This window comes from Lepidochelys olivacea (assembly GCF_965140295.1).
Source record: "Lepidochelys olivacea isolate rLepOli2 genome assembly, chromosome: 14".
NCBI lineage: Eukaryota > Metazoa > Chordata > Testudines > Cheloniidae > Lepidochelys > Lepidochelys olivacea.
In genome coordinates this window covers 839,122-901,956 of record NC_140424.1, presented here as the reverse complement: position 1 = coordinate 901,956, position 62,835 = coordinate 839,122, and the positions used below count along the sequence as shown (strand labels likewise).

At 60.1% G+C, this 62,835-nt stretch overlaps 2 protein-coding genes across 3 annotated transcripts; one reads left to right on the top strand and one right to left on the bottom strand.

Moving 5' to 3' along the window:
- Positions 1 to 3,822: 3,822 nt before the first annotated feature.
- Positions 3,823 to 33,238, top strand: GCGR (glucagon receptor). Of its 2 annotated transcripts, none has more exons than XM_084648339.1 (14): positions 3,823 to 4,040; positions 25,094 to 25,258; positions 25,492 to 25,588; positions 26,222 to 26,329; positions 26,915 to 27,036; positions 27,265 to 27,371; positions 27,564 to 27,717; positions 27,813 to 27,972; positions 28,878 to 28,938; positions 29,867 to 29,936; positions 30,677 to 30,765; positions 30,975 to 31,113; positions 31,250 to 31,291; positions 31,537 to 33,238. In XM_084648339.1, the coding sequence occupies exons 2-14, from the start codon at positions 25,205 to 25,207 to the stop codon at positions 31,810 to 31,812; spliced, it is 1,479 nt and encodes a 492-aa protein (XP_084504465.1). In that variant the 5' UTR covers positions 3,823 to 4,040; positions 25,094 to 25,204; the 3' UTR covers positions 31,813 to 33,238. The 2 variants fall into 2 exon arrangements, with proteins under 2 accessions (XP_084504465.1, XP_084504466.1); XM_084648340.1 differs by lacking the exon at positions 3,823 to 4,040 and adding an exon at positions 23,001 to 23,097.
- A 13,324-nt stretch (positions 33,239 to 46,562) lies between these two features.
- On the bottom strand, positions 46,563 to 58,175 carry MCRIP1 (MAPK regulated corepressor interacting protein 1). The gene is made up of 5 exons (XM_084648172.1): positions 58,074 to 58,175; positions 54,109 to 54,188; positions 53,683 to 53,801; positions 48,726 to 48,827; positions 46,563 to 48,309 (listed from the first exon to the last, which is right to left on the bottom strand). The coding sequence occupies exons 2-5, from the start codon at positions 54,114 to 54,116 to the stop codon at positions 48,245 to 48,247; spliced, it is 294 nt and encodes a 97-aa protein (XP_084504298.1). The 5' UTR covers positions 54,117 to 54,188; positions 58,074 to 58,175; the 3' UTR covers positions 46,563 to 48,244.
- Positions 58,176 to 62,835: the final 4,660 nt, after the last annotated feature.

Below are 62,835 nucleotides of genomic sequence, written 5' to 3'. Positions count from 1 at the left end.
TTCATGGCCAGAATTGCACACGCTGTGTCTCAGCAGCCACACTGTGTGTACACATGTGTGTGTTCCCAAGGGCCTGCCGGGGTCCCCCTGTACTTTTCCCAGAAGGCCCCAGCACACTCTCCCTCTAATGCCCGATTGACACCAACTCCCTCGCTCCCAGAGCAGCTGCTCTCTGGCCATGGGCACCCTGGACGGCTGGTTCTCTGGAGCCTGGGCTAGGGTGCAGAGCCAGGAAGGAGCAGCCTGGGCAGTGAGTGAGACAGTCCAGGTCATGCTTGGATGGGATCATACCCTGTACCCTGCCCTACAGACGCCTCCCTCAGCCCCACAGCCAGTGCGCCCCCACCCCCAAGCACCGGGCAGGGGAGAGGAGAGGCATGCCCTCTGCCCCTATGGGTGGGTGTTTGTGCCCCCAAGTCTTGTGCCGTTCCTCTGTCTCCTCAGGGGGCTGAGCCATCCCTATGGTCGCTAGGGAGGTGACGTCCCTCCCAGCCAAGGCTGAGGCCTCTGCCCCCCCCAGCAGGACACTAGTGCTGTGTGGGGCTTGCCGTGGCCGTGGTTCACTTGCACATTGGGGTGCAGGAGGGAGGATGCCCTCACTCTCTTGCAGCTGCGTGGGGCAAGGTGACTGGCAGGACCCTGCTCTCAGCTACGCCAGCAGCATGCGTGGCCTCCAGTGCGGGACTCTGCATTGGCAGGGGGCTTTCTGAGAGCTGCGTCCGGCCCCAGCTGTGTCCCTCCCAACCCTAGTTGTCCCACGATGGCTCAGGAAGCCTGAGCTGAGGCTGCATGAGGCTGGGACTTGGGCAAAACGTTCAGCTGCAAGCTAGCGACCAGAAGGCAAAGCCAGCAACCAGAAGGGCTCTGCACTTTGCAATCACCCTGGAGGCAACGCAGTCGTTCCCAATGCCTTCCCAGACCCAGTCCCTCTCCCCCTCAGCCTGCTGCCAGCAGGCCCCTTATCTAGGAGTTTATCAGCTGAGCTGATTCCACAACAAACGCATGTTCGATCCTGCGCCAGGGAAAGGGCAGCCGCTTCCCGCTGCTCACTCAGAAATGCTTTGTAAAGAGGAATTAGCGTCTGCCGCTTGGCCAGGGGCTCAGGCCTGGGCCCCACGTTTCCTCCCTGCCTGTGCTGAGGGATTCAGGGTCTGTATTTCTGCTGCCAGTGTGAGCAGCGCTCGGTATTGACAGAATCAGTGGCAATAAGCAGTTTAAAGGGTGACAGATTCTAAGTGTGCCAGCCGTTAGCAGGGGGCCAGGAGCAAGGAGAGGTTGTGGCAAGGGAATTGTTATTCTCTTTTTAACAGCAGACTCTGTTGAACAGTGACATCCCGCCCCCCCCCAGGAGCCCGGGCCGCAGGTTCCCTGCCCAGCAGCTCCTTGCACAGAGCTTATGGAGCTGTCACCAGGGCCTGGGCTGTTTGCTTTCATTAGCCAGACTTACTCTGGAGACCCCGCAGGGCCGGGGATGGCCCTGAGGGTTAATTTAGGCTTGGGCTACACTTAAAAGCTAGGTTAACACAGCTCCATTGCTCAAGGGTGTGAAACCAGCCCAGCCCTGAGTAACAGCCAGGCAGGCTAACCCCGGTGCAGACACAGAGGTCCGGACCAGGTAACCGCCTTCCGGTGGGGAGGTGGGTGCCCAGCCCAGCCCTGCCATCGTGCAGGCTGCACAGCTCTGCGGTGAGGCTCTGTGGTGCTGCACAGCCTTGGCACAGTCGGAGCGTGCAGGGAACGGAGGTTCCATCAGGGCCACTGGACGCAAGTGGAGATCCCAGGTGCTGGAACTAATCCCAGCCCTTTGCCTCCACACACCCGCTCTTCGTTCCCTTCCGCCCCCTCCCACCCTAGCCTTGGCTCCTCCTTGGCTTAGACGTGACCTTTCAGCCTGGGTGTTCACTGTCTGGATGGGCTGATGGGAGCTGGGCTTGGGGGCCAGGCCTCTTGCTTCTATAAGCAGGTTCTCCAACTGGAATCCCCCAACTCGTTCCCCTACCACAGCCCCACTTCTAGGAGATCCCCTGCTTTCTGCAGAGGCTCTTCGGATCCCCCAGTCCCTCTCCACCTTCAACCCCCCTCCCCCCAGGAGCGGGGCAGGAGGATCCTCTTGCCCAGGAGGATGGTTTGGTCTGTGAAGGAAGATGTCCCCGGAACAGCCAGGGTTAGGACACAGCCACCCAGCACAGTGTAGCTGCTCAGTGGTGTATGTTCTCCTGTCCCAGAGGGAAGGTCGAGATGCTGCAGAGCTGTGAGCGGGGTGGGAGAGGATTTGGCTGAGACCTGGGGGCTGGAGACAGACAGTGTCAGAGGCCAGGCCAGGCTGGACACTGGCAGACTGGAGAGGTCACAGTGGAGACACTTGTCTGGAGTCTCTGAGTGGCTACTGCTGGTGGCTGTCTGTGGGTCCGTGTCTGACAGTTCTGCTGGCTCCCTCGTGCCTCCAGAAACTGCCGTATGCTCAGCAGGAGGCCAGCTGCAGCCCCCTGCCAGTTCCGTGTGGCCAGGGGGCTGGTGAGGTGGGGTGAGCACTGGTCAGTTATTGGTGGTGTTTTCTCTCTCACTTGCTGCCCAGCCCAAGCTGCTCTGGAACTTTCTCCTGCAGATTTCACAGGAAAGTTTTCAGACTTGCTGCACCAGGCTGTCCCGCCTTGTCCCCTGCTGACCCTGGAGCTAGTGCTGGATGGATTTCCTCCACGTGAGCCTTCACGGCTCAGCACCTCAGTCCCCGAGAGGGCCAGGCACCTGGCGCTCATTATAGGCAAGCCACAGTCACATCCTGCTCTCTCACACTGGTGCGTCCTGGAGGGACTTCCCTTTGCATTTGTCATTTGTAGGGCCCTACCAAATTCACGGCCATGAAAAATGCTTCTTGGACTGTGAAATCTGGTCTTTTGTGTGCTTTTACTCTGTACTATACCAATTTCTCGGGGCAGACCAGTGTTTCTCAAACCGGGGGTCCTGACCCAAAAGGGAGTTGCAGGGGGGCCCAAGGTTATTTTAGGGGTGTCACGTTTTTGCCACCCTGACTTCTGTGCTGCCTTCAGAGCTGGGCGGCCGGAGAGCGGCGGCTGCTGGCTGGGATCCCAGCTCTGAGGCAGCACCGCCGCCAGCAGCAGCCCAGAATAAGAGTAGCAGAACCACAACCCCCCCTACAATAACCTTGCAACATCCCCCGCCCCCCCCCACACACACACCTCCTTTCTGCGTCAGGATCCCTTCAACTACCATACCCTGAAATTGCGGATGTAGCCGAAATCAGGAAATTTACGATTTTTAAAATCCTGTGACTGTGGAATTGACCAAAAGGGACCATGAATTTGTCAGGGCCCTAGTTACTGGTCCCTGTCTGTGTTGCCCCAGGCCTCTGGCAGCCCTGCCACATCCCGCACTGGCCTCTGTGTGCCTGAGTGCTAATGACACCTTACTGGCAGTCACGCCGCGGCCGATTCCGGCCCCTCGGGTGCTGCGGCCGGGCCCTTGGCTATTAACCGAGGTGGATCCTCTCATTCCCCAAAGGTGGCCCCACCCCCCAGCTCTAGGGCTGGCGCAGGGGCTTCTCCACATCTAGGGGCTGGGAGTGAACCGGGACAAAGGGCAAAAGGAGGGGCAGAGGGTGGCGTGAAAGCCCCACACCTCCTTGGGGCCTTTGGGTGGGGAGTGGGGTTGGTGCTACCCCCCTCCCACCCTGAGCGTGTGGGGGGTGCCGTGGGGGGCTCTTTATTCTAGGGGAGGAGACCTGGGCTACCCTGGTGCTCTGCCTGGCCTGGGGAGCTTTGCTGCTCTGCGGGGATCTCCCCCTGCAACTGCTGGCCTGGGGGCCGCTCCTGCCTGGGAGGGGAGCAGAGGCTGCGGGGAGCGAGAGCTGCTCCGTGGCCAGCCGGTCCCTCCCCCGCCCATCGGTCCCTCCCCCTGAGCCGCAGCTCCTGCAAAAGTTGTCCGCGGAGCTGGAGAGGTAGGGAGGCGGACCGCGGCTGGGCTCCCGCCCGGGCACCTGGAGCCTCTCCTGGAAGATGCACCCTGGAGCCGCGCCCCACGAGGTACCGCCCCGGTCCTGCGGGCTGGAGAGGGCTTGACACGAGGGGACAGGTCCTGGGGGAGCAGGAGGGGAGGAGACGGGTTGGGGGCAGAACTGGCGGGAGACCCTGCGCTGCGCTCTCCCCAGGGGCGCACGGGGAGGGCTGGTGTCGCTGCGCTCTCCCCAGGGGCGCACGGGGGGGGCTGGTGTCGCTGCGCTCTCCCCAGGGGCGCACGGGGGGGGGCTGGTGTCGCTGTGCTCTCCCCAGGGGCGCACGGGGGGGGGGCTGGTGTCGCTGTGCTCTCCCCAGGGGCGCACGGGGGGGGGGGCTGGTGTCGCTGTGCTCTCCCCAGGGGCGCACGGAGGGGGGGGCTGGTGTCGCTGCGCTCTCCCCAGGGGCGCACGGGGGGCGCTGCGCTGCGCTCTCCCCAGGGGTGTTTTGTTCCGTGGCTGTTCCCCGTATTAGTCCCGGTCTGGGCTCCTGGGCACGTCGCTCTCCCTGGTCTCTGGATGGTTTGTTTCTCTCACCCGGTGCAGCCCCCCGCTCCGGTCCCTGGGTTAGGGGCAGGTGAAGAGGATGGGGCAGCCCAGGGTTCCGCCGCTATGACCGGGGTATCTTTTGTCTGTACCCGGGGAGATGCCGGGACTCTGCCCTGGCTCTAGCGCCCGTCACCGCGGTATCCAGGCCCGCTGCCCCACCCGCCCCTGCAGTGCAGAAGCTAAACTTTCCTTCAAAACCGTGTCGCCGTCCCGGCGGGGAGGGGGGTGAGGCAGAGCCAGACAAGAGGCTCAGAGGCGACCCAGACCAGTAGCAGGGGGAGCGCAGGCCGCGGGGTGGGGGGGGCGGGGAGAGGTTAGTTAGTGGCCGAGGAGCAGCACAGGAGAGGCAGGAAAGCCCCCTGCTCTGGCTGTTTGGGTCAGAGAGGCAGGATTCCTTTCCCCCCTTTTTCCTTGGGCCATGTATGACCTGGGCTGGGCAATAGCACTAGCCCCTGAGACAGGTGCCACTCAGCTCAGGGGCCTTAACTCTGAACCCTAATGATGAGGACTAAAAGATAACTTGGTTAACTGTTTCACTGCTGATCATTGTGACAAACGCCCGGATGCTCTGAGCTAGCAGGTCGGTGGGTATGCAGCAGCCCATCCCTCCAGGCCTGGCTCGTGGCTGCACCATCCCCTTGGCCCTGGGACCTTGTCATGCTCCAACAGCTGATTCTCGCTGCTTCCCGTCCCTTAATGCTGAGTGGCTGCGGTGCCGCCCCCGGCAGGCAGCCCCGACCCGTGACCCCTACTTGTACCACGTCTCCACCCGGCCCCCCGCCTGGCTCTGGAAGCGCTTCCAAGCAGCAAGTCCCCCAACAGCAGCAAAGCTTGAGCCTAATTAATGCTAATGGCGGGCTGCTGGCTGGGCTCAGGAAACCGCTCAGCAGGGCCGGGGAGCCACTGCAAGAGGAGAGGCAGCGTCTGAAGCGTTTGTGCTCAGAGCTCCGGCTCCCCTCCGCTGGGCTTCTCCAGGGCACCAAGGGCAGCTACTCCCCCAACCTCTCGCTCTCCCTGTAACTAGAGCAGTGGCCAGAACGTCCCTCCTTGGCGAGACTCGGGGGGGCGGGGGTCAGCGCTGCCCCACGTAGCTGGTGTTAATAGTCAGGACAACGGTGCTGGAGATCCAGCGCCCCCAGAAGAGGTGGGGCAAGGCCTGGAGCAGGAGAGGGCTCCTAGCAGAGCCCCCACCTGTCTCTGCTGCCCCTCTCCCCAACAAGATCTGGTGGGGCCCAGATCCATGGGGGTAGCCAGAATGGAACAAAAGATGGTGCCTCTGGCCCGCGGCCTGTCCCCATTAGTAGGGAAGGAGGAAGGAAGTGGCCCCTGTGACACCAGACTGTGCAGCATGCCAGAGAGATGCTGCAGGGCACATGCAGCGTTGACCCCTGTGGTGTCTGGGAGGGACCCCAGCACCTTCCTGACCTCTGTGAGTTGAGAGGGAAATTACTTAACAATGTACCTCATGGGGCAAACTAGACGGGGGGGGAGGGGTTTCCTCATGATCCCAACTGGTTGGCAGCTTAGACTCTGGGCCATGTCAATCCACAGCTGTTTATCGTGGCTGGTGTTACTGCAAATATTTAGTCATCCTACTGTCTAATCTGATTTAGAACGCACTGAGCTCTTTCACTTACCGGTACCCGGCAGCAGTGAGTGCCATGGGTTAATGATCCATTGTGTAAAAAACCAAAACCCATCCTGGGGTTTGATGCTGTGGTTTTAAAGGTTAAAAAGCATGGTCCAGTGCCCCTGCTGGTGCGGGAGGCTTTGTGCGGGCGGGAGCTGGCCGCATCCTTGCCCTGTGCCACAGGGCATGCAGGAGACAGCTAAAACGGCAGGGACTGGCAAGCTCTCCCTGGCCTTTGGCTCGGTGCTGCTTGTTACCTTTCTGCATTTCTCCCAGCTGGAGAAAGGGAACCAGCTCCCTGCTTGGCAACCACTCCCAGAGCCGGTTCTGTGCTCTTGGGCCCTACGGAATGGCACAGCGGGTGGGGGCAAATAGGGAGTTTTTCCTGGTCGAATGGGGCTATTTTGATTTGTCTGGGGCACCATAAAAGGTTGGTTGTGTGACCGGACAGCTGTGCCACCTTGCTTTAGTATTATGGGATGGTGCGAATAGCAGCATCTCCCTCCAGAACCTCTTCTCTTCCTCTCCTGTCCACGTGAGCTAGCCCATGCCTCCAGCACTGCCCCCTCTCCTCATGGTGTGTGGCCTTTCTCCGCACTCCCCGGTTATCTGCCCTTTCGGAGATGCTGATCATGGTATCGCTGGTATCACCTGCTCCCCCTGGGCTGGGAGAAAGGCCACGGCAATGTCCATCCATCTTATTCTCTAGCCCTTTCTCTGGGTCCTCATTTCGACCTAGCTGCATGTTGATCAGACGGCTTCCTGCAGTGACGTCAGACCTCTTCCCTTTGGTTTTACAGCTGTGACCTGAGCAGTGTACTGAGAAGCGAAACTGTCCCTCACTATGGGCTTGGCCATGGCTTTCCCCTGCTGGGTGCCCTCTGCCATCTTATTGCCTAGGTACCTGGTTCTCCCAGGGCTGAGTCCCTCCTTTTCTTGACTGGCCACAATAATTATGTGTCATTGGCATATCCCCAGGCAGTGGCTGGTGAGCGCACTTCTCTCTGCAATCCTGGCAGCCTGTGACAGTTGCCCAGGCCCCAGGCGCCTCTGGGAAGGGGCTTTTCAAATGACTTTACTTTTGCTGTGCGATGTAATGGGAACAGTTCATGTAGGGTCCCACCCACATGAGGGGAATGACCAGTCAGGGCGTGCCCTGAGCTTGCATCAAACTCTGGGGAAACGCTAGTGTAGATGGGCCAAACCTGGGAGAACTTGGTGTAAATCTGATGTTCTCAAATGGGGCTGGAAACAGCCAGTGGTTACACTGCTTTTCACACCAGTGTGGGGGAACCTGTGCTGACTTGAGAACCTGAGTGAAAGCTCTTGGATTATTCCTACAGGTGAATCTGACCTGGTGGGTCACCCCTGACCCTGGAGTGGAGGCCCCAAGTCCTATCTTTGTGGGCTACATAGCAGCACCCCTGCGAGTGCCCTTTGTGACTCTGTTCTGAACTAGGCTGTGTCAACAGAGTGTTTGTAAAGCTTTTGTTTAACCAGGTCCTTTGAGTCCGTGACCTTGTTGCTGCATGTGCATTTGTGAAGCCCGTGCAGAGAGTTCACCTTTGCTCTCTCTGGTCCTGACACGTCACTTCCTGAGCAAGGGACTTCTTCAGAGCTGAGCCCAAGCTCTGGGGGAGGAGGGGGACACAAGAGGGCTTTGGCTTACAAATCATTGCCCTCCCGTAGTTTCCTTTCTGCCCTGCTGTTCTGTAGCCAGTGCTGGGGGTTGGGTGTTTGCTTGTGCCCAGCCTGGGGCCTGTCCTGCCCAGTGAACGTACTCTGCTGCTTTCACCCAGGTTCAGCACAGCCCCTGCAATTCCTTCTGCTTCATCTGTGTGTCTGCAGGAAAATGTGAGCACCTGCAGTCTCCCCGGGGCCGTGTTGGTGCTGCCCCAACAGTGAGCCCTTGTGAACCCTCCCCACAACCTCCTCCCCGAAACTGGCGCTGCCCTGCTGAAGTCAGTATTCTGGCTTCCATTGCGTCAAGAGAGAAAAATAGACTGAGCAGGAAAGAGACAAAATGTGGATTAAAAATACATAACAAGAAACCTGTAACCTGCAAACTTCAGCCAGCAGCACGAGGGTGAGAGCATGCAGCCCTCGAGTTCTGTCCCCCAGATTGGTTTTGCACTGAGCCTTGGGGGAGATCAGGCCCAGTCCAGCAGGGGTGTTCCTACATACCAGGTCCACAAGCCAGTACCAGCTTCTCCGCTCCTCCCCTCCCTGCTGCTCCTGTGCCCAGTTCTGCCCCAATGCTCTGTGCACTCAGCCTGTCAGCTCTCCTGTCATGGCTGTGAAGCCCTGCATTCTCTGGGCTCCATCTCACTATAAGGCCCAGTGTTTGGAGAACCAGTCTGCAACTGATGGCTGTGTGCAATAGCCAGCATCCACCTAGCAGTGTCTGCTTCTGAGATCCACATGGGTGATGCAGGAAGGAACCATCGTATCTGGGGAAGCGTCTCCCCTCGCGATTCCTGTGCAGCCAGGGCTGACATGTCAGCAGTATCTTGCTCTAGTGGTCTCATTCCCTCGCTCTCTGGGGCATGGGCACTTGTGCTGCAGGGAAGGGGGATGATCCCCTGCACTGTGACTGACCAGCCAAGTCCTCAGCACAGTGCGGTTCTCAGCTCGTGCTCCTGGTGACAGTCCAGGAAATGTCTTCCAGCTCTGTGAGACCCAAAGCGTTTGTTAGTTAAATGGGCAAGATGGGATTTGAGGGTCTGCAAGCCCATCCTCACAGCAGGGAGCTGTTCCCAGGCCCTCCCAGGTACTGAGCTCCCAGTCCAGGCGGGACATGCTAACCACAACCATGCCACTTGCCTGCTCTGAGCTTTGGCGTATCTGCCCTAGTTCCCCGAGTTGCATGGTTTTTCATTTCCTGACTCAGACAACTCGGTGAGCCCGACTGCCCCACCCGGAGCCTCCCTGCAGGGCACCTTATCCGCACCCCAGAGCTCACCCACCTGCGCAAGGGGCTCTGTTTCTTGCTGGGACTCTCACCCCCAGGGGGTTGCTGGAGCTGAATGAAGGTGGCTGCTTGGGATGGTTTGCTTTTTGCAGTTCTGAACAACTCATCCTGGAGGAGAGATGCTGACCGCCAAAGAGTACTCAGTTGATTTATGTAAGAGTAGCAGCCGTGTTAGTCTGTATCCGCAAAAAGAACAGGAGGACTTGAGGCACCTTAGAGACTAACCCATTTATTTGAGCGTAAGCTTTCGTGAGCTACAGCTCACTTCCACTGCGTGCACCCGATGCAGTGAGCTAAAGCTCACGAAAGCTCACGCTCAAATAAATGGGTTAGTCTCTAAGGTGCCTCAAGTCCTCCTGTTCTTTTTACAGTTGATTTAGTTCATTTGCATACTGCATTCTTACTGGTGGAAAAGCTATAACAGTTGCTTTGGGTTTTCTTGGACCACTGTGATGTAAAAGCTGATGTCACTGAGGCCTTGTGACATCATAACCTCTCCCTGTGCAATGACAACAGCATTTTAATCAATAGCAAAACTGTATGCAAATAAGTGTCAGTCCACTTGTGACATCAGCGGTGCCTCAGCCAATTGGATGGCTCCTTGCGTAAATATGCGCTGTTATACCTCTTTTATATCCAAGGCTGGACTAGCTGAGCGCTGTGGGTCAGGGCAGCGCAGAGCTGGGGGGGAGCCCGGGGCTGTGGGTCAGGGCAGCGCAGAGCTGGGTGTGGGGGGAGCCCAGGGCTGTGGGTCGGGGCAGCGCAGAGCTGGGTGTGGGGGGAGCCCAGGGCTGTGGGTCGGGGCAGCGCAGAGCTGGGTGTGGGGGGAGCCCAGGGCTGTGGGTCGGGGCAGCGCAGAGCTGGGTGTGGGGGGAGCCCAGGGCTGTGGGTCGGGGCAGCGCAGAGCTGGGGGGGAGCCTGGGGCTGTGGGTCAGGGCAGCGCAGAGCTGGGTGTGGGGGGAGCCCAGGGCTGTGGGTCGGGGCAGCGCAGAGCTGGGTGAGGGGGGAGCCCAAGGCTGTGGGTCGCGGCAGTGCAGAGCTGAGAGTTGGGGAAGCCCAGGGCTGTGGGTCAGGGCAGCGCAGAGCTGGGGGGGAGCCCAGGGCTGTGGGTCGGGGCAGCGCAGAGCTGGGTGTTGGAGGAGCCCAGGGCTGTGGGTCGGGGCAGCGCAGAGCTGGGTGTGGGGGGAGCCCAGGGCTGTGGGTCGGGGCAGAGCAGAGCTGGGTGTTGGAGGAGCCCAGGGCTGTGGGTCAGGGCAACGCAGAGCTGGGTGTTGGAGGAGCCCAGGGCTGTGGGTCAGGGCAGCGCAGAGCTGGGTGTTCGAGGAGCCCAGGGCTGTGGGTCGGGGCAGCGCAGAGCTGGGTGTTGGAGGAGCCCAGGGCTGTGGGTCGGGGCAGCGCAGAACTGGGTGTTGGAGGAGCCCAGGGCTGTGGGTCAGGGCAGCGCAGAGCTGGGTGTTCGAGGAGCCCAGGGCTGTGGGTCGGGGCAGCGCAGAGCTGGGTGTTCGAGGAGCCCAGGTCTGTGGGTCAGGGCAGCGCAGAGCTGGGTGTGGGGGGAGCCCAGGGCTGTGGGTCGGGGCAGCGCAGAGCTGGGTGTTGGAGGAGCCCAGGGCTGTGGGTCGGGGCAGCGCAGAGCTGGGTGTTGGAGGAGCCCAGGGCTGTGGGTCAGGGCAACGCAGAGCTGGGGGGGGAGCCCAAGGCTGTGGGTCAGGGCAGCGCAGAGCTGGGTGTGGGGGGAGCCCAGGGCTGTGGGTCGGGGCAGCGCAGAGCTGGGTGTTGGAGGAGCCCAGGGCTGTGGGTCAGGGCAACGCAGAGCTGGGTGTGGGGGGAGCCCAGGGCTGTGGGTCGGGGCAACGCAGAGCTGGGGGGGGGAGCCCAAGGCTGTGGGTCGGGGCAGCGCAGAGCTGGGTGTGGGGGGAGCCCAGGGCTGTGGGTCGGGGCAGCGCAGAGCTGGGTGTGGGGGGAGCCCAAGGCTGTGGGTCGGGGCAGCGCAGAGCTGGGTGTGGGGGGAGCCCAGGGCTGTGGGTCGGGGCAGCGCAGAGCTGGGTGTGGGGGGAGCCCAGGGCTGTGGGTCGGGGCAGCGCAGAGCTGGGTGTGGGGGGAGCCCAGGGCTGTGGGTCGGGGCAGCGCAGAGCTGGGTGTGGGGGGAGCCCAGGGCTGTGGGTCGGGGCAGCGCAGAGCTGGGTGTTGGAGGAGCCCAGGGCTGTGGGTCAGGGCAGCGCAGAGCTGGGTGGGGGGGGGAGCCCAGGGCTGTGGGTCGGGGCAGCGCAGAGCTGGGTGAGGGGGGAGCCCAGGGCTGTGGGTCGGGGCAGCGCAGAGCTGGGGGGGAGCCCAGGGCTGTGGGTCAGGGCAGCGCAGAGCTGGGTGAGGGGGGAGCCCAGGGCTGTGGGTCGGGGCAGCGCAGAGCTGGGTGTTGGAGGAGCCCAGGGCTGTGGGTCGGGGCAGCGCAGAGCTGGGTGTGGGGGGAGCCCAGGGCTGTGGGTCGGGGCAGCGCAGAGCTGGGTGTGGGGGGAGCCCAGGGCTGTGGGTCGGGGCAACGCAGAGCTGGGTGTGGGGGGAGCCCAGGGCTGTGGGTCAGGGCAACGCAGAGCTGGGGGGGGAGCCCAAGGCTGTGGGTCGGGGCAGCGCAGAGCTGGGTGTGGGGGGAGCCCAGGGCTGTGGGTCAGGGCAGCGCAGAGCTGGGTGTGGGGGGAGCCCAAGGCTGTGGGTCGGGGCAGCGCAGAGCTGGGTGTGGGGGGAGCCCAGGGCTGTGGGTCGGGGCAGCGCAGAGCTGGGTGTGGGGGGATCCCAGGGCTGTGGGTCGGGGCAGCGCAGAGCTGGGTGTGGGGGGAGCCCAGGGCTGTGGGTCGGGGCAGCGCAGAGCTGGGTGAGGGGGGAGCCCAGGGCTGTGGGTCAGGGCAGCGCAGAGCTGGGTGTTGGAGGAGCCCAGGGCTGTGGGTCGGGGCAGCTCAGAGCTGGGTGTGGGGGGAGCCCAGGGCTGTGGGTCGGGGCAGCGCAGAGCTGGGTGTGGGGGGAGCCCAGGGCTGTGGGTCGGGGCAGCGCAGAGCTGGGTGTTGGAGGAGCCCAGGGCTGTGGGTCGGGGCAACGCAGAGCTTGGGGGGGAGCCCAAGGCTGTGGGTCGGGGCAGCGCAGAGCTGGGTGTTGGAGGAGCCCAGGGCTGTGGGTCGGGGCAGCGCAGAGCTGGGTGTGGGGGGAGCCCAGGGCTGTGGGTCGGGGCAGCGCAGAGCTGGGTGTGGGGGGAGCCCAGGGCTGTGGGTCGGGGCAGCGCAGAGCTGGGTGAGGGGGGAGCCCAGGGCTGTGGGTCAGGGCAGCGCAGAGCTGGGTGTTGGAGGAGCCCAGGGCTGTGGGTCGGGGCAGCTCAGAGCTGGGTGTGGGGGGAGCCCAGGGCTGTGGGTCGGGGCAGCGCAGAGCTGGGTGTGGGGGGAGCCCAGGGCTGTGGGTCGGGGCAGCGCAGAGCTGGGTGTTGGAGGAGCCCAGGGCTGTGGGTCGGGGCAACGCAGAGCTTGGGGGGGAGCCCAAGGCTGTGGGTCGGGGCAGCGCAGAGCTGGGTGTTGGAGGAGCCCAGGGCTGTGGGTCGGGGCAGCGCAGAGCTGGGTGTGGGGGGAGCCCAGGGCTGTGGGTCGGGGCAGCGCAGAGCTGGGTGTGGGGGGAGCCCAGGGCTGTGGGTCGGGGCAGCGCAGAGCTGGGTGTGGGGGGAGCCCAGGGCTGTGGGTCGGGGCAGCGCAGAGCTGGGTGTGGGGGGAGCCCAGGGCTGTGGGTCGGGGCAGCGCAGAGCTGGGTGTGGGGGGAGCCCAGGGCTGTGGGTCGGGGCAGCGCAGAGCTGGGTGTGGGGGGAGCCCAGGGCTGTGGGTCGGGGCAGCTCAGAGCTGGGTGTGGGGGGAGCCCAGGGCTGTGGGTCGGGGCAGCGCAGAGCTGGGTGTGGGGGGAGCCCAGGGCTGTGGGTCGGGGCAGCGCAGAGCTGGGTGTTGGAGGAGCCCAGGGCTGTGGGTCGGGGCAACGCAGAGCTGGGGGGGGAGCCCAAGGCTGTGGGTCGGGGCAGCGCAGAGCTGGGTGTTGGAGGAGCCCAGGGCTGTGGGTCGGGGCAGCGCAGAGCTGGGTGTGGGGGGAGCCCAGGGCTGTGGGTCGGGGCAGCGCAGAGCTGGGTGTGGGGGGAGCCCAGGGCTGTGGGTCGGGGCAGCGCAGAGCTGGGTGTGGGGGGAGCCCAGGGCTGTGGGTCGGGGCAGCGCAGAGCTGGGTGTGGGGGGAGCCCAGGGCTGTGGGTCGGGGCAGCGCAGAGCTGGGTGTGGGGGGAGCCCAGGGCTGTGGGTCGGGGCAGCGCAGAGCTGGGTGTCGGGGGAGCCCAGGGCTTGAATAGCTGAGGGCTCTAAGGCAGAAGTGAGGGGCGGGGCAGCTCTGTGGTGTGGCAATACCTGACCAGCCTCCCTGTCAGGCCCCCCAGCCTGGCTGCTGGCTGTAGTCCTAGGAGTGCTCTCAGAAGAGCCAGGCTCACGCTGGCATCACATCAGCTCCTGCCCTCTGACGGCCCCTCTCCTGCCCAGTGCTGAAGCCCCTGCTCTGCCGAGGTCAGAGCCAAGCCAGCCACGGCGAGTGCTCCATTAGCCCCGGGGGCTGATCCCTTTGCCTCGGAGGGGACAGCAGGCCTGGGGGAGACGCTGCCTGACGGCTTGTTTACTCAGCGATGGCCCCAGTGGGGATGGGGTGTCTCCGGTGGCTCAGGGTGACACTTGGGGCAATGGGCTGGTGCCTCTGCTCTGAGTCTTTGGGGCAGCGAGGGGCCATGCTGGCGTTTCTTGCCCTAGTGTGGCAGGGGTGTTGCCATACTGGGATGGTCTGAGGGCGTGGTACAGATGCCAGAGGTTTCCCCGTGGAGATCCACGCCGTGCTGAGCTACCTTGATCCCTTACACGTGTGTGTGAGATCTGGGCTGAGTCACAGCCCTGAGACAGCGCGGGAGGGGGCAGTAGGTGTTGGCGGGAGCGGGCCCTCGGCACTGGTTGGCTAGGAGAATCCCCAGGGGCAGCCTGGGGAAGTGGGGGCAAAGCCCATCTCCCTCTGCAGCCAGGGCGCTGAGTGGAGCTGGTGCTGTTGTGATTGGCTGCCAGCTCTTAGCTTTGGGGAGTGGCATGAATGTGCCACCCCATGTCTCCATGGCTCCCCCAGGCTGTAGGACTGGCCCAGAGCCCCCCAAAGCCATGGCAGGCTCCCCAGCCAGTGTCCACAGCCAGGGCAGACACACCTCCCAGCGAGCGGGAGATGGGCGGCAGATCTGAGCACTCTAATTCCCTGGGGGTGTGGGGGTCCCTCCCAAATTGGTATTAGCGAGACAGAGTGCTAATCCCCACCCCCACCCCAATCCCACCCAGGCCACTCATGGGGCACTGCTCAGGTCTCTGACCCCCCACCCCACACCCGCTGCTGCCTGGATTGTTGATGTCTGTGTGTACGGGGCATTGTAACTGTTTGCCTGCCCTTTGGTGGTTGTTTGGCCTTTCCGATTGTGGGCTCCCGGGGCCTCTGAGCGCTACCAGAGCGAGAGCAATTCCAGCAAAGTGCTCCTTTTCCCCCCAGCTCTGCAGAGCTTTCCCCAAGGTGAGACCGGCCTGGCTCTTTCTCTTCCCCCACAGCCGATGCTCTTGGCTGGCTGTCGCTGTCCGGCAATGTATGGAGCCTGCTCTGGGTCCCTGGACCTGTATCCCCCACAAGTGGGGCTGGGCTCAGGGGTGTGGGCCTGTTGCTGCCCAGAGATGCTGCCAGCTCTGGTGCCCCCTCAGTGTTTCATGTCTGAGGCTCTGGAGTTTGGGGGAGCCGTAGACAGAGGAATTGTAGGCCGGCGCGTGGGGACAAGCAGAGGGGTCGGATTGCTTCATCCCTCCTCTCTGGGGCTTTTCTCTCCTTGAGCAGCCTCAGCCCGAGGAGCCTGATTATCTCTGACAGGCCGTTAGTGCCCGAGCCCCTCCCCAGCCCTGGTGGGGCAGGGCAGCCTACGCTGTCTGACTGTGGCTCGCCCGTGCGAGGAGCCTGGCTCACGGCCGGCCCAGTGTCACCCCTGCCTGCTGCACTTCCAGGAGTCATGGCACCAGATGCTCTTACGCTTCTTCAAAACCCTTCAACCCAACTCAGCAGCGGCGGCCAAGGAGGCAGGAGAGCTCTGGCCTCTGGGCAGCCCTCCCTGGCAGAGCACACTGCCTGGGCCGCACCGGAGGTGCCCCTGGGCCGCACCAGAGGTGCCCCTGGGCCAACGTGGCTCAGCAGGAGGGACACCCAGCTGCCGCCCCGGCCCCTCCTTGGCCCTTGCAGAGGCAAGGGGGTGTGAGGGATTGCACCTCCAGTGCTGCAGGGCATGGGGCAGACGCCATGCCCAGCCCAGCCCCTGAGCTAGCGGGGAGCCTGGGGGAGGCCCCTGACCCATCCAGCATCCATCCTGTGGCTGCCTGGGGCTGGCTTGGTGGCCCCAATATCCCTCACGTTGGAGGCGGGGGGGCGAGGAGAGCTGGCTGGGGGGCTCCTCCTTGCTGGAGCCCCATGTGTTGCTGGGGGGCAGAGTGATGTGTCCACATGGGCCCAGCTCGCTGGCAGGGTGGGGAGACAAAGGCAGCCAGGGTCTCGGCGGAGGCCGGTGCATCTGTGTACACAGCTTTCTACTTCTTCTCCCCAAGAGAGCGGCAGCCGCTCCGTGTCCTGGCCACGCAGTCGGCACATGGCCAGGCTCACCAGGGAGCGCATCCGCAGCAGGGAGAGGCCAGAAGCTGCCAGTGCACGGGGCACAGGAGTGGGCAGCCCAGCTCCTCTCCATGCTGTAGTCCCAGCAACCTGGAGAGAGCGTGGCCCCTAGGCCCCGGGAGCTGGGGTCCCCCCACCCGCACTGTGCTGCACCCAGGCTCTGAGCTTGAGCCCCCTCCCCAAAGCCTCCCCCCACTGGCCAACCTGCATCACAGGGCACCTCTCCCCCAGTCTGAGGACTGAGTGCCATATGCCTGGTGGCCTGACAGAGCCGGCACTGCTGGGGCAGGGAGCTCCTCTGGGCCTCACTGGTGAGCGAACCCGCCGATGGGACCCGGCAGGGACTGCCAGGCTGACGGCGTGGTTTGGGGCCGATGTGTCAGCTCCCTGGCAGAGTCCCTGTGGAAATCTCCTTCTCACAGACTCACGCAGGGCCAGAGCCCTCCTCAGCAAGGAGATGGACAACGAGACTTGCCAAAGCAAGGGGTGTGCTCAGAGCCCTGGCAGGGTGGGCGGCAGGGCCAGGACTGGCTGAGCTCCCTGCTCCCATGGAAAGGAGGCCACGTGCTAAACCCGGTGGAACACGGAGGCTCCCCCATTACCCTGGTCTCAGTTCTGCTGGGGCTCTGGGGGGTGAGGGCACCGCTCACCCCACCAGGCATTAGAAGTTGTATTCACACTGGGCTGCCCCATAGCTGCCTGGATGGGACTGGGAAGCTGAGGTGATGCTCAGCGGGGCGAATGAGCTGAGGGGCAGCCCCAGGGTTCGAGCACAGGCCACAGGGCTGAGCCATGCCACGTACGGGTTTGCACTGGGCACAGCTCAGCCGGGGCTGCGCTGCTATTTTCCCTGGCGCTGCGGACATGTGTGGGGCAGAGAATCGCAGCCCCAGCTCGTAGTGTGGCCGTCGCCAGGGAGATGGGCCCGACCGAGGGGTGTGGGAGCCTTGGGGCAAGGGGGGCTGGGAGCCTGCTCTGCCTTTCCGCAGCCAAGAGGCTGAAAGCCCTTTGCGCGAATCCAAGGAGTCAGAATGAGGAGGGTCCCTGGAGATGGGGCCGGGCAGCAACAGGCCCTGGCTGGTGCCTTGGGGAGGTGCCACAATGCAAGAGAACAGGGGACCAAACCAGGCGGCTGGAGACGGTGGAAGGGCAGCACAGGCCAGGCAGGGGAGCGTGGGGCCTGCGAGGCAGCTGGGCAGTGAAATCTGGCCAGCTTGGTTAGGAGAGGGCGCAAGGGCTGTGGCCGAGCCTGCCAGTGTGTGAGTGGGGCTCATGTCGGGCAGAGGTGCCTGCGCTGCTCCTGGGCCTCCCTTGTGGGCTCCGCGGGCAGGTGCCTCAGGGCAGGACTCAGCTCCCAGGCCGGGGACATGCCGGCCTAGCGGGAGACACTGCGCTATGGCGGCTGGGCGACGGAGAATGGGGAACAGGCGGGGAAGTGGGGCCAGGTGACATTCTCCCTGTGGAGCTGCCGTCCACACAAGGAGCTTGAGCCTCACTGGTGTAGGGCTGTGACGAAGTGGGACTGTTCTTAATGTTTCCTCTGAATACTGTACGGGTGCCTCAGTTTCCCTAGGCATTTCTTAAGTCTCTAGGTGGTGAGATAAGGGGGTGTAATTGTTGCAGAGCAAAGGGCCAGTGAACATAAATGGCCGACACTCTGTCTCCTGGCAACTGATGGCCTGGGCCCTTCCCCCCTGCAAGGTGAGAGCTAAAGGGTTGGAGAACAAAGGAATCCGGTGACCTCCTGGCCCGGGACAGGGACAAAGCCCAGAGGAGGAGGGGCTGGAGGGAGTTTCAGTTTGGGGCTGGCTGGGGACATGGAGTGAAGTGCAGACGTGGTTGTCTGGCTCACTGCCCCCCAAAATGGACCCGGCTGAGGGGTCCTGTTCTCTGCACCTACAAGCTCTGTTTTAGACCATGTTCCTGTTGTCTAATAAACCTTCTGTTTTACTGGCTGGCTGAGAGTCACGTCTGTCTGCGAAGTTGGGGTGCAGGACCCTCTGGTTTCCCCAGGAGCCCCGCCTGAGTGGACTTGCAGTGGGAAGCGCACAGAGGGGCAGAGGAGGCTGAATGCTCCGAGGTCAGACCCAGGAAGGTGGAAGCTGTGTGAGCTGTGTGTCCTGAAGACAGGCTGCTCATAGGAAGGCAACTTCCCCAGAGTCCTGACTGGCTTCATGGGGAGCAGTTCCAAAGCTTTGCCCGGGGACTCCATGACAACTGGTGGCAGTGGTGGGATCTACTGCACCCCGTGGATGGCGCTTCCTGCAGTAAGTACCTGGGGAGCAGTAAAACGAAGGGGGATTGACGGGGACCAGGCATGCTGAAGATTCAGAGAGAGACGGTTTCAGGGGGTGGTTAACCCCTGGGAGTGTGTGACCAGAGAGAAGGAATTTTGCAGTAACAGGGTTCCCCCGGGGGATTGCAGCGAGCGGTCCCAGGGGCGGAGGAGTCTGCAGCTTGACCCTGGCAAAGAGGAGGTGACCTCGAGAAGGTCTGGCACACTAGGGGTTCTCCCTGGAAACCGTGGGGAGCTGAAAGCACACACGCCTGTGAGTCCACAACAACTTGGGAAGAGCAGAGTGATGGCCTGTCACCGTCTCCTTAAGAAGGACATTGTAACCCTGTGCAGAAAGAGAGGGTTGAGCATTGGAAAGTTCACCAAAGCAGAGTTAATCGTGCAGCTGGAGGATGATGACCACTCTAAGAAGCAGATTCCTGACCCAGATTGGGGACGATCTGGGAGCATCTGGAGTGGTAACCAAGCATCCCCAAGACTCCTGTCTCCGGTGGGGGTCTTCACGATCGGGTTCTCCATCGGGGGATCGGGATGGGATTGGAGCTGAGTTCGAGAGAGCAAGAGGACCGTGGGAGACAGCGAGAGCCCGAGAACGAGCTGCAGAAGCAGCAGCAGCATGAACTGGCGGTGGGGGAGCGGAGAGGCCTAGGGGACCTCCCCGGGGTGAGTGGGGATAGACCCCGGGGGCCAGTTCCGCAGGGAAGCTCGAGACTAAATTGTTGCCCCTGGTTAAAGGGGGGGGGGATGTGAATGCCACCTCACTGCCTTTGAGCAGGCTGGCGATTTGAACCAGGGGGACCCTGAGGAAAAGCCCCGGTGTCTAGCTCCCTTGCTGGGTCCCAAGGCCATAGACTCCATCAGCCAGATGGGTGGGGAGGTGGACAGGCTCCCACTCCTGACCCCAACCTATATGTCTGTGTGGAGTCTCCTGGGCTCAGGCCCCTCGGACCTGCAGTGGGAACGGAAGGTGATGGTCAATGGGGAGACATTCCTGGGGTGGCGAGATCCTGGGATAGAGAGAACTGTTGTCAGGCCCCGGGTGGTGCAGCCCCACCAGATGTCGAAGGGCTGTGTGAGCTGGGCAAGGGTCCCAGGGATGAAGCCCCTCGCCCTGCCTATGGCCCAGATCCCTGTGTAGACCCAGGAGGGGTGGGGCTGGCTGGTCGTTGGGGTTCTCCAGGATATCAGCTGTGAGACCCTGTTGGGGGATGACTGTCTCTTTGGGACAGGATCCAGGCCCTGCTCTTGTAATGGCCAAGGGTTTGAATCCAGGGAACCAATCGGAGGAGAGGGAAATGGTCAGTGAAAATGCAGATGACCTGGCTGGGGGGGAGGAGCTGCTTGGCTCGGGATACCTGCCTGCCAGTAACCAGACCCCTGGGGCTGGGTGGGATGGAGTGGGGGCTCCCGCTGGCTCTGATGCAGTGAAGAAAGCAGCAAGCTCGCTGCCTGCCCCCACTGGGACAGCTAGGGCAGCGCTGAGCATGGGGGGAGCTGAGACCCCAGCTGAGGGGGGGACCCACAGGCAGGGTAGGTCGGCTGCCAACCAGGTTTGCCTGGTCTAGAGGCGCTGCTGGGAAGTGACCCCACAGCAGGGAGGGAGCAACCAGGGACAGGGCTCAGTGGGGCTGTGACCCCAGGCCCAGCCAGCGAGAGGGAACAGGTCTCCCACTCCCTTCCTCAGCAGCTGAATTCCAGACCGAGCTGCAGAAGGATCCCTCCGTAGAGGAGCTGAGGGAATTTGCTGTCCACAGCACTGCAAACCCCCTTGGAGAAGGCTGCAGGGACAGATTCCTGTGGGAAAAGGGATTCCTGTACTGGGAATGGGCTCCCCCAGGAGAAGTAGAACCATGGGGAATCAGGAGGCAGCTGGCGGTGCCCCAGAAGTATCACCGCTGGCTATCGTACCTGTCCCTGGCGTCCGTTGATGACATCTGTGTCTTTAACCAGATCTGGGAGGTGAAGAGGGTGCTGGGCTGCCTCAAGGAGGCAGGACTGATGGTAAAAGCTGGAAGGTGTAAGGTGGGGATGGCAGAGGTGTCGTACCTGGGCCACAAGGTGGGGAGCTGCTGCCCAAGCCCAGAGCTGGCCAAGGTCAAGATGGGGGCTCTTAACCAAGAGAGCTCAAATCACAGCCTTCCAAACTGGAGCGCTGGGAGAAGACCTGATCTCAGTTTGAACCCCAGGGGTTTTGGGGTGGAAAAAGGGCACGGGCCACATAAACCTTCCCATATGCCACCAGCAAGTGCCAGCAAGCACACCTGAACCAAGGAAGGGCATAAAACTGGAAGGGCCTGGTGTAATTCCCACCAAGGAATGGGAGAGATGCTGGGGCATCCATGGGAACGTTGGTGCATTCGAATTTCCCCAGGTCACTGGCTAAAGTGACCTCGCTCAGTTCAGTCTCGAAGGGGGGAGAGATGTGACGAAGTGGGACTGTTCTTAATGTTTCCTCTGAATACTGTAGGGGTGCCTCAGTTTCCCCTATGCAGTTCTTAAGTATCTAGGGGGTGGGGTAGGGGTGTATGATCATTGCAGAGCCCTAGAGGGCAGGTGTGTGCAGGGGTTTGGACAAAGAGAATGGCCGACACCCTGTTTCCTGGCAACTGATGGCCTGGGCCCTTCCCCCCTGCAAGGTGAGAGCAGAAGGGTTGGAGAACAAAGGAATCAGGTGACCTCCTGGCCCAGGAAAGGGACAAAGCCCAGAGGAAGAGGGGCTGGAGGGTGAGTCAGTTTGAGGCTGGCTGGGGACATAGAGTGAAGTGCAGACGGGGTTGTCTGGCTCCCTGCCCCCCAAAAATGGACCCGGCTGAGGGGTCCTGTTCTCTGCACCTACAAGCTCTGTGTTAGACTGTGTTCCTGTCGTCTAATAAACCTCTGTTTCACTGGCTGGCTGAGAGTCACGTCTGACTGCGGAGTTGGGGGACTCGCTGTGGGAAGTGCACGGAGGGGCAGAGGATGCTGAATGCTCCGAGGTCAGACCCAGGAAGGGGGAAGCCGTGTGGGCTTCTTGCCCTGGAGACAGGCTGCTCCCAGAGAGGCACTTCCCCAGAGTCCTGCCTGGCTTCGTAGGGAGCAGTTCCAGAGCATCACCGGGGACTCCGTGACGAGGGCCCATGGGGCAACAGCCAGCATCAATGGGAAAATGTCCTAGGGTTTGGCAGTGAGCTGGCCAGTGTGGGGCAGCCTCCCCAGGGAAGGGCTGGGGGCCCACAACTTGGGACTTAAACCAGGGCAAAGCAAAGGCCTGGGGAACTCCCTGCAGGGCCTGGGCTGGCCAGGGCAGGGAGGGCAACAGACCGGATGCCCAGGGGTGGCTGCCATCTCAAGTCCCTTGCAGCAGGTGGGCCAGGGGCCTGTGCTGTGGGAAACACGGATGGTTCCCCTGTCCTGGAGCTCTCTAAATATGGAGAGAGTCTGTGTGTCCAGCCCAGCCCCAGGCAGCATCTGGTGCTCCCAGCCCTGATTCATTAATTTCTCAGGCTCCCAAACAGCTGCTGCTTCCTCCCCAGCTCCCAGGGTTTGGGGAGAGGACAGGCGATTTTCCCAGGGATAAAAATAGGCGAGTGGCAGAGGGGAGAGTCCTGGGAGAGTCCTTGTGCCTGGGTGGCACCGAGCTCCCTCCCCAAGCGGGCGGGGAATGTCTGAATGAGAAGGGAGGCTGGCGGGCAGAGGGCTCTGAGAATGGGGCTCTGTCCCTGGCTGGAGTAGCCAGACTAGCCACTGTCACTGCATGGAGGTGCCCCAGCTCGCAGACACCGGCAGGCAGCGTGGCCCCAGGCGCCGGGGGTGGGGGGCAGGACTGCAGGATTCTGGGTGTTTCTGTGATGGGCAGGAGTCAGGGCATGGCTGGTAAAGCAACTTACAGGTGATTTCCCCTTCTTCCCCGGTGCTGCTCCGAAGTATGTGGCCAGCGCTCTGAGGCAGAACCCACTCCCAGCCTGGAAGGAGCAGCCCAGTGCCAGCTACTGGGCACACAGCAGCCTCTGATGGGGAGACAGCCCCTTGACTGCTCTGGCCCAGGGCAGCCACCGGGCCCTCACGCTTGGGGTTGTGTGAGGGGCTTTCCAGAGCACGAGAGGGCGGGCAAGCTGCTGGCTATGGAGAGCTCCTGCCCTGTTGCTGGGGGCAGCCGGAATTCCCAGAGCCCTAGCAATGCCAGGCTGGCCCTGCTGTGCTAAGGGATGTTCGGGGCCTGGGCTGTGCTGTGGGGGTGCAACGAGAATGGCCCATTTGTTAGCAGAGCAGAAATCCCGCTCAGGAGCCCTTTAACCAGCTTAGGGCAGGATAGAGGGAATTAACACCTCATGAATTGGGCTTTGTGTCTGAGTCCCTCTGAGCCAGAGGCAGGGATATTGTGGGTTTGGCAGGGACGCAGCCTGTGCCCTGCAGCACGTGGGAGCAGGGCAAAGCTCTGGGTGTAGGAGCTGGGCCCGGGATGGTGCAGGGAGGAGTCACTGTCTGCCTGGTTCACCCTGAGCCAGGGGATTGCGGCTGTTAATCATTAATGGCCACCGGGGAGGTAGCAGCTCCCTGTTCCGCTGGAATCTGTAAACAAGGGGGAGCAATGGTGTTGCGGGTGCTCCTTGCTCACTTCTTGCCCTGGTAAATCTCTACCTAGAAGGGGACAGGGTGAGAGTGGCGACTCCCTGCCAGAGAAAGTGGAGAGCTGCAGGCCGAGCTCCCGGAGCATGGACAGGCCCTGCCGGTGCAATGGAACGTATGGCTCAGACTTGGCGCCTGGCTACCCAGATGAGGCTTCAAGCACAGAGGTTACTGACCCCGCTGCCCAGTGGCTGGGCCATGCTCATCCACCCTGGGGTGGAGCTGGCTCAGCCTGCCAGCTGGGGGCTAGCACTGGTGGGGTTCTGCAGGGCTCAGCTCTAGACCCAACGCTGTCCAGAGTTGGCACCGTTGAACCGGAGGTAAATGCAAACTGGCTGCTGATAGAATTTGTGGCTGACATGCAAGTTGGTGGGCTGGTAAATATCCATGAGGCCAGGGCAGTTATACAGAGCTATCTGGATCACTTCGTAGGCTAGGCCTAGTCAGACACCCAAAGGCAAGGGCAGACATCTGGGAAAGAGGCTTGACGTCCCTGCCTATGGACTGTGGGACTGTACTCTGGAAAACAGTGACTCTAAAAAGGGTTCTGGGGTCGCCATGAACTGCAATTGAGTCTGAGCTCCTCGTGTGACGCTGGGGTGCATAAACAGGGGAGTAGGAGCAGGGAAGAGGTGCAGCCTCGATAAAACCGATCTAAGATACTGCATCCAGTTCTGGGGTCTGCTGTTTAAAGGGCATTGAAAGCTTGGACATTGAAAGCTTGGAGGGGGTGCAGAAAAAAGCCTCAGAAATGCCCTGTCAGGGTTGGTCTAGGTTTGCTTGGTCCTGCTTCAGCACAGTGGGCTGGATTTGATGGTCTCTCAAGGACCCTTCCAGCCTGACATTTCTATGACTTAAGATGCTTTAGCCAAACTCAAGTTTTTGGGCTCAGTACAGGGGCAGCTGGGTAAAATGCAGTGCCCTGTGAAATATGGGAGGTCAGACTGGATGATCCAGTTGTCCCTTCTGGCCTGAAACTCTTTGGATCTGAACCAAGCTCTTGACTTGTCCCCAGCAGCAGTTGGGAGCTGGGCAGGCACAGATGGTGCTGTGGGGATGCCTAGCCTGGGAGCAGTCCCATGCAGAGCATGGTGCAGAGTCCAGCCTGCAGGTGACTGGCAAGGGAGGCCTGGACCAGGTGCATGGTGGGCCCAGCCATTGGCTGGCTGGCTTTCCCAGCATCCCTAGAAGTGGGAGCAGCCAAGCCCAAGCCAGCCAGGGCTGCTGGGAGTGCATGCTCCGGGGTGGGGCTAGGACTGAGGGGTTTGGGTTGTAGAAGGGCACTCCCGACTGGGACTGAGGGGTTCAGAGAGTGGGAGTAGGATCAGGGCTGGGGCAGAGCATTGGGGTGCAGGGGGTGTGAGGGTTCTGGCTGGGGGTGCAGGCTCTGGGGTGGGGTTGGGGATGAGGGGTTTGGGCTTCAGGAGGAGGTTCTGGGCTGGGGCAGGGGGTTGAGGTGCAGGGGATGAGGGCTCTGGCTGGTGGTGTGGGGCAGGAGGGGGATCAGGGCTGGAGTAGGGAGTTGGGGTGCGGCAGGAGGTCGGGGTGCAGGCTACAGGCGGTGCTTACCTCAGGCAGCTCCTGGAAACAGCATCATGTTCCTCCTCTGGCTCCTATGCGGAAGTGCGTCCAGGCCGTCCTGTCCAAAAGCACCGCCCCCGCAGCTCCCATTGGCCATGGTTCCCAGCCAATGGGTGCTGTGGAGCCGGCGCTTGTGGCGGGGGGCAGCATGCAGAGCTCCCTGGCTGTCCCTATGCCTAGGAGCCGGAGGGGGGAACATATCGAAGCTTCCGGGAGCCACGCAGAGCCATGGCAGGCAGGGAGCCTGCCTTAGCCCCAGTGCACTGCCGACTGGACTTTTAATGGCTCAGTCAGCAGTGCTGACCAGAGCTGCCAGGGACACCTGGCAACCCTACCAATGGTGCTGGGCGTTGGTGCTGAACTAGCTCTCCCCACGGGCTCCCATTGAGGGACCTGGTGTCTGCACCGCTAGAGCGACTGGCTCGGGTCCCTCTCACAGGCCTGACCCTGCCAGGGGCCGAGTACCTTTGCTCCCACGGGCCCAGCGACCAGGGTGGGATTTCAGAGAGCTCAGCGAGGGTCTCAGCAGCAGCTGTCCCCCCGGCGCCGAGTCCTGCCAGCACGTGGCTGGGCTCAGTGTGTAGCCCCTGGGGCCCTCGACTCAGTCAGGGGCCATCCAGCGAGAGACTGCACTTCGCCTTGCCTGCACCACTGCATGCAGGCTGGCCCCCGGCAGCGCAGCCCCCTCCCCATCTGCAGAGCACCCCAAGCACTCTCTGCCTTTGTCTCGTGCAGGGTTTCCTGTGAGCCAGCCAGGAGCAGGGGGAGCAGCTGGGCCTGGGCCGTTCTGTAGGAAGCAGGTTGCTCCAGGCCATTCCCGATGCGGTTTTGCAGCCCTACAGAGGGATGTCCCAGCCGTGCCTGCTCAGCCTCCTGCTGGCGCTGGTCTTCTACTGCCAGGTAAGGGCTAGGCTGGCCCGGCCTCTCCCGTTGGGGCTGAGCCCACCCGCTGCTGGACCTGCCTTGCCCGGGATGGCTGTCATGCCCAGCTCCTTGCCGGGAGGGGGAGGACCAGCTCAGGCTGAGGAACAGCAGGGGAATCCCTGGTCTCTGGGGTCCTGCCCCTCTTCTCTGGCCCTGGGGGAGTGCTGCTGGCTGGTCACTGACGGGCCCCCTACTGTAACCCCCTCCAGGGACCTTCAGCCCAGATCATGGATTTCCTTTTTGAGAGCTGGAAGGCCTACAGTGAGGAGTGTCACCAGAACATGAGCCTGCAGCCTCCACCCACAGGTGAGACCAGGTGAGCGTGAGCCCCGCATGCCTCCCCTCCCCTCCCCCGTGTAAGGGGCAGCCGGGCTTTTGCTGATGAGCCTGGGAGCGCAGGGGCTGGGGACAGACCCTCTCCACCCCTGGGTGTGCTGGGGCCAGGAGCAGTTGCCTGGGCAGGGGAGTGGGTGGCAGAGGAGAATGGGACCCAGGGCTTCCTGCCCCTTCAAAGGGGCTGCTGTGGTAATGCTGGGCCCTGGTGCTGCACAGACCTCAGGAGCTCACATGGCCTGGAGACAAGCACCATGTGCAAGGAGGGGCTGTGGGGGCAATTCCAGGGGCACATGGGGGTTCGAGGGGGCAATTCCAGGGGCACATGGGGGGCAAGGGGGCAATATCAGGGGCACACAGGGAGAGAGGGGGCAATTCCAGGGGCACACAGGGTGGCATTCAGGATTAGTTTTGTAACTATAGAAAATATTGATTCTACCCACTCTCCCCAAAACTCCCCCAATGGCCCCTCAACTGACCCCTCCCATTGCCCTCCAGTGGCCTCTCAGCCAGGGGGGCACCCATTACGGGGGGGCTGGATGGTGGGGGGCTGGCAGAGGCGCTGTGACCCCCCATCCCTGCTCAGGGCCTCTATTCTCCCTGCAGAGCTGGTCTGTAACCGAACCTTTGACAAGTTCTCCTGCTGGCCCGACACGCTGCCCAACACCACAGTCAACGTCTCCTGCCCCTGGTTCCTGCCCTGGCACAGGAAAGGTAGCTACCTGGGGCTGGCCCCTGGTCCGGCTGCGCTGTCCTGTGCTGCTGGGCGCACATCGCACATGGGCAGCGGCTGCCATCTGCTCTCCCTGGGCTCTGGGGCGCTCTGAGCAGCTGTAGGTCAGCAGGGGTGGGGAATGGAGGCCTTCTGGTGCCCTCTGTGGCTTGCAGTGCCAGGAGCCATGGGAGGGGGTGCTGAGGAAAGCCCTGTGCTGGCTGGGGATGGAGTGTGGGGCGGAGAGTCGGGATACTCACTGCCTGACCCTCGGCTGCCCCAGCTGGCTAATGGGGAAGGGCAGGGTTCATTGGCTCTGGGCGCTGTCGGCCATTCAGGACCCTGTCACTGGCAGAAAGGATGGACCTGGCAGGGATGGGACCAAGAAGTGTGGGGTGTGGGGATCTAGCCAGCAGGGCACAGTGAGGAGCGCAGGGGCTCTGGCAGGCCTGGGGAGGGAGGGGAGTTCGTGGGGGGCTGGCGTGGGCAGATTGGGGGGACTGGCAGGGAGAGCACGGGGGCCCGGTGTGGGGAGCACGGCGGTCTCTAACCAGCCGGTTCTTCATGTCCCCATCTCCCCCCCACAGTGAAGCACAGATATGTCTTCAAGAAGTGTGGGCCGGACGGGGAGTGGGTGAAGCGCCCCAATGGGCAGCCCTGGCGGGACAGCACAGAGTGTGAGATGGACGCAGAAGACCTTGAAGCCCAGGTCAGTGGGGGCAGGTCTGGGGCTGGGCTGAGCCGTCCAGCCCCCATGGGATGGTATGAGTGAGTCTCAGCTTAGCCCCACAGCAGCTGAGAATTTGGGATGGCCCAGCAGCTTCGCCTCCCAGGGGGGTAAGGGCCGTTCCCATGCCTGGGCTCTGTCGCTCCAGCCCACGGACAGACAGACAGACATGCCCAGCCCTGCTCAGCAGCTCTCTCCCTCTCTTTTTAGGATAAATTTGCCAAAACCTATGGCAGCTTTAAGATCATGTACACAGTGGGCTACTCGGTGTCCCTGGGCACCCTGCTCCTCGCCCTGGCCATCCTGCTGGGCTTCAGGTAGGGGCTGGGGAAGAGCTACCTGAAGGGACAGGGAGGGAGGGGAGGAGAGGCAGCCGGGAGAGGGGAAGAGGGAGCTGGGGGGTGGGGAGACTTGGGAGATGGGGCCAGGGCTGGGGTAGCCGGGGCTGTAGGAGCCAGGCTGGGCACGGTCCTTGCTGGACACTGACTGGGGGCTCCTGCTTTCGGCAGCAAATTGCACTGCATGCGGAATTACATCCACATGAACCTCTTCGCCTCCTTCGTCCTGAAGGGAGTCTCGGTGCTGGTGATCGACACCCTGCTTAAGACCCGCTACAACGAGAAGATTGACGACTACAACGTGGGCATCTGGCTCAGCAACGAGGTGAGCTCCCCGGGCCCTTTTGCCATGCTAGTGGCTCTGTGGGGCCAGTGCCCTACTGAGCCCCACCCACTCATCATCCCCCCCCGCCCCCACAGGCTGCTGCCGGCTGTCGAGCAGCCACCGTCTTCATGCAGTACGGCATCGTGGCCAACTACTGCTGGCTGCTGGTGGAGGGGATCTATCTCCACAACCTGCTGGTGCTCGCTGTCTTCTCCGAGCGGAGCTACTTCACCCTCTACCTGTGCATTGGCTGGGGTGAGCACCTGGGCACGGCGGTGGGGAGGGGGTGAGACCAGCCACAACACAGCACCCGGGCACAGGGGGTGGGCACCAGCCATGGCATAGCGCCTGGGCACAGGGGGTGGGCAACAGCCATGGCTCAGCACCCGGGCACAGGGGATGGGCACCAGACATGGCTCAGCACCCGGGCACAGGGGGTGGGCACCAGCCATGACTCAGCACCCGGGCACCAGCCATGGCTCAGCACCCGGGCACAGGCACCAGCCATTGCACAGCGCCTGGGCACAGGGGGTGGGCACCAGCCATGGCACAGCACCCGGGCACAGGCACCAGCCATTGCACAGCGCCTGGGCACAGGGGGCGGGCAACAGCCATGGCACAGCACCTGGGCACAGGGGGCGGGCACCAGCCATGGCACAGCACCTGGGCACAGGGGGTGGGCACCATCCATGGCTCAGCACTGGGGGCGGGCACCAGCCATGGCACAGCACCTGGGCACAGGGGATGGGCACCAGCTATGGCACAGCACCTGGGCACAGGGGGCGGGCACCAGCCATGGCTCAGCACCGGGCACAGGGGGCGGGCACCAGCCACAGCACAGCACCCGGGCACAGGCACCAGCCATGGCTCAGCACCCGGGCACAGGCACCAGCCATGGCACAGCACATGGGCACAGGGGCAGGCACCAGCCATGGCTCAGCGCCTGGGCACAGGGGGCGGGCACCAGCCATGGCACAGCACCTGCCCAGAGATGCAAAGGGCATGCTAAGGTGTTATGATGGGCACAGTGGCTGCTTTCCATCCCAGGACATGCACCTGGTGCCCCTGTCTCAGCCTATGGCCCCTGGAGGAGCTGCCCCTGAATGTGTTTGTGCTTTCTAGGGGTTTCTCACCTGCTTCTGTCTCTTTTTCGTCTCCAGGGGCCCCCATCTTGTTCCTCATCCCCTGGGTGGTTGTGAAATTTTTATATGAAAACATTCAGTAAGTAGAGGCACGCAAAGTGCATGTGCAAAGTGTGAGCTATGGGAGTGAGGTGTGGGCATGCAAAGTATGTGTGGGAGAAGTATGGGCACTGTGCGAGGTGTGGGCACATGCAGTGCATGTGTGAGGTCTGTGTGTGAGGTGTGGGTGTGATAGGTACATGTGCAAGGTGTGGGCACACAAAGTGAAAGTACAAAATGTGGGCATGCGCAGGCTGCATGTGTGAGGTGTGGACATGCAAAGTGTATGTGCAAGATGTGGGCACATGAAGTGTGGGTGTAAGGTGTGAGTGTGCAAGGTGAGTGTCTGAGGTGTGGGCTGCATGTGCCAGCTGCATGAGCTGGCTGTGTGTGGGAGACATGGGCAGGCTCTGCGTGCAAGGTGTGGGTGTGGGCGGGCCAGGCATGCAAGGTGTGGGTTTGCACCAGCTGTGCGTGTGAGGTATGGGTGGGCCATGCTTGTGAGGGCATGCTGGCTAGAGCCTGGGCTGAGCCTGCATGTGGGGGCAGATTAGCCCTCAGCCTCTCCTGTGGGTTCGAACACCTCCCTCTGAATCAGCTGCTGCCAGCTCCTGCTGGAGACAGGCATAGAGTGGATGGGCCTAGGTCTGACCCATCTGTCTAGTGCTGCATCTGTAGTTGTCTGTGTGCCTGGCAGAGGCTGCAGACAGTCTGTGCGCTCACGGGGGTGGTGTCTGTGCCCATGTGGGCAAGGGGCATGTGTCCGGGCAGGAGCAGGTCTGTGCCTGCAGGAGAGCCCTGGCCTGGTTCATGCCTCCTTGTCCCTTGTGTTACCTGGAAATCCCTGCCAGGAGCCTTGTACCACCTTGTGCTAGGGCTGGGCTGAGCTTCCTGCCGGGGCACGTGGCACGTGGCACATGGATACAGAAGTGCCACTTCCCCTGTTACCCCTCGTTCTCACCTCCCAGGTGCTGGAGCACCAACAACAACATGGGCTTCTGGTGGATCCCCCGCTTCCCCGTGTTCCTGGCCATACTGGTAAGTCCCAGCCTGCCCTTGCCCCCCTCCCCGCTCCGCACCATGGGCCCCTCCCCTCCCCGCTCCGCACCATGGGCCCCTCCCCTCCCTGCACCGCCAGCCCCTCCCCTCCCTGCACCGCCAGCCCCTCCCCTCTCCGCACTGTGGGCACCCCTCCTGCAAGACGCTCCCCCTCTTTTCCCTTCCTCCAGCCCAGGCACCCCATCCGCCTGCCCGGCCCTACTCCTGACACACACCCTTGCCCTCTCTCGCATGCCCCAGCTGCTCACAGATCACAACTTCATGTTCGGCTTCCTTTGCCTCCTCTTCATGGAGCTGTTGGGCTGCAGTCGGGGCGCGTTTTCCCACTTTGCTCCACAGCCATGGTGCCTGGATGCATCCTGTCTTTTCAATGAGAGCGAGTCTCCCAGAATCACGTGACTCCAAGAGCTGGGGCTTTCAGAAAAGCGCCAAATATTGTGAGAGTTGGTGACACTGGGTTCCCCTCCATAGCTGCCCTACCCTGCCCAGGCAGAGCCCCGACTGTGGGCAAGGTCCCTTTCATCCTGCACTGGCTGCCTGGGGCTGACTAGACTCCCCAGGGTGCATCTGAGACAGGGCTGGGCACGGTCATCTCCTCCCCAGTGATAGTTCATGGGGCTAGGCCCACCAGCCCCACTAGGACTCCCTTGCTGGGGTGGGGATCCTCCAGTCCCTGGTCCCCATACCCATCTGCCTCTCACCCTATTTCTCCCTTTCAGATCAACTTCTTCATTTTCATCCGCATCATCCAGATCCTGGTCTCCAAGCTCCGTGCCCACCAGATGCGCTACACGGATTACAAGTTCAGGTGCGCCTCTCCCCGCCCTAGGCCCAGCTGTCCCTCTCACACCTTGGAGAGGCCGCTGCACCGCAGGCCCCCTGCTCTGTGCGTATGCCCGCTGCCCTGTTGTGCCAGAGGGGGCTCCGTGTGGCCATGGGACCCCGTCTGCAGTGTCTGAGCGGGGAGGCGAAATGGGTGGGGAGTGGCTGGCTCTGATTGGTCAGTCTCCCTGGCAGGCTGGCGAAGTCCACGCTGACGCTGATCCCGCTGCTGGGCATCCACGAGGTGGTGTTTGCCTTTGTCACGGACGAGCATGCCCAGGGCACCCTGCGCTACGTCAAGCTCTTCTTTGACCTCTTCCTGAGCTCCTTCCAGGTGAGCTGGGCCTGGCGCCCTCAAGCACCATCTCGCCCAGCCTCCGTGCTCTGTGGCCTCCCCTCTCATGACCCTGGGGAGGAATCAAGGGGCCTGGGCCGTGCCCCTCTCATGCCCTCTCTTCTTGCTGCCCTAGGGGATGCTGGTGGCCATTCTCTACTGCTTTGTCAACAAGGAGGTGAGTGCAAACGCCCTGGGCCCGGCACGGGGAGCCCGTTCCATGACTGCGTCCACTCGGGACCCTGTACCAGCATTCTGCAGCACAGGCCCGGTGGGGAGGACTCTGCTGCCCTGTGCCATCTGGGCCCCAGTAGGGGCTCTGGGCTTGGCCTGGGCTGTCTTGCTGTCACCTGCTCTGTGGGAGCCGGAAAGCGGCTGTCGCAGGCCCCGGGCCCTGCTCACCCCGTCTGGGGCTGTTTGCAGGTGCAGTCGGAGCTGCTGAAGAAGTGGCAGCGCTGGAAGCTGGGCAAGGACCTGGAGGAGGAGTACAAGCATACGTACAGCCAGACCCCCAATGCCCGCAATGGGGGCAGCGGTACTTGTGAGAAGCACAGGCTGGTGGGCAGCTGCATCACTGGGCTAGGGCGGAGTCAGCCCACGGCGCACACCAGCACCCACTACCTCGAGAAGACGGGCTGCAGCGCCAGCGAGAGGCACCAGTGCTATGAGTTCCCCGAAACAGCCGCCAGCAACTTCTGAGCCCACCCCCTGCCACGCAGCCAGGGCGCTGGGCCCATGCCCGCCCGCAGGCAGGCTCTGCTGGGCAGGGAGAGGGAGCTGAGGGCTCAGGCAGCAGGCTTGCAGGGACATAAAGCGAGAGTCTGTGCCTTTCAGCCCCAGCCTCCCTCCCCCTTCCTGGGGCCGTCTGGGGATCGGGGTGCACACCAGGGTGCCAGGGCCTGATGCCAGGCATGCTGAGGATGGAGCATGCCCTGCTGCCCCGTCCATCCTTCAGGGGCATGTGCCAGGTGGGCACGTGATGGTGTCTGTGCACAAGGTCTGCACCCCAGCACAAGTCCACATGGAGGGCAGAGCACCCTGTACCAGCCTGGCGGGGTGTAGGGAGCCTGGGGATAGTGCCCGCTGGAGTGTGGGGGCAGGGTGTCTGCCTGCCGGGCCATGTGTACAGCTGCTTACTGCGCTTGCTCCTGCTGCCCGCCAGCCCCTGTGCCCGAGGTTAATTTATCTCTGCAGTAGCTGTGTAAATAGGCATGGGGTTCACAGGGTGGCGGGGCAGGATCTGTCTGCATCTGTCTGGGCGCGGCGCGACACATCGCTCCAGAGGACGTGGGCACCAATAAACCCTGGAGTGTGTCTCATGGCAATGAGGGACTGAAGCCTCCTGACTGGGAGCTGAAAGGGCTGGGGGAGGGGGCAAGGCCGGCACAGCCCAGGGAGGGGAAGGCACAAAGGCTGTTGGGGGGGGGGAAACACTTGCTCAAAGGGGGTGAGCAAGAAGGGGGAGTTTGCATAAAGACAGGGGAGAGGGGGTGCATGAGCAAAGGCGGGCCAGAGGGTCTCCGCTGGGCAGGTGGGTCGCCTTGAGTCACCCTTGGCCCAGGGCACTCCCCCCGGAGCAGGGCTGCTGGAGGGCAATGCACTTGGCCTTTCTCCTTGCTCGATGCCCTGGGCAAGACAGCGACTTCCTTGGGGGCGCAGTGGGAGAGGCCAGGCTGGACTGTTAATGTTTCCTCTGAATACTGTACGGGTGCCTCAGTATCCCCTATGCAGTTCTTAAGTATCTAGGGGGTGGGATAAGGGTGTATGATCATTGCAGAGCCCTAGAGGGCAGGGGTGTGCAGGGGTCTGGACACAGAGAATGGCCGACACCCCGTTTCCTGGCAACTGATGGCCTGGGCCCATCCCCCCTGGAAGGTGAGAGCAAAAGGGTTGGAGAACAAAGGAATCAGGTGACCTCCTGGCCGGGAAAGGGACAAAGCCCAGAGGAGGAGGGGCTGGAGAGAGTTTCAGTTTGGGGCAGGCTGGGCTTGTGGAGAGAAGTGCAGATGTGGTTGTCTGGCTCACTGCCCCCCAAAATGAACCCAGCTGAGGGGTCCTGTTCTCTGCACCTGCAAGCTCTGGTTTAGACCATGTTCCTGTCGTCTAATAAACCTGTTTTACTGGCTGGCTGAGAGTCCCATCTGACTGCGGAGCTGGGGGGCAGGACCCTCTGGCTTCCCCAAGACCCCGCCTGGGCGGACTCGCTGCGGGAAGCGCACAGAGAGGCAGAGGATGCTGAATGCTCCGAGGTCAGACCCAGGAAGGTGGAAGTTATGTGAGCTTCTTGCCCTGCAGACAGGCTGCTCCCAGAAAGGAGACTTCCCCAGAGTCCTGCCTGGCTTCGTAGGGAGCAGTTCCAGAGCATCACCCGGGGACCCCGTGACACAGGCTCAGCCTCACTCCCATACATCCGCCTCCTCCCTGTGCTTGCCTGGCAGCCCCATCCAGCTGGACCTCCCCCCCTGCCCGTGGCACAGGGCAGAGAAAGCAAATGCCGCCCCTGCCCTGGGAGCCCATTCCAGCCTCTGGGGGGGGCTGCGTCTCCCCAAACTGGCACATTCGGCACATGATGACAAGCTGCCCTGGCAGGCTGGCTTGCCTGGCCACGCAGTTCCTCTGGGCGCTGTGTGGCGCACTGCCCGTGCACTGGGCCAGGGAGCTGCACATGGGGCCAGCAGTGTGGCTGGGAGGGCATCAGGGTGTGAGCACGTAAAGCACAGGGGAGGGGCTCGTGCAGCAGCTGCAGCTCTACTGTCCCCAAAGCAAAGCATGTGCTGGCGCATCTGCCCAGGGCTTCCACCAGAAAAGCTGCAGCTGCGAGCGTCAGACACCCTGAGGCTGCAGGGGGCTCTGGCTGGCACGGGCCGGATGGTGGCCCAAGAGGTGACCCTCCTGCAGGCTTGGCCCCCCCCTCCCCCCGGTCGGCTTTGGCCAGGAGCAAAAACACCAGCTGCTGGCACTTGGCTTGGAGTCATGCAGGGCCAGCAGCAGCCTCGCGGACACGTTGCCACACAGCTGTGGGTCCCTGCACAGAGCCACAGGCATTCACATACATGCTGGGTACCTCCCAGCCCCCCACAACCCCCCCAATCACTCATAAGGTGCTTTTGCACCCCATGTGAGCACTAAGCCATCGAACGTGGCGGCTTCGGGAATGGAACAATCTCCTTGTGTGGGGGATTAGCCCAGCGCCCCGGCCTGCCTGCGTGCAAGCCCTGCCCCATGTGCACAGCCTGGCAGCACTCCCAAGCACACACCCGGCCTGGGCAGGTGACAGTGTCAGGACTCCTGGGTCCTGGTCCCAGCTCGCTTTGCCGCAAGGCCTGTACTAACACATCTGGCGGCAAGGTGGCGTCCACAGGGTTACAGGCCAGGCTTGGAGGTGGTGGGGTTAGGGGGGGCAGATTGGTGCCCACAGTGAGTGGGTCTGCACAGGGTTACTGCTTACAGACCAGACCTGGAGGCTGGGGGGCACTCTGGGCATTCGAGCCATGCTCACCCTCCCAGTTGTGGCTTGGGGAAGTTCCTGATGCATTTAAGGAGCATTTCCTGCTGCAAAGTGGCCCTAATTTCCTCTGCAGGGAAGTAGCCAAAACTGCACCTCATCTGGGCTTATTGATTTAAACTACCATCATGACCAGAGATCTCCCGTCAGCGCCCCCTGCCCCATTAGCCTGGCACCAGCAAACTAGGGAAGGTGCTCTTGGCACGCCAGCTGTCCCAGCCCAGCACCACTGTGTGCCCTCCCTGACCCTAGTGCCACAGCAGCCTTGGTCCGCTGCAGAGCCAGCCGCCCAGTGCATAGCTAACCCTGCCCTGCAGCTGGCAAGCCCGACGTGACAGCTCTGGCTGAGCACTTGGGAACCAGCCGCCCGAATGACCATAAACAGCCCCACACTATAAACATTGCTCAGCGCAGAGGGCGCCAGGCCAGACTTGCTGTTTACATCTCCACCAAAGCACACTCCTCGGAGCTCGCACTCCATGTCCTAGCCCCACTGTCCCCAGGAATGGCTGCCCTAAGGTCAGCAGAACTGCCCTGGTGCCTTGGGGCCAGCCTCAGCCACGTCTTTCTGTGAGACCCATCACGTCCCCAGCCTTGAGCCTTGCCCCAGCCCCCTGCAGGCCAGCATCCTCCCCACCCCTGTGGCCTGCATGACACCCTGCCCCTGTGCTGCAGGGCGCTCATGTCATGCATTGCCTCTCATGGGGCTGGGGTGGACCCTGCTTCAGCCCAAGCAGGGCTTCTGGGGACCTGCACATTCCACAGCACCCAGGGTCCCTGCCCTAGCCCCCCCCAGCCCCCAGGCAGCACCGTGTGTGCCACTCAGGCAGCCTGGGCCGAGACTGCACTGACGCTGTTTGCCAACACCTGGCCCAATGCCAGGCCCAGCCTGTGCTGATCATGTGTGACTTCAGCAGCAGCCCTAGGCCCAGGCGCCTGGGAGGAGATCGGGGGGTGGGTATTGGAAGAAGCTGGGATGGGGCGGGGCGAGTATGTATTTGCTCCCAGGGGAGGTCGCTGTGCAAGTGGGGAAAAAGAGGGGATGCATTCGTACTGTGGGGCAGGGTGAAGGGGCATTTGTTCACACACACCCGTCGCACGCGTGTCCCATTGCTCCCCCGTGAGCTCAAAGCATTTTATAACCGTGAATTAATTGTGTCTGTCACCCAGGTTAGGGCAGAAGCTCCAGGGTGCAGGCACCGTCTCCCAGCACTGAAACGCAGGCAGCGCCCAGCCAGGGTGTGGCCAGCATTTAACAGGGCACAGCGGCATTACCCGCCTCCTCCAGGGCAGTCAGTGATTCAGCCTGGGCACGCTACAGGGGCAGGGGAGGGGGTAATAACCAGCATTGAGTTTGGGGTTAGCAGCCCACCTCGCCCTTAGGCAGCATGCGCAGCTCTCATTCCTGCCTGGGGCAGCACTGAGTCACCTACAGCCCCCTGCCTTTCTCCTGGGGAGTGGGGGGTCTCCTCTCTAGCACTGAGCCAGCCCAGACCTGATTAACGTGTCCACGCTGCAAAGCCCTGGGCCCAGGTTTTCCCTAGCCCAGATGTGCTGTTTTCAGCTCATTTGGATAATGGCTGTGCTGAGCACACAGTAATTTTCCGCTGTTTACTCGCCCGCTCCCAGGCTGCCCCAGCCAAGCCAGGCCACTGCAGTTACAGAGCAGTGCTTGGTCTGGCCTGCAGCGGCCTCCTTCAAGGCTGCCCTGGTCTAGAGCTGAGCAGATACTGACCTGGGCTCAGCCTCCCTCGTAGGCCAGGAGCCCTCAGGAGGAGACAGGAGCCCAGCATACTGTCTGTGGGTTGGGGGGCAGTTAGAGGATCTGTGGCATGGGGTAGTCCACAATTTTTTGTCATGGTCCCAATTTCTTGGTCAAGGTCTAGTCAAGGGCCAAGCTCCAGAGAAAATATTTAAAAAACACAATAATGATAATAAGTAAATAAACAGATTTCGGGGTCCATTCAAAAGTGTCTGGTGGTCCAGATTTGGCCCGCAGTCCGCTTGTTGACGACCCATACTCTGTGGCATTGCCATCCAGCAGCAGGCGCAGGCCACTGCCACCCCGCACAGCTTAACACGCCAGGCAGCGGGTGTCATATCACAGCAGCTCCCTAGAGACCAGCTCACAGCCCCGCCGGCCAGCGTGGGGGCCCTAATGGGAGCAGCGTGAGCACACAAGCCGGCCCATGGCCAGCCGGCGGGAGCAGGCAGCCAGACAGCGACGGTGCTGCCCCACTTCCCTGCCTGGTGCCTGGGCAGCAGTGTGGCCGCTCACGGGGCTTCCGCCCCCCACATGCCACCCAGGACCCAGGCAGCCAGCGAGGGACGGGAACACTGTTCTCTCTAAGCTGCGTGTGTGCACACAGATCCTAACCCCCGCGCACCCCGTGAAACACTGCGCACATACAAATTTGCACAGAAGAAATTTTTTGCGCACACGGCCTGCCAAAAATTAGAGGGAACGTGGGACGGGAGCCAGAGGCCTGGCGGGGCACAGCCCTGGCTCGACATGGCTCTCTGGCCCTGCACTAGTGCTGTGTGTGGGGACAGCAGGGGGCTGGAGCTGCCCGCCGTGGCCATCTGCTGACATCACTGGGGGGCCTCCTGATGTGCTAACGAGGCTAATTGAAGCAAATTGCTGGCGCAGGAGGTGCTTTCTGAGAAGGTAAATAGAGTCCCTGTGAGGCACCAGGCCTAGCGAGCGTGCGGCTCCCTGTGTTGCCATGGCGACCCCCCCCCGCCACCATCACCCTGGCACATGTTGTGCCTGGAGCCCCAGCCCCACTCACCGGGCCAGGGCAAGTCTGGGTGGCAAGGAGGGGACTGCTGGGGCGGCCGCTGGCCTCACAGGCTCAGGTGCAGTGACAAAAATGAAGGGGGTGGGGAGGGACTGTCCCTTTCCCTGGGGCTCCAGGCAGGGGAGGAAGGGGCAGACTGCAGCCATTGCCTGGGGGGACCAGAGGAAGGCCAAGCTGGCGGCAGGGCCCTGGCCCAGCTGAGCGGCAGAGTCGTGCTCCAATCCCAGCAGGGCAGGCCGTGCCCGACTGGGGACTGGCCGTCGCTGTAATGGGAGCTGCATCGTCCCTGCCTCCTCCCCAGCCTGGGCAAGCCAGGGCCAAACAGCAGGCCCGGCACTCGGGGGGGTTCACACCCTGTAGGGGAAGGTGTCCCCGGCAAGGAGGCGGCCTGACTGGAACAGAGCCAGCCCTCCCCACAGCCAACTCGTCTGCAGAGCTGCTCAATCAGCCAGAGGCGCAGGAACGCAGTGAAGCTCACAGCCCCCACCGCAAGCCGAAGCCCTCACAGACGGGTGCCAGGGCCTTGGGGCTGGCTCCATGGCCTTGAGCAGCCGCTGCACCGGAAGCAGCCTCTCAGCTGCTCTGGAGCACTGAGCGGAGCTGCCAGCATCAGTCACAGCCCAGCAAGCCGGGCACCTTGGGCACCCCGGCTCATCGGGGGGCTCTGCTAGTTACACAGCAGCTTAGTGACAGGTTCAAAGAGCAGCCGTGAGCCTTACGTAAGCCCTCGCGCAGCCTGTCTTGGTGCAGCTTGCCAGCATATGCCAAGCAGGCACATTCGTCAACCCCCAGGGCTGTGCTGCAGCCAACCACCTGGCCAGCTGGGGCAGGGGCAGGGGCAGATTTAGACTGAGGCTCCCACAGCAAAGAGTAGGGCCCTTGCCACATTCCCAACTGCCCTGATGACGCTGGTGCAAGGGTGGGGCACAGCATTCCCATGCTGCCTGCAGCTAGAGCCGCTCCCAGGAAAGGGGGGGTGCCCCAGGCACATAGGGTCCCATTCATCTGTGCAAGCTTGGGTGAGTCCCTTCCCCACTCTGTGCCTCAGGTTCTCCACTTGTCCAGTGACAGGACAGATCTGGCCCAGCTGTCCGCATGTGCAGGTGCTTTGAGCTCCCCTGCAGGGAGGCGCTGCCTGCACCAGGACAGGGGGCTGCGAGGCCAGCCAGGCTGCAGCTGAACTTTTGGGGGCTGTTTCCGAAGCACGGGGTGCCCAACCTGGCGCCTGAGTGCTCAACAGCATCCACATCCCCTTGTTTACGCGGACCAGGCTTTCGCATGCTGTGGGGGAGGGGAGTCAGCCAGCTGTCATGTTGTGGCGGGCAGGCGGTGCTGGGGGCGCTGCACAGCTGCTTTGGTAGCTGCCAGGCTCTGCCTGGCCCATGCCCGCAGATCTGCACAGGCCACTCAGAACAAAGGCGCAGTGATTAACCCTCCTCCACCCATGGGTTCCCATGGCAACAGCCAGCACATGGGGTCACTTAACACCAGGCCGCAAAGCCCCACAGACCAGCTTGAGGCTTTGCCAGCTCCACGGAGAGGGGCCCTGTGCTGGCTGGAGCCAGAGTAGGGGTGATGACCCTGTTGGCACCCCCAGGGGGTGCGGGGAGTGGGCAGCTCCAGCACCTGAACCCAGCACAATGTGTCCCAGCTCAGCCAGCTCTCAGCAACCGCCAGGGCCCCATGGGGTCCCCAGCCTGTGACGCAGACCAGGCTCCTGTGGGCAGCGGTGAGATGCCAGGACCAAAGTGCCAGGGCTGGGTCAGCCCTCAGCCACATCAGGATACCGTGGCAAGTTCTGGTTCCATCCTCACGGACATGAGATACCGATCGGAAGACTGGGTGGGGGCGGCTCAGGCCACTGTAGCAATGGTGTGTGCCCTGCAGGTCATGCTGCCACCCCAGGACCAGCCTGACACCTGAAAGACCTGTCAGCAACTGGTTCAAAACTGACTGAGAAATGGCAACAGTGCAGCCATGGCATGGCAGAGCGAGTGTGGCCTGGCAGGAGGGCACAGACCTGGAGCCTGGCCCCCGGGGTTCTTGGTCTGGCTCAGCGCTGGCTGCCTGAATGTGAGTCCTGAACCTCTGGGCTGCTGCTGCCCCATTTAAAATGGAGCTAGTGCCCCTGCCCCACTTAGAGGCATGGGGAGATGGACTCTGCCTCCCTGGAGCCACAGCTGGCATCTCCTCAGTGCTCAGAAACAGAACGAACAATCCCTCTCCTTCACCAGAGGCTGATGGGAGACGGCCCACTAGGTCACGGGGCTGTGGGGGTGGTGGGGACCTCGTGGCAAGGAGCCATGTCCCAGAGCCAGGCTTCCGTCCAGTGCGAGTGCAGGGAGGCCGTGCTCCCATCTGTTCTGAAGGAGCTTCGCCCCATACACCCTGCTTGAGACCACAGGGTTAGTCTAGCTCCTAGGCTGGCCTGCCGCCTGCAGTGTCCCCTGCTGAAACAGAGACGCTGAACCCTGTGGGGCAGATTCTCACACGGGGCGGGTGGGGGGACTGCTTTCCTTGTCCCATGGACAGGCCTGGCTGCAGAGTGGATTAGCTGGTGTTCCCAAGGAGGCTGGTCCACTGGAGGGCAGTGCCAGCCAGGGGCTGGAGCAGTGAATGGCTGAGCATGGAGCTCCCTGGCCAGCCGCGGAGATGGTAAAGGGACGCCTGCTTCCCCAGGAGCTCATACCCAGACAGAAGAGAGCACGAGGGGCTGTGCTGCCAGCCCCCGCACATAGCTGAATGACACTAACCAGGCCCAGCACCTCTGGGGGTGCGAGAAAGGGCAAGGACATTACATGCTCCAGGACATCCCCTGCCTGCCTGCCCTCAGCCCGCCCCCCAGCTGTGTGCTGTCTATGGGGGCGCACACCCGTCAGCAGGGTATGCACCCCCCATGCCAACACAGACTGGGCTGGGCAGAACACAGGCTGTAGCAACCTCATCTAACTCCCATGTTTTTCCACTCCTGACACAGCCCCACTGTGCACATGGCCACCCGCACATACAAGCTCTGCCCATGTGAGCTCCTGAGGGCAAGGGCCACGTCTCTGTGCGTGCCCATGCCATGCCCAGCATAGCAGTTCCTGGGCACCACCGCACCAGCCATGCTGAATAACAGCTCCTCCGGGGCCAGCTCATGTGTGGAACACACACAGGGGCACATGCCCAGGCAGGGCCTGACCCTTATATCCGTATCAACAGTGCCACCTTCTGGCCAGGATTGGGAACGGGCCCCTCCAAACGTTTGGGATAAGATAAGGGCTCTGGCAGGTGGGCAACAGACATGCCAGACAGGTAACTGAGGACCTCTCTGGAGCCCCAGCCCCCTGCCCTGGCCACCAGGCCACGCTGCCTTTCAGCAATCCAACTCAAGACCGGGGCCAACCCCCAACAGCCAGTGGCTATGCAGGCACAGGCTCACCCCAGACATCACAACGAGTCACATACCCACCCCCCGGCCCAAGGCAATGAGGTTACCAGGGACCTCCCCATAGGGCTCTCAATGCCGGATGCCCTAAGGAGCTAGGTCACCCCCGCCTGCTGGGTGAGAGAGGCAGCCTTCCCTCTGGGGTCCATCAACTGCTCCTGGTAGCTCAGAAACTGCACCCCTTCCCCACCCCCGGACTCCCTGTTGCCATATGGATCTAGCCCAACACAGCCCAACCACTTGCTGGGCCAGGAATGACCTGCCATACACTCTCACGCTCCTGGAGCACACTCACCTGTGCAGCCTGTTGTAAGCCATTCCTAACTATGCTTGGGAAACAGCTGTGAAGAGCCCCAGGGTTTCTATGGCAGGGCCCCAGGAACGACGCAGTGCCATAAGGGAACATGCTTGTGGCACTGCTGAGGGGACATTCAGCAAAGCCACCGCTCTCAGAGGTGTGAAAGAGAAAATGCTGCCATAACGGCTGCCTCTTCTTTTCCTGTTGGACTAGGTGAGGTGACTCACCGGCTTCCATGGGGCTGGAGCTGTGGTCCCACGATGGACACAAACCAGTGGGAGTGGGGCAGGCTCCAAGGCCACTGCTGTTTGCAAGAGGCTGTTGGTGGTAGAAGCTGAATGTGTTCAGGGTCTCAGTGTGAAGAGATGCACCTGAGGAGCAATGCTGCCATGCTGAGTATAGTTAAATGGCATTAAAGCAGGGGAGGAAAAGGGGTCTGAGTGTATTAACAGAGTCACATTGAAATCTTTGCTCCAGCAGCAGCGTCCAGGTGCGGTTCACAGGAGAGGCCTACAGAAGCCCAAGGGCACTGTGCTCCTAGCCCCATCAACCTGGGGAGCACAGGGCTGGAGGGCAAGGTCCCCTCTTAGTGCCCACAGTTAAAGTGAAGGGAGTGTAGGCCAGCTGGGGGCTCAGGCCGGAGCAGAGGGTCTCCCTGGAAAGAGGCTGGAGAGGGGACGTGCTGATGCACCAAGGGAGGCTCTGTTTGGGGATGAGATTTAGCTGGGAGGCCAGTGGTGTGGAGTGAACAGCAAGGCCATGGCTTTACCTCTGTTGCTCAGCCAGAGCCTTGCACCCCCAGCCCAGGTGGTATGTTGGACCCCTCCATTGAGGCCAAAGCCTCTGTTCTGAGCCTTGTTGAATGCAAACAGCGTGGGAAGCAAGAAGTGCTGCTGAGCTCCACACAGCTCTGGAGCTGCCAACACCCACGGAGACAGAACAGGGGCCAAATGGCAATGTTAGGAGAGCCAAGCATCCCCTGCCACTGGCTGAGTGGTGTCGGATCCAGCCTGGTGCCATAGGCACTGCCAGTCACATGCCCTCGCCACTCTGAGCTCCTCTGCACAACCCAGGAAGGACACCCGGTGCCAGGACCCGGTGTCTGTGTTCACACCGTGCACGCAGACAAGCAGCAAGTCCAGCGCCCAAACCAGGCAGCTCGCATCCGTAGGGAAAGGGGCCAGGACAGAGGAGGTTAACATGCAATGAGCAAACTGCTGTGATAACGCTGCAGGGTTCAGCAAGCCCCCCAAAAGGCTTCATCCAAGCTAGAGCCCAACAGCCAGGGAGTCTGAGAGTGCACCGACGGAGGGGACAGCTCCGAATTTTCACATCAGGGTGCTGAGGGTAGCAACGCATCTAACAGCACATCCCAGCAAGTGCTGTGCCTGTTTAGCGTGGGGAAATGTAGGGAAGGACCCATCCGTCCTCACCAGGAAGGAGGGTGTCTGCAACTCAGCTGGTCACCACCAGTCTATGGGGGTTGGCTGCACCTCAAGAATGGAGCAGGCCAGCATTCCACAAAGCCAGGCCAGCTCTGGCCACAGGAAAGTGGACTTGCTCCCACGGCCGCTCTGGGATGTGCAGCAGCTTGGTTCCTTAGGATGCTCTGCAGTGGCAGCCACTGGCACTGGGGCAGAGGAGACCCTTGCCCTGAGAATGCTGCAGTGAAAGTAGAGACACAGCACCAAAGTACCATCCAATCACTGCTACACAGCATAAGAACACTGCTTCCCCTCACCCCCAAGGCCAAAGCAAAGCAGGTCTTCTCCTCCTGGCTGCTTCTGGGGGTGGCTCTGCAGGGGCAGCTCCATGAGCTGAGCTGGGGCAGCGAAAGGTAAAGGCCAGGTGCCAGGGAGAGCAGTTCCAGCAGGACCCAGTCTCAGTGTGCAGCACTTGCCCCCCTCCCTGCACTTAGCAACACGTCCTAGAGACACCCCCCTTGTGCTGCCTACCTGCAGGGGAGGGAAAGGAAGAAATGGCCTTGCCTTTCCTGGAGTCAAGAGCTCCAACACCGACTGAAGGCAGAGATGGGCAGAGTAACTCTGGCAGCCCGGCCAGCCCTGGAGTTGTGACCAGCACTAACCACAAGGGGCTATTTAGCACTATGACACCAGCTGACCCAAGCCATGGGGACCCTGGGAACATTCTCCCATCTGGGGCGGCTGTGTCAGGCCAGCTCAAGGGGAAAATCGCTATTCCACCCATACAAAGAGAAAGGGGCCTGTGTCCTCTCCAGTCCCCATGGGGATTTCAGGCTGAAGAGCATGCGAGAGCTCAGAGATGAAAATTCCCAGGGGAACCACCCAGCCTGTGCACAGCCACCAGGATGACGTTAAAACACAATGGCCGTTTGTCTAACCTGTTCTTAAAAACCTCCAATGACAGGGATTCCACAACCCCCTTTGGGAGCCTGTTCCAGGCCTTAACTATCTGAGAGTAAGAAAGTGTTTCCTGATAGCTAAGCTGAATCTCTCTTGCTGCATCTTGTCTACCTTCAGTGGACATGGAGAACAACTGATCAGTCCTCTTTATATCAGTCCTTAACGTATTTGAAGACTTATCAGGTTGCCCTTCAGTCATCTTTTCTCAAGACTAAATAGGCCCAGGTTTTTTAACCTTCCCTCAAAGCCAAGTTTTCTAAACCTTTGATAATTGTGGTTGCTCCCCTCTGGGTTCTCTCCAATTTGTCCACATCTTTCCCTAAGTGTGGCGCTCAGAATTGGCCACAACACTCCAGCTGAGGCCTCCCCAGTGCCCAGTACAGTGGAACAGTTACCTCCCATGGCTTACCTGGGACAATCCTGTTAATACAGCCCAGAATAGTAGTCTTTTATGCAACTGCGTCACATTGTTAGCTCATATGAAATTTGTGATCCACTACAACCCCCAGATCCTTTTCAGCAGTCTTTCACCTAGCCAGTTATTCCCCATTTCGTAGTGGTGCATTTGATTTTCCTTCCTGAATGTGATACTTTGTACTTGTCTATATTTAATTTCATCTTATTGAGTTCAGACCAATTCACTAATTTGTCAAGGTCATTTTGAATTCTAACCCTGTCTTCCAACATGCTTGCATGCATCTGCTCCCAGCTTGGTGTCATCTGCAGATTTTACAAGCACACTCTCCGCTCCATTATCCAAGTCATAAATGAAAATATTGACTAATGCCAGACCCAGGACTGACGCTGCAGACCCCACTAGATATGCCCTCCCTGACAGCAAACCACTGATAAAGAGTATGGTCTTTCAACCAGTTGTGCATCCACATTGTAATAATTTCATTTAGACCACATTTCCCTAGTTTGCTTATGAGAATGTCATGTGGGCCTGTGTCTAAAGCCTTGCTAAAATCAAGATATATCACATCTGGTGCTTCCCCACTATGCCCTAGGCGAGTAACCTGGTCAAAGAACAAAATTAGGTTAATTTTTTGCATGATTTGTTCTTTACAGAATCATGCTGGCTGTTCCTTATAACCCTGTTATCCTATAGGTTCTTACAAATTGATTTTTCAGCTTGGAAAAGAGACAACCAAGGTGGGTGGGATGAGATATGCTAGAGGTCTATAAAATCATGGCTGGTGTGAAGAAAGTAAATACAGAAGTATTATTTACTCTTTCTCATAACACAAGAACTAGGGGACACCAAAAGAAATTAATAGTCAGCAGGTTTAAAATAAACAAAAGGAAGTATTTCTTCACACAACACACAGGAAACCTGTGGAACTCCTTGCCAGAGCATGTTATGAAGGCCAAGAATATAAAAGGGTTCAAAAAAGAACTAGATAAGTTCAGAGAGGATAGGTCCATCCATGGCTATTAGCAGGATGGGTAGGGATGGTGTCCCTAGCCTCTGTTTGCCAGAAGCTGGGAATGGGTCACAGGGAATGGATCACTTGATGATTATCTGTTCTGTTCATTCCCTCTGGGGCACCTGGCATTGGCCACTGTTGGAAGACAGGATACTGGGCTAGATAGACCTTTGGTCTGATTCAATGTGATTGTTCTTATGTAAGAGGAAGGAATTGGCGGTCAAGCTGAAGGTGGAAGGCAATTTGGGTAAAAGAGATCATAAAAAATCTTGTCACCTGTCCCCTTTGAACCTAGTTTAAAGCCCTCCTCACTAGGTTAGTGAGCTCGTTCATGAAGATGTTCTTCCCCTTCTCGGTCAGGTGGCCCCCAACTCTTCCCAGCAGGCCTTCTTCCTGGAACAGCATCCTAGAGTGGAGGAAGCCAAAGCCCTCCCACAGACACCATCTCTGTGGCCATGCATTCATCTTCAGGATGTGTCCCGCCTGCCTGGGCCCTTGTCTTCAACCAGGAGGATGGAAAAGAACACAACCTTGTTACAGTCTGTATGGTAACACCCATTGTTTCATGTTCTCTGTGTATATAAAATCTCCCCACTATATTTTCCACTGTATGCATCCGATGAAGTGAGCTGTAGCTCACAAAAGCTTATGCTCTAATAAATTTGTTAGTCTCTAAGGTGCCTCAAGTACTCCTTTTCTTTTTGCGGATACAGACTAACACGGCTGCTACTCTGAAACCTGTCAACAACCTTGTTTAATTTTGAACATCTTCAGGGTCATGTTAACAGCTTTGACTCTGGGCCCATTGATTCCATCTAAATTAATACAGCATCTCCCAACTCAGAGGTGCTCTATGCAATTGGTGCATAGCCGCAGCCTGGAGTGTGGGAGTGCGGGAAAGAGGGGCTGCATTTGCTACACATTGTGTGATTGGAGGAGCTGCAGCTGTGGTTTCAGGCTGACAGCAACATTAAAGCTGTCTACGGCCTCCCTTTGCATCAGCTTTCACCCCTGCCTCTGGGCTGGCTGAGCTGCCAAAAGATCCTGCAGTGGCTGGGGCTGCACCCACTTCCACCCCAGAGACTTGGGCCCTGACGCTCCTTTCAGAACTGCAGCCCGAACAGATAATGGAGAGACCTGAAACATCAAAACGGGGAAAACTAGGAAGAGTCATTGGAAAAGCATCTGAGTGCACAAGAGTTGTGTGCATGCACGGCTCGACCTCTGCCTGAGCGGTGTCCAGCTACGACCAACGGGCACGGACACAGCTCGAGGGTTGAGAGCAAACTGATGTGGAATCTGGAGAGGGACAAGACAGCATGCCTGGCTGCAGCCCTGTTGTGAGGCGTCTCCTTGCTCCTTAGCTGGGCCTCCATGGGGCAGTTCAGCATGTCTCCACAGAGCTGCCACCAGTAATGCAAGGCCCATCCCGCCATTCCCTTGGGTCAGGGTGTCCTCTCAGCCATTCCCCAGCTCTGCATGCACTGGCCAGCAGACCAGTAGCTGAACAGAAGTGGGAGCATGGGTCGTAAATCAGCCCCCGTATCCAGCCAGCCATGGAGCAGCCTGGGAGCAATGGACAGAGGTGCACAGAGACAAGCTCAAAAGGACTAACCAGCTTTTATTTACAACACTCCTCAAGTGACAGACAGAGCGAAAGAACAACATAGGTCATTGACTTAACAACAAAGGGAAGGTAATAGTGACCACAAATCCTGCCTGCACCGCTCTTAGCCCTGCAGTGGCTGGCTGCCAGTGCCTGCCACCACCTGTGCTGGGCAGAGCACTTGGCAGCTCCCCTCCCTGCAAGCGCCCAGGCAGGGGGCTGCTCCCGCAGCACTGCAGGGACAGGATGCTGGTCTCTGAGACCACAATCCTCCTACAGTGCTGGTGACAGCTGCTTGACTGGTGGGGTTGTGCTTCACAGGGCAATAGTGATGGCAGAACCACTCAGAGTGGGGCCATGCTGAGACCCCCCGAGCCTTGTCAGGTACTAGGGTCCCAAAAGGGCCATTTCCCAAAGTGCTTTCCGAGCCCAGGGGTGGGGAGGGGGCATTCAGCCTGGCACTGCAGCAGCAGCCTACTATAAACTGCCCTCGCTAAGGGATGTTTAGGAAGCGAGCTGGGCTCCACGAGGGGCTGTGTAACTACCTCCCTTCCAGGCCCACCCCACAGAACAGGCCTGGCCAGGAAGGGGGTTACTGCACAGAGGGCCCAGACAGCTGGAGGGAGGGGGACAGGAAGGGGGCAGGAGGGCTGGGGAATCCCTCTAGTACTAACATTGGGAGATGTCGCCCAGGCAAGGATGCAGATAGAAACAACTTCCCACAGCCAAGCCTCCCTCAGCAAGTGCTGCTCCACCCCACCCTTCCTGCCTGGAAGGAGCTGTCAGGGCACCTAGCAAGGAGCGGAGAATAATCCACGGCTCCAGCTGTAAATGCACCTTGGTCTCTGGGGCTCAGGGCCAAGGGTGCACCCCTTTTAGCTCCAGCGGAGCAAGGCCTGGCAGGAAGCAGCTCTGCCCTCCAAACCATGGGACCTGCCTCAGCCCAATTATGGGGAAGAAAGCCAGTCAGCTCTTTAATATGGACAATATCTTAGAGTCCCACAAACCCAGAAGCTGTTAGCAACCAAGAGCTAGGGGCTCAGCTGCGAACTAACCTCACCCACTTGACAAGCAAGGGGAGGGGGAAGGGTCGCGTGCCCAGCAGCACGGCTGTGGGGAAGGCCTGCAAGCCCACTGGCACTGAGTAGCCATGGGCATGGGGCACACAGCAGGGACCAACAATGCATGCTCCTCCTCCAGCCTCTGAACATGCCCAACCTTCTCCTCTCAGCCTGTCTGCAACAAGAGCTGCTCCTCGATACCTGGGGGAAGGAGCGAACAAGGCTTGGCCTCCACTGGCCCAAATGCAGCCACTCAGCTCTGTCCTCCCTAGCACCAGAGCCCCAGGGACCACACCAACCACTCGGCAGCCAAAGAGCAGCCCAGGGCCGACTGAGGACAGAGCTGGGAGGAAGAGTAAGCTGACTTTGTGGGCCCAACACATGGTAGAGAAAGGCAGCCCGAGACGAGGCTACAGGGAAGGGGCAGGAATCCAGTACAACATGCTCTAGGCATCTGCAATGGAGTTCAAACTTGGGCAGCTTCAGAGCCAGCCCCAAAGCGCCCAGCTCTTCCACGGGCAGAACACAGACCGGAGGAGGAAATCAACACAAAATCTTCAAATTAAATTTGCTTGAGGACCTCAGGACACCAGCCAATCAGCAGGCAGAACCTGCCTTAGGATTTCTTAGCATCCTGTGTGTTTCTCCTCTTCAGATCGCTCAAGTCAACAGGTTTAAATGCTGTGAGGAGGAAGGGAGGAGAACTCAGTAAGGGGGCTGGGCTCAGCACTGCCAGCATCACCCTACCCCCCTCAGGGCTCAGCACTGCATCACCCCTGCACAAGATCAGTGTTGCCAGCACCTGCCACGCCAACACACACTCTTCAGGAGCCCAGGCTCAAGAACCACAGGTCTCCTCTGCCCCTCATCATGAAATGCCGTTTGTCCCACTGGCTTGCAGGCTCCCAATCTGGTCACCCTCATTCACCCTCTTGTAGCTGGATGGAGTGGCCAGAGCTGTACATTCAGTTAGGATGAGACACTGGTGTCCCGAGGGGGTTCCTCCCCTCTCAGCAGCCCGTGCTCTGCTCCACTTACTTCAGCACCGTTGGCACTTGTTCCCCTGGATGGGCCAAAGACCCCCCAGGCAAACTCACCCTTTAGGCTGGGGTTTGGTATCTTCTCCACATACTCTTCCACCAGGCCCCTCTCACTGCCCGACATCTGGTTGCGAAGGTCTCGCTCCACACACTGCCAGGCTGGGGAAGGAGCACAGCGAGAGAGGGAAGGGAGGGTGCTGTGCCTGCTACAGGACATGCCGAGGGCTCCCTCCAGCTGCTCCCACGCTCTCATCCCAGCCCTCAAGAACCCCATTCCCCTGCACACACCAGGTAACTTCACCGTTTCATAGAGTTTAAGGCCAGAAGAGACCATTAGATCATCTAGTCTGAGCTCCTGTATGTCACAGGCCATTGAATCGAATCCAAACAATGGTACTGGTACATTACTCAATGGAAATGGCAGAATTGTCAATAAATATTCAGAAACAGAAGAATAATATTTCTGTTGTGTATTTGGGAAAAAGCCACATGATGTAGTCATATCATATGATGATGATGAAGAAACACTTTCTATTCCAACTGTGGATGTTAAACAAAAGCTACTAAAGTTGGACATTTTTAAATCAGCAGGTCCAGACAACTTGCATCCAAGAGTTTTAAAAGAGCTGTCTAAGGAACTTGCTGGACCATTAATGTTGATTTTCAATAAATCATGGAATACTGGGGAAAATCCATTAGAAATTACCTCACTCATCGATATCACCCATTAACAACCACTTTGAGATCTGTCAGTGAGACAGTTTTTAATCCATTGAACGTGTATGTCCTGTTAGTTCTATATAATGCAAGTTTTTTAATCAAAATTGTATGTGGTACCAAGTGAAATGCCTTGGAAAAATCTAAGTTTACTATATCAACACAGTTGCCTTTATCAACCACACCTCTAATCCTGTCAAAAGACAACACGTTTGTTTGACAAAACTTGCCTTCACATTAATTATATTTTTAGCCTCTAATTCTTTGTTGACTGAGTCCTGAACTAAACATTCCATTATTTTACCCAGGATCAATGTCAGGCTCCCAGTCTAAATCTTGCTGGGTCATCCCTTTTATCCTTTTAAAATTTACATTTGCAGTCCTCCTGTCCTTTGGAATTTCCCAGTTTTCCAAGATTCGTTAAATATTAAAATTAGTGGTTCAGCAAGATCCTCAGCAGTTCCTTTAAGACTTCTGGGTGTAAGTTATATGGGCATGCTGATATGAAAATGTTTAATTTTAGCAGATGCTGCCTCACACTCTCCTATCTTGTTACAGATAGTAAACTTTCTATTCCATCCACATCATATTAGCTGGACGTATAAGAACGGCCATATTGGGTAAGACCAATGGTCCAGCTAGCCCAGCATCCTGTCTTCCAGCAGTGGCTGGTGCCAGATGCTTCAGAGGGAATGAACAGAAGGGGGAAATTTATCAAGTCATCCATCTCTGTCATCCAGTCCCAGCTTCTGGCAGTCAGGGGTTTAAGGACACTCAGAGCATGGTGTTGCGCCCCTGACCATGTTGGCTAATAGCCATTGATGGATCTATCCTCCATGAACTTATCTAATTCTTTTTTGAATTCAGTTACACTTTTGGCCTTCACAACATCCCATGGCAATGAGTTCCCCAGGTTGACTGCGGTATAGAAATCATAGAACTGGAAGGGACCTCGATGCAGTTAGTAGTTCTGCAATTTCACATTTGAGTTCCTTCTGTAGTCTTGGGTGATACCATCTGGTCCTGATGATTTATTACTGTTTAGTTTATCAATTTGTTCCAAAACTTCTTCTAATGACAACTCAATCTGGGACAGTTCCTCAGATTTGTCACCTAAAAAGAACAGTTCAGGTGTGGCAATCTCCCTCATACCCTCTGTAGTGAAGACTGATGCAAAGAATTAATTTAGCGTTTCCATAATCCCTTTTCTTCCTCATGTATTCCATTAGCACCTCAATCATCCAGCTGCCCCACTTTTTGTTTGGCAGGCTTCCTGCTTCTGATGTATTTTAAAAAAATGTTGCTTTTGCTAATTGGTCTTCAATTTTTTTGTGCCCAATTATACTTTTACACTTGATCTGACAGAGTTTATCCCCCTTCTATATTCCTCACTAGGATAGGACTTCCAATTTTTAGGATGCCTTTTTGTCTCTAACCACCTCTTATACTCTGTTGTTCAGCCATGGTGGATTTGTTTGGTCCTCTTACTGGTTTATTTTTTTTTAATTTGGGGGTATACATTTTGTTTAAGTCTCTATTATGGTGTTTTTAACTACTCTCCCTATAATTTGCAGGCATTTCACCCTTTTGACTGTTCTTTTTAACTTTCATTTAACTATCTTACTCATTTTTGTGGAGTTCCTCTTTTTGAAGTTAAATGTGGTGAATTTCTTTATTTTTCCCCTTACAAGGACGTTAAATGTAATTACATTATGGCCACCATTACCAAGCAGTTCAGCTATATTCACCTATTGGACCAGATCCTGTGCACCATTTAGGACTAAGTCAAGAACTGCTTCTCACTTTTTGGGTTCCAGGACTAGCTGCTCCAAGAATCAGCCATTAATGGTGTCTAGAAATGTTCTCTCTGCATCCTGTCCTGAGGTGACACGTATCCAGTCAATATGGGCATAGTTGAAATACCCCATAATTATTGGGTTTTCTGTTTTTGTAGCCTCTCTAATCTCCCATAACATTTCACAATCTCGGTCACCATCCTGGTCAGGTGGTTGGTAGTATATTCCTACAGCTATAATCTTATTATTGAAGCATGGAATTTCTACCCATAGAGATTCTATAGTACAGTTTGATTGATTTTAAGATTTTTACTATATTTGACTACACTATACGTCCTCCTGCATTCCAAATACTGTACAGAGATATCTATTGAACATTTCTGCATCTCTATTTACAATTTTATCATCCGTCATGGGGTATTTCTTGTTCCGACTATGTTTTAAAAATGCCTTATCTTTAACTCTATTGCCCATTGATATTTCATTGATTCCTTTGGTTTCTCTTACCAATCATCCACATTTTTTAACTTTTAACTTCTATAAATTGCTATTTACTTCCATTCTTTATATATAAATTTTGTTTTATTGCCTCTTCCACAACTCCTTTTAACCAGACTGGCTTCTTGGCCAGCATAACTTTTTTCATGTCTGTGGAATCATGGCTTTTTGGACATCCAATAGGATATCCTTGAACAAGTCCCAGTTTCCACTGACACTTCATATTTTAAATTTAATGTTCCCAGACAGTTATGGCAACAATTGCTTTTAGCTTTGGAAAATGAACTCTTTTAAAGTTCTAAATAAGCGGACACTCGTGTCACTATAGTGCGGATTCGCATATAGCACGGTCATGGCAATGGATCCCAAATTTAAATATTTAAATCGGGATCCATGGTAACGCGCATGAATCCTGAACCCCGCGTTCTAGCGAGGGTCCGGTGTATATATATTAGTGTTTGGTGCCATGTTCTGTTTGCACAACATAAATGTAACGAGATCATGATCACTGGTACTCTAGGCTACTGGTAATTTTTAGGTCACCAAGTAACAATTCTTTGTCCATCAGAATGAGGTCCAACCTCACCTTCCCAGTCCCCATTTCCTTATCACCCTGCTTCACAGTCCAATGTGTCTCCCTCCAACTTCACAGTGGGATCACATACATGGAAGTGCCTTCACTGTGGGCTTGGTAAAGAGGAAAGACTGCACTAGGAGGATGGGGAGGGCAGATACCTGCAAGAGCATGGGGGACCTGGCATGTGTCTGGCCTGGGTGCTAAGTACCCCATGAACAGTCACCCTGGCTCCCGCTTTAAATGGCATGTATGCACTTGCAGGCTGGAACCTTCCCCCAGCAAGACTGCACCCCACTCTGGAGGCCACTCACCAGCAGCTCCCTATAGGTGGCAGCTCACAGACAGACACAGCACAGTTACATTCAAAGGGTTTCTTTGCAAACCTCAGGGATCGAAGCTTCATTTTACTTTTTAATTGAAGGACTAAATTCTCCAGAAATGGCCAGGGTCAAAGGTACTCCAGAGATTAGGATTTTCACATGCGTGGTGCTTTTCTACCAGGCCTTGCCTCCCCTCCATAGCACCACATGACCCCAGGGGACTCAGCAACACAAAGACTGCCTGTTTCCTGTGCATTCATTCAGCAATGGCTTCATTCAGTCAGAGGGCGTTGCTGTTGGGCAATGGGCTGTTGTTGGAAAGACCATCCCAGACACTGGCAGGGGACGAGAAGCCCTTAGAAGAGTCTCCTAAGGGTTGTTCAAGCCTCAGCCAGGCTATGGAAGGGGCTTCTACACACACTGGGTCCTCTTAACTTGGTCAGTTCGAAATCAGTTTGATTCCTCTCTCCTTGTCTGACAGGGGTTTCCTCAGCTCAGCAGGCTCAGGAGACATGAGACAGCCCAACGGCTGCTGAGACAGGGACTGTCCCACAAGGGAGTTTTACCTGGACCTGGTTTGATTTGCTTCATGTTCGCAGTAAGGCCTCACTCTTCTGGCTGAGAGACTGAGATGTCCGTTGAGAGCCTGTGAATGAGCAAAGTCATGCCTGCCACATAGCAGAGGCCACCACCCAGTGCCTGCTCTGGGCTCATTCCAGTGTCGTGGTTCTGCCATAGCAATTGGTGGGTAGCAGAGTCACACAGCAACGTAGACTATCATTGCAAGGCATATTAAGTAGTCGCATCCCTCTCCTCACCATCACTCCATACGGAATGGAAACTAACGGGCCCTAGGCTATCAACGCAGAGAGAACAGCTCAGGAGCACACGATGGGATGAGTAAAGCTCAACACTCCTCAGCTCGGGGAGGAAGCAGTGGCCACACCGTTCTCTGACTGCTTCTTGCCCGCTGCTCTGATGAGGCCCCATGGCAGAAAGCCCCTTGTGGAATTCCAAGGCTGAAAAGCAAGTGGCACCAGAGAGGAAGGGAGCCTGGGGAGAAAACATGGACTGGGGGAGTTGCAGATCCTGGATCACTCACCCACCTTCGTAAATGAAGCGCACATTCTCCTCGTGAGCAGGGGTGAAAATCTCACTGCTGTTGCTTGGGGAGCGAGGGCTGCTGTTCCTCTTGCCATTGTAAACAACCCTGGAAACAGGGGAGCTGAAACCAAAGCACAAATCCTGATGAGAGCTCATGGGCAGATGGGGAGAAGTGCAAAGCTCTGAAATGAACCTCAGAGAGGGAGTGCAGAAAATCCTGCAGCAAAGGCCCTGGCGCAAGCAGCCATGCAAGCTCGCACCTCCCCAACCCTGAAACCAGCAGCATGGCTCCGAGCTCAGGAAAAGTAAAGCCATTACTGTTCCCGCCCTGCCTAGCCCCATGGCATCCCCCTCAAAGGGACTCCATGCCCCTGCCCCCTGCCCTGCCCTCATCCACAGGCTCTCTGCTATGTGTGAAAGTGTCTCACCTGGTCATGGCTGCCTCCTTACTCAGACCTCTCTAGTCCTGCCTTTGTCAGCGCAGACCTTGGCAGATAGGAGATGGATGCTGAAACAAAGTGAAACGGAGCTAAGTGTGTGCGGGAGCCATGGTGTCTCCAGACTGCCAGCACCTTCTCTATGCAGTCACCCCCAGCTAGGGCTTAACGTGCTCACATACTGCAGCTAAGAGCATTGCATCAAAGCCTAGAGAGGTCACAGAGAGACCCAGGGAGCCAGCTCCTTAGCTTAGGTCTGGGTGGCTGCATTCTGACCCCAGCTGCTGCAGCGCTCCTGAAGAAGTGAATGAGAAGGATTTCAGATGCGGGTCTTACTACTTTAACCCCATTGTTGGCAATTCCAGGGGGCTCAATGCCATCCGTGATCAGGGCAATGCCAGTGCAGATGAAGTTGTACAACTTCCCTAATGTGGGCATAGTTACACTGGTATAAAAGTGCTTATAACCAGGATAGCTATTCCCACACAGCAAAGGGAACAAGCTATAGCCGGACAAGGCATCTCTGCCCCAGTGTAACTGCATCCACACTATGGCTTATACTGGTATAACTATATTGGTAAAAAACTCAGCCCTTGACTGACAGTTCTCCAGGCACAGATACTGTGCATGCAGCAGGCCTTCAGGTGCAAAACGGCAGCAAACTTGGTGTCACCCTGAAAGAGAGGGGAGACACATCCAGGGTGATGCTGAAGTCTGCCAAGGAGAACAAACAAAGGAAATGTTAGGCTGAAGAGCTTCCTGGCTCCAAGACCCCACAGGCTGCTGGGGGGATGGCCATTGCTTGGGACATTTAAAACCATCCTGGCCAATGCACTAGGAAATGGGGGGAAGCGGCAGAACAAAACTTCTGGTTGCAGTGGGACTGTGGGAAGGGGTGGGGATTGCTGCAGAGCTGCGCACAGAGGCGCCCGTGAACCAGGTCTGGCTGGCATTACTCCCAGCATGCACATCCCCAACCTGGGCTCTCCCCAGGGTATTTTTGAAGATAGGCTCTATGATTAGAGGCAGAGGGGCTGAGAGCTGTAACACCTCTGGGGGTGGGGATACCGGTGTTGCTGTGTCACTCGTCCTGCGCCCTCCTCAGCTGTAGCCAAGAAGCTGTAGGCAGGTGGGGGTTGAGGTGGGGGTGCGGGGGCTGGGGAGGTGCCTGCTATTTTAGGATTAAAGGGGATTTCTTCCTGCTAGATGTAGGCAGATATGCACAGATGTGTCAGACCCATTGCCATGGCAACGTCCCCGGCATACAGCAGCCTGTTGCAGGAAGAGTGGGGACACATGGCTCTATGAAGGGGCACTCCTAATCACATGAGGGCCCTGCATTTGTGGCCCACCCTTCCCCAGGATCCAGGCAAGAGTTCTCAGCACAGGCCAATTGACGAGAGGCTGTCACTACCAGGGGCTCAGGGTGGCTGGCATTAGGGGGAGGGTTATCATAGGGGGGCTGTCAGTGCTAGGAGCCCAGGGGGGCTGGCACAGGGGGGCTGGGGGCTGTCACTGCCACGGGCCTGGGAAGGGCGGTGTGTGGGGAGATTATCATAGCGGACTGTTGCTGCCAGGGCCCCAGGGGCCGGCACAGGGAGCAGTCAGTCACTGCCTGGGGCCCCAGGGGGCTGGTACATGGGGTGTATCTTGGGGAGCTGTCACTGCTAGGGCATGGGAGGCTGACCTGGGGGGGGCAGTTATCATGGGGGGCATCACTGCTGAGGGGGGATAGCACGGGAGGTACTGTTAGTGCCAGGACCCAAGGGGGTATCTGTAGGGGTGTCAGTACTTGGCCTGGGGGTATCAGGTGTGTGCATGTGTCACTGCATGGCCCGGGGGGGTCGGGGGTCAGAGACAGGGGGTGGGGGGGGGTCAGTGCATGGCCTGGGGATATTGGGGGTCAGAGACAGGAGACTGAGGGGGGGGGGGTCAGTGCATGGCCCGGGGATATCGGGGTCAGAGACAGGAGGCGGGGGGGTGTCACTGCATGGCCCGGGGGGGTCGGGGGTCAGAGACAGGAGACTGAGGGGGGGGTGGTCAGTGCATGGCCCGGGCATATCAGGGTCAGAGACAGGAGGCGGGGGGGTCACTGCATGGCCCGGGGGGGCCGGGGGCGGTGCCAGGAGGCAGGGGGTCACTGCATGGCCCGGGGGGGCCGGGGGTCAGAGACGGGAGGTGGGGGGGTCAGTGCATGGCCCAGGGGGGCCGGAGGTCAGAGACAGGAGGCGGGGGGGGTCACTGCATGGGCCGGGGGGGCCGGGGGTCAGAGACAGGAGGCGGGGGGGTCAGTGCATGACCCGGGGGGGCCGGGGGCGGTGCCAGGAGGCGGGGGGGTCACTGCATGGCCCGGGGGGGCCGGAGGTCAGAGACGGGAGGCGGGGGGGTCAGTGCATGACCCGGGGGGGGCCGGGGGCAGTGCCAGGAGGCGGGGGGGTCACTGCATGGGCCGGGGGGGCCGGAGGTCAGAGACGGGAGGCGGGGGGGTCAGTGCATGGCCCGGGGGGGGGCCGGGGGCGGTGCCAGGAGGCGGGGGGGTCACTGCATGGCCCGGGGGGGCCGGGGGTCAGAGACGGGAGGCGGGGGGGTCACTGCATGGCCCGGGGGCGGTGCCAGGAGGCGGGGGGGGTCACTGCATGGCCCGGGGGGGCCGGAGGTCAGAGACGGGAGGGTCAGTGCATGACCCGGGGGGGGGGGCCGGGGGCGGTGCCAGGAGGCGGGGGGCTCACTGCATGGCCCGGGGGGGCCGGAGGTCAGAGACGGGAGGGTCAGTGCATGGCCCGGGGGGGGGCCGGGGGCGGTGCCAGGAGGCGGGGGGGGTCACTGCATGGCCCGGGGGGGCCGGGGGCGGTGCCAGGAGGCGGGGGGGGTCACTGCATGGCCCGGGGGGGCCGGAGGTCAGAGACGGGAGGCGGGGGGGTCAGTGCATGGCCCGGGGGGGGCCGGGGGCGGTGCCAGGAGGCGGGGGGGTCACTGCATGGCCCGGGGGGGCCGGGGGTCAGAGACGGGAGGGTCACTGCATGGCCCGGGGGGGGCCGGGGGCGGTGCCAGGAGGCGGGGGGGTCACTGCATGGCCCGGGGGGGCCGGGGGCGGTGCCAGGAGGCGGGGGGGGTCACTGCATGGGCCGGGGGGGCCGGAGGTCAGAGACGGGAGGCGGGGGGGTCAGTGCATGGCCCGGGGGGGCCGGAGGTCAGAGACGGGAGGCGGGGGGGTCAGTGCATGGCCCGGGGGGGGCCGGGGGCGGTGCCAGGAGGCGGGGGGGTCACTGCATGGCCCAGGGGGGGCCGGGGGTCAGAGACGGGAGGGTCACTGCATGGCCCGGGGGGGGCCGGGGGCGGTGCCAGGAGGCGGGGGGGGTCACTGCATGGCCCGGGGGGGCCGGGGGTCAGAGACGGGAGGCGGGGGGGTCACTGCATGGCCCGGGGGGGCCGGGGGCGGTGCCAGGAGGCGGGGGGGGTCACTGCATGGCCCGGGGGGGCCGGGGGTCAGAGATGGGAGGCGGGGGGGTCACTGCATGGGCCGGGGGGGCCGGGGGTCAGAGACGGGAGGCGGGGGGGTCAGAGCATGGCCCGGGGGGGCCGGGGGCGGTGCCAGGAGGCGGGGGGGGGTCACTGCATGGGCCGGGGGGGCCGGGGGTCAGAGACGGGAGGCGGGGGGTCAGTGCATGGCCCGGGGGGGCCGGGGGCGGTGCCAGGAGGCGGGGGGGGTCAGAGCATGGCCCGGGGGGGCCGGGGGCGGTGCCAGGAGGCGGGGGGGGTCAGAGCATGGCCCGGGGGGGCCGGGGGCGGTGCCAGGAGGCGGGGGGGGGGCTGTCGTGCTGCTCCCCTGCCCCGGCCCGGCTCTGGGGGCCCGGGGGTCACTCAGGGGCGCCAGGCTCGGCGGCCCGTTCCCATGGAGACGCGGCGCTCGGGAGGCCCCTGGCCGGGGGGTCTCGGCGCCGCGCGGCTCCGCTCACCTGGGCCCGGGCCGCTCCCGGCTCCTCTCGCCGCTGCCAGGCCGGGACGGAAGTGAGCGCAGAGCCCGGCCCGCGCAGGCGCCGCGCGGCGTGGGGGAGGTGCGGCCCCCCGACGCCGGGCCCAGAGCCCCCCCGACGGCCCCCCAGCGCCCACCCGTCCCGGGCCCAGAGCCCCCCCGACGGCCCCCCAGCGCCGGGCCCAGAGCCCCCCCGACGGCCCCCCAGCGCCCACCCGTCCCGGGCCCAGAGCCCCCCCGACGGCCCCCCAGCGCCGGGCCCAGAGCCCCCCCGACGGCCCCCCAGCGCCCACCCGTCCCGGGCCCAGAGCCCCCCCGACGGCCCCCCAGCGCCCACCCCTCCGGGGCCCAGAGCCCCCCCGACGGCCCCCCAGCGCCGGGCCCAGAGCCCCCCCGACGGCCCCCCAGCGCCCACCCGTCCCGGGCCCAGAGCCCCCCCGACGGCCCCCCAGCGCCCACCCGTCCCGGGCCCAGAGCCCCCCCGACGGCCCCCCAGCGCCGGGCCCAGAGCCCCCCCGACAGCCCCCCAGCGCCCACCCCTCCGGGGCCCAGAGCCCCCCCGACGGCCCCCCAGCCCTGGGCCCAGAGTCCCCCCGACGGCCCCCCAGTGCCCACCCCTCCGGGGCCCAGAGCCCCCCTGACGGCCCCCAGCACCGGCCCCAGAGTCCCCCCGACAGCCCCCCAGTGCCCACCCCTCCCGGGCCCAGAGCCCCCCCGACGGCCCCCCAGCCCTGGGCCCAGAGTCCCCCCGACGGCCCCCCAGTGCCCACCCCTCCGGGGCCCAGAGCCCCCCCCGACGCCCCCGCAGCGCCGGGCCCAGAGCCCCCCCGACGGCCCCCCAGCGCCCACCCGTCCCGGGCCCAGAGCCCCCCCGACGGCCCCCCAGCGCCCACCCGTCCCGGGCCCAGAGCCCCCCCGACGGCCCCCCAGCGCCGGGCCCAGAGCCCCCCCGACGGCCCCCCAGCGCCCACCCGTCCCGGGCCCAGAGCCCCCCCGACGGCCCCCCAGCGCCCACCCGTCCCGGGCCCAGAGCCCCCCCGACAGTCCCCCAGCGCCCACCCCTCTAGGGCCTAGAGCCCCCGCGACGGCCCCCAGCGCCGGGCCCCAGTGCCCACCCCTCCCAGGCCCAGAGCCCCCCCGACGGTCCCCCAGCGCCCACCCCTCCCGGGCCCAGAGCCCCCCTGACGGCCCCCAGCACCGGCCCCAGAGTCCCCCCGACAGCCCCCCAGTGCCCACCCCTCCCGGGCCCAGAGCCCCCCCGACGGCCCCCCAGCCCTGGGCCCAGAGTCCCCCCGACGGCCCCCCAGTGCCCACCCCTCCGGGGCCCAGAGCCCCCCCCGACGCCCCCGCAGCGCCGGGCCCAGAGCCCCCCCGACGGCCCCCCAGCACCGGGCCCAGAGCCCCCCCGACAGCCCCCCAGCGCCCACCCCTCCCGGGCCCAGAGCCCCCCCGACGGCCCCCCAGCGCCGGGCCCAGAGTCCCCCCGACAGCCCCCCAGCGCCCACCACTCTTGGGCCCAGAGTCCCCCCGACGGCCCCCCAGTGCCCACCCCTCCCGGTCCCAGAGCCCCCCCGACGCCCCCCCAGCGCCGGGCCCAGAGCCCCCCCGACGGCCCCCCAGCGCCCACCCCTCCCGGGCCCAGAGCCCCCCCGACGGCCCCCAGCGCCGGGTCCGGAGCCCCCCCGACGGCCCCCCAGCGCCCACCCCTCCCGGGCCCAGAGCCCCCCGACGGCCCCCAAGCGCCCACCTCTCCCGGGCCCAGAGCCCCCCCGACGGCCCCCCAGTGCTAGGCCCAGAGCCCCCCCGACAGCCCCCCAGCTCCCACCTCTCCTGGGCCCAGAGCCCCCCCGACAGCCCCCCAGCACCGCCCTCTCCCCTGGGCCCAGAGCCCCCCAGCGCCCACCCCTCCCGGGCCCAGAGCCCCCCCAAGGAAAGAGCCCCCCCGACAGCCCCCCAGAGCTGACCTCCCGTGCTGGACAAAGAGCCCATCTCAATGCCCCCCCTTTCCAGCGCCGACCCTCCCCCGCTGGGCCCAGAGCCACCCCCCAACACTTGCAGCTCTGGCCTCCCTCCGCAGAGCAACGAGCCACTCCCCTGACAAGTCCTCCCAGGGCTACCCCCCCTGCCAGGCCAAGAGGCCTCTGACCCCCCTTCCAGTGCCAACACCCCTGTCAGGCAAAAAGACACCTCCCATTGGGCCAAGAGCCCTCCTGCCACCTCCCTGAATGCTGGCCCCCCTCTGCTGAGCAAAGAGCTCCCCGCCACCTCCAGCACCGACCCCCTGTGCTGGTCAAAGAGACATAACGTAAGAACGGCCACACTGGGTCAGACAAAGGTCCATCCAGCCCAGTGTCCTGTCTGCTGACAGTGGCCAATGCCAGGTGCCCCAGAGGGAATGAACAGAACAGGGCATCTATCTAGTGATCCCTCCTGTCACTCATTTCCCAACATCTGGGACTTGGAGCTTTAGGGACACCCTGAGCATGAGGTTGCATCCCTGACCATCTTGGCTAATAGCCATTGATGGAGCTGTCCTCCGTGAACTTATCTAGTTTGAACCCAGTTATACTTTGGCCTTCACAACACGCCCTGGCAACGAGTTCCATGGGTTGACTGCGTTGTGTGAAGGAATACTTCCTTCTGTTCATTATGAAGATGCCTGTTAATTTCATTGGGTGACCCCTGGTTCTTGTTTTATGTGAAAGGATTAAATTACATTTCCCTATTCACTTTCTCCCCACCATGATTTTATAGACCTCACTCATATCTCCCCTTAGCCGTCTCTTTTCCAAGCTGAAAAGTCCCAGTCTTACTAATCTCTCCTCATACGGAAGCCGTTCCATACCCCTAATCATTTTTGTTGCCCTTTTCTGTACCTTTTCCAATTCTAATATATCTATTTTGAGATCGGGAGACCAGAACTGCAAGCAGTATTCAAGATAGGGGCATACCATGGATTTATATAGTGGCATTATTATATTTTCTGTTTTATTATCTATCCCTTTTCTAATGTTCGCTTTTTTGATTGCTGCTGCACATTGAGTGGATGTTTTCAGAGGACTATCATTTTGTATGTATAGTTGGGATTATATTTTCCAATGTGCATTACTTTGCATTTATCCGCATTGAATTTCATCTGCCATATTTGTTGTCCAGTCACCCAATTTAGCGAGATCCCTTTGTAACTCTTTGCAGTCAGCTTTGGACTTGACTATCTTAAGTGATTTTTGTATCATCTGCAAACTTTGCCACCTCACTGTTTACTCCTTTTTCCAGATCATTTATGAATATGTTGAACAGCACTGGGTCCAGTACAGATCCTTAGGGGACCCCGCTATTTACTGCTCTCCCTTGTGAAATCTGGTCTTTTTTTCTTACGCTTTATTTCCTATTTTTTAAGCGATTCTGATCCACGAGAGGACCTTCCCCCTTATCCCGTGACTGCTTACTTTGCTGAAGAGCCTTTGGTGAGGGCCCTTGTCAAAGGCTTTCTGAAAGCCCAAATACAGTATGCTGCCTGTATCTTGTCCATATGTTTACTGACCTCTCCGAGAATTCTAATAGATTTGTGAGGCAGGATTTCCTGGAACATAAGCCATGTTGACTTTTCCCCAGTGTATCATGTTCATCTGTGAATCTGATCATTCTGTTCTTTATTATAGTTCCAGCCAGTTAGCCTGGTACTGAAGTTGGGGTTACCGGCCTGTAATTGCCAGGATTGCCTCTGGAGACTTTTTTTTTTTTTTTTTAAATTGGCATTACATTAGCTATCCTCTAGTCATCTAGTACTGAGGTTGATTTAAGCAGTAGGTTACATACCACAGTTAGTTCTGCAATTTCGTATCTGCATTTTGTCCGAACTCTTGGGTGAATGCCATCTGCTTCCGGTGACTCTTTTATTTATCAGTTTGTTCCAAAACCTCCGCTATTGACTCCTCAATCTGGGACAGTTCCTCAGATTTGTCACCTATAAAGAATGGCTCAGGTATGGGAGAGGAGTCTCCCTCACATCCTCTGCAGTGAAGACTGATGTGAAGGATTCATTTAGCTTCTCTGCAATGGCCTTGCCTGCCTGGAGTGCTCCTTTAGTGCCTCATTCACCAGGTGCCCCCCGACTGGTGGCTTCCTGCTTCTGATGTGCTTGAAACAGTTGTTGCTGTTCGTTTTTAAGTCTTTTGCTAGTTTCTCTTCAGCTTCGCTCAGGGCCTGCCCATTTATACTTCTGCACGTGATTTGCCAGAGTTCATGCTCCTTTCTATTTTCCTCACTAGGGTTTGACGTCCAGTTTTAAAAGGATGCTTTTTTTTTGCCTCTAACTGCCTCTTTTACTCTGTTGTTTAGCCCTGGTGGCGTTTTGTTGGTCTTCTTACTTTTTTTATTTTATTTGCGGTATACATTTTGTTTGAGCCTCTGTTGTGATGTTTTTAAAAGATCTCCCGGCAATATGCAGGCATTTCACCCTTGTGACTGTTCCTTTTAACTTCCATTTAAGTAGCTCCCTCATCTTTGTGTAGTTCCTCTTTTTGAAGTTAAATGCTACTGTGGTGGGTTTCCTTTGGCAGTTTTCTGCCTACCCGAGATGTTAAATTTAATTATATTATGGTCACTCTTACCGAGCAGTCCAGCTATCTTCACCTCTTGGACCAGAGCCTGCGCTCCATTTAGGACTAAATCAACAATTACCTCTCTCCTTGTGGTTCTAGCACATACTGCTCCAGAAGCTGTCATATATGGTGTCTAGAAGT

Bases quoted from the DNA above. Each gene is read 5' to 3' on its own strand.
- MCRIP1 (XM_084648172.1), bottom strand. The intron at 48,828-53,682 runs GTGGGTGAGTGA...CTCCTTCCCCAG, and splicing joins TGTGCGCTTCATTTACGAAG to CCTGGCAGTGTGTGGAGCGA. The intron at 48,310-48,725 runs GTGAGTTTGCCT...TCCTCCTCACAG, and splicing joins ACCAAACCCCAGCCTAAAGG to CATTTAAACCTGTTGACTTG.
- GCGR (XM_084648339.1), top strand. From the start codon at position 25,205: ATGTCCCAGCCGTGCCTGCTCAGCCTCCTGCTGGCGCTGGTCTTCTAC. The intron at 27,372-27,563 runs GTAGGGGCTGGG...TGCTTTCGGCAG, and splicing joins GCCATCCTGCTGGGCTTCAG to CAAATTGCACTGCATGCGGA. The intron at 28,939-29,866 runs GTAAGTAGAGGC...CTCACCTCCCAG, and splicing joins TTTTTATATGAAAACATTCA to GTGCTGGAGCACCAACAACA.